The 60948-nt window shown below is 40.9% G+C and overlaps 8 protein-coding genes across 11 annotated transcripts; 2 read left to right on the top strand and 6 right to left on the bottom strand.

The window, feature by feature from the left end:
• Positions 1–2342: 2342 nt before the first annotated feature.
• Positions 2343–20331, top strand: LOC108602699 (nuclear RNA export factor 1). Of its 2 annotated transcripts, none has more exons than XM_017990849.2 (3): positions 2343–2386; positions 18595–19670; positions 19725–20331. In XM_017990849.2, exons 2-3 carry the CDS (start codon positions 18613–18615, stop codon positions 20245–20247), a joined length of 1581 nt encoding a protein of 526 aa, XP_017846338.1. In that variant the 5' UTR covers positions 2343–2386; positions 18595–18612; the 3' UTR covers positions 20248–20331. The 2 variants fall into 2 exon arrangements, with proteins under 2 accessions (XP_017846338.1, XP_017846339.1); XM_017990850.2 differs by having other exon boundaries at positions 2358–2386; positions 18574–19670.
• Positions 2524–5676, bottom strand: LOC108602698. Of its 3 annotated transcripts, none has more exons than XM_017990845.1 (6): positions 5662–5676; positions 5183–5263; positions 4472–4656; positions 3126–4405; positions 3040–3045; positions 2524–2955 (listed from the first exon to the last, which is right to left on the bottom strand). In XM_017990845.1, exons 3-6 carry the CDS (start codon positions 4640–4642, stop codon positions 2712–2714), a joined length of 1701 nt encoding a protein of 566 aa, XP_017846334.1. In that variant the 5' UTR covers positions 4643–4656; positions 5183–5263; positions 5662–5676; the 3' UTR covers positions 2524–2711. The 3 variants fall into 3 exon arrangements, with proteins under 3 accessions (XP_017846334.1, XP_017846336.1, XP_017846335.1); XM_017990847.1 differs by lacking the exon at positions 5662–5676 and adding an exon at positions 5328–5416; XM_017990846.1 differs by lacking the exons at positions 3040–3045; positions 5662–5676.
• LOC108602709 (antennal-specific protein OS-C) lies at positions 6425–7251 on the top strand. Its single transcript, XM_017990863.2, has 2 exons — positions 6425–6637; positions 6716–7251. Exons 1-2 carry the CDS (start codon positions 6427–6429, stop codon positions 6844–6846), a joined length of 342 nt encoding a protein of 113 aa, XP_017846352.1. The 5' UTR covers positions 6425–6426; the 3' UTR covers positions 6847–7251.
• LOC108602708 lies at positions 6895–7405 on the bottom strand. Its single transcript, XM_017990862.2, has 2 exons — positions 7330–7405; positions 6895–7276 (listed from the first exon to the last, which is right to left on the bottom strand). The coding sequence occupies exons 1-2, from the start codon at positions 7336–7338 to the stop codon at positions 6905–6907; spliced, it is 381 nt and encodes a 126-aa protein (XP_017846351.1). The 5' UTR covers positions 7339–7405; the 3' UTR covers positions 6895–6904.
• On the bottom strand, positions 7415–8165 carry LOC108602707. Its single transcript, XM_017990861.1, has 2 exons — positions 8093–8165; positions 7415–8032 (listed from the first exon to the last, which is right to left on the bottom strand). Exons 1-2 carry the CDS (start codon positions 8093–8095, stop codon positions 7496–7498), a joined length of 540 nt encoding a protein of 179 aa, XP_017846350.1. The 5' UTR covers positions 8096–8165; the 3' UTR covers positions 7415–7495.
• On the bottom strand, positions 12433–14098 carry LOC108602705 (elongation of very long chain fatty acids protein F). The gene is made up of 2 exons (XM_017990859.2): positions 13854–14098; positions 12433–13788 (listed from the first exon to the last, which is right to left on the bottom strand). Exons 1-2 carry the CDS (start codon positions 14067–14069, stop codon positions 13219–13221), a joined length of 786 nt encoding a protein of 261 aa, XP_017846348.1. The 5' UTR covers positions 14070–14098; the 3' UTR covers positions 12433–13218.
• On the bottom strand, positions 14344–15293 carry LOC108602704 (elongation of very long chain fatty acids protein F). Its single transcript, XM_017990858.2, has 2 exons — positions 15017–15293; positions 14344–14960 (listed from the first exon to the last, which is right to left on the bottom strand). Exons 1-2 carry the CDS (start codon positions 15230–15232, stop codon positions 14385–14387), a joined length of 792 nt encoding a protein of 263 aa, XP_017846347.1. The 5' UTR covers positions 15233–15293; the 3' UTR covers positions 14344–14384.
• A 2886-nt stretch (positions 20332–23217) lies between the features above and the next one.
• LOC108602706 (mpv17-like protein) lies at positions 23218–39205 on the bottom strand. Its single transcript, XM_017990860.1, has 4 exons — positions 39120–39205; positions 25475–25656; positions 25203–25410; positions 23218–23519 (listed from the first exon to the last, which is right to left on the bottom strand). The coding sequence occupies exons 2-4, from the start codon at positions 25624–25626 to the stop codon at positions 23298–23300; spliced, it is 582 nt and encodes a 193-aa protein (XP_017846349.1). The 5' UTR covers positions 25627–25656; positions 39120–39205; the 3' UTR covers positions 23218–23297.
• Between the last annotated feature and the right edge of the window lie 21743 nt (positions 39206–60948).

Raw genomic sequence — 60948 nt, 5'->3', positions numbered from 1 at the left:
ACAGTTGATTGTTTAGCCATAAACCAACCCCACAAAAAAATACTTAAAAGGAACCCCAGTATCCTTTTTTTTTTATAAGATGAGCCGAATTTACGCACAATGCGCATTTGCGGAACGCGGAACTATAATTGTACCAAAAATCGACTTTGGCGTTTGAAAAGAATGCGCAGTTTTGAAATTTTGAGGTCCTTTCAATATCAAAGATTATGCGTAGCAGGCACAAAAGGACTCGCTTACCGAAAAGATGACAATCAAAAAGGAAACTCATGTGCATGTGTGTGTGTGTGAGTGCGTAATTATTATTTTTCAATTGGGTTGCGCGGTTTAAAGCAACGCTATGGTTAGAGGGTTGAGGGTTGGACCCAAAATAACAAAAAACTCAAGGACAACCAGGCAAGAGCTAAGAAGTTGAAAACAGCAGCAGCAGCAAGGACAGCATATCGCTGTAGAACATAAACAAAGGCGAATCTGCTGAGCTGTGGAAAATGATGAAATAATAATCATGCCCTGCTGTAATAACAATCATTAAGGCATAACCTTGAGGCAAAGGTAAATAATAATTAAACTGGACTAGCAATATGCCATATGCACACGTGTTGCTTCACTTATCCTGTTTAGGGATGGATCGCACAGCTGCCCTTCTAGACTTCTTGATGTTCCACATTGTGGCAGCTGCGATCGGCAGTCAAGAAGCACACACACCACGTGCCAAAGCCTCTGAGTCAAAGCAGCAAAGCTATTATCCTGGCAGCCATTTTGTATAGCGATTGACAGGCAGCTGCTCCACGATCACGAGCAGGATCACGACACTTTTATCTGTGAATGTGTTGCCTGCCTGGCAACCAGTTTTGCGCCCTAAGCTTGCAGCCAGTTTCTTGTCCTTTGTGTGCTTACTGCGGGTCCTTTAAGAAAGCTGCCACTGTGGCAACAAGCAACAAGCTGGCAACTGGCAATAACAACAGATGTTTCTTCTTGTTGTTGGAGGAACGTGTTTCCAAACATGATTTATGGCTGAGCTGTTGCTGCCTCCCTATTCCAGGTTAGACTTGCTTAGCGCATTGTTTTCATTGACCAGCTGCTGCTGCTGCCAAGACATCTTTGAACCGGTCCCATATCTCTTTGCTTTTGTGTCGTTTTTATGGCGTGTTATGATTTCGTATTACAATTAGTAATACAAAAGGCAGCGTGCCTAGTATTGTCTGCCTCTCTGAAATACTCGATGTCTATAAAGAGCCAGCGGCGACCCTTGAAATTCCTTTGCAGCACATTATACTTGTCACAATTGTGCAGTTAAGTAGACATTAAAATTGCTGCCCCACAAATATATCTATGATCACGATGTACAGTGAGCAGTGAGCACTTCATTAGCCAACAGTCCAACGGGCATCATTTCATCTGAGCAGCAGTGCTCGATATTTGGCCATAATCATCATCCGCAGAGTCATGTAAGGCAGAAATTCTAGTGCTTGAGCATGCAGCTTGGCGGCACGCCTCCCGGCACTTAAGACAAATAACTTGCACACCTATTGACAGGCCAGGCTTAAAGCCTGCGAGCATTACTCTTTACTACTACCGGTCTGGGTCTGGGTCTGGCAGTCTTGACGCATTTTCAATTAGTCTTAAATCAGAACTAATTGAATTCATCTTGGCCTCAAACGCTATCTTCGGCAATCTTATCTTAACAGTTATGATATGTCGATGTTCAGCGTGGAGCTCCTTGCTTGCTTGTTTTGGCATTCTACAGCCCAAAATTTATTGACAAAATTTGCAATACAGATTACATACCTAGGCATAAGGTAGAGAAGCTGCATGACCAGTAGCTCCGCCGCCTGGCCTGGCTCATATGGGTAGGAAGAACCTGCCAGCCAACGGCATCTACGCGAAATCTATGGCCATAGCTGTGCATAATAAATGGAGCACTTGGCATGGCGGCTTGGCATGCAAAGCGACAGCTAAATGGCTAAACAAAAAACAAAAAGTTTGGCAACAAGCCAAAGACAGTGAAAGGCTGGCTCGAGATGTTATGAATAGATGCAACAAGTGCCTAAAACAAAAACCACACAACGTTCGACCATTAGAACATTTGCACAACATTTCCCTATTTCTTTTTTATACGTTTTTTTGAATTGCAGCATACGTTACAGCTTGCTCTCTGACAGAAGCTGACTGCGTTGCGTTGCATTGCTGTTAATTACAGTGCTCAGATTCCCCCTCACTGTTAATCAACAGTTTGCAGTAGTTCACTTGTTATCTCAACAAGTATCTGCATTAAATTTTAAATCACTTGAATTAATCAGTTTCAAAGCTCTTATCTTATATACTAATTGACTAAAATATTGCAAGCCCATAGCGTCTAGCGCTAACCTACAGTTTATAACTAATACAGGTAAGTTTTGTCGAACTTACAATTTTTGACAGTCCATTAATTAATCAATATTTAAGGGGGGGTATGTTTGCAAATTCGTCGTAATTATTGCAAGGACAAATTAGTTGATAGACAAACGCAGAAATTTTGAAATGCAAGCAATGATTATAGTATATTTTGAAAGCAATTTAGCTAACATAACAATATTTTTGTTAGCTATAACAATACTACTGATTGTGTTTTGTTAAGCGGCTTTAATCTCAGCGCATAGTAAGCGATTGAATAATAACTTTTATTTGATTATTTGAATTTATTGTGCTGTTATCGTTTCATCCTGAGTGGCCTTTTACTCGGTCTTCACAGGCACATAGGTCAATATGAGCGTGGAGTGGGGTGCCATCTGTAGCTCTTTTAGATTAACCTTGTTTGACTGCGACACCTTCGGCACGTTCTCATGGGAGTTGTAGTTCTCACTAAAGTACGAGACAGTCATCTTGTCAGGCAGCATGTGATCCGCAGTAAAGTTGCCCAAACGCGGCACATCCGTAGGATTAAAGATGACAAAATAACCGGGGCTGCCCGACTTGATTCTGTAATACATTAGAATGAGTAATTAGCAACGTTTCAATATTTTAGAAACTATTATTAATGCTAGGTTTAGTAAGACGGCCTACCTTTGCCTTTGATTAAAAGCAGCATTAAAAGTAAAGTGAATTAAATGTTATTAGATTTTATTAATGTGGTATTAAGCGAATCATACCTGGTATAAGCGATGAGCTGGTTACCCTCGTAGACGTTTATTTCGCCGTGCATGAATGAGGGCGATAGACGCAACTGCTCGATTTGCTTATAAGTTGCCTCGCTCACGTTTCTGTACTCAATGGAGTCAACGCTCACCACGGGCACACCCGACAGCAGCGACATGAAGAGCGCCAGCGATGATGCATGCGAGCGAGTGTCCACGTAGACATTGTCAAAGTTCCACTGCAACCAGCTGTTGTTGAACGTGTCCATGTAAGTTTGCTGCAGTTGCTGCTGCAGTTTGCCTTGCGTGTTCGATGAGCTGAGCGTCTTGACGAACTCTCCATACATGGGCAAATCAATGCCAAGTGCACCGCCGGACTTGCTCAGTATGTAGCTCTCGGGGCGTATTAAGTCTTCGGCAACCGAAAGGAATGTATCAGCTGACGCGTTCTTTACTATGCCCAAATAGTCGTAGAGCACATCGCCCAGTCCGCTCTGGAAGGTGGTCCTCGTATGTAGATAGAAGCCATAGTCTTTGGCAACCAAGTTCATGTCCTTTGGTGTTTGCGAGATCTCCTCATCTGCCAGATTGTTCGAAATTAAGAAGAATTTGGTATTCTTTAAACGGAATCCTTCTACGCCCAGGCCCACCAAATGCTTTAGCACGCCACCAAATTCACGTCGCACCAGCGTCGAGTTCATCTTCAGATCATAATTGCCAGGTTGGAACTGTGACAAGACATAACTGCCGTCCACCTTTTCCCAAGCACTGGTGTCGCCGCCCACCTTTTTCCAATTATTGGGTGGCTCGCTGCCACCGCCGCTCACCCACACAAAGGCATCACGCTTCTCCTTCTGAGCCAGAGCCTCCTTCCACAGCTCAGAGTTGTTGCTCACAAAGTTGGGTGTCACATCGAGTATGATCTTAACATCGCTCAGCTTGTAGAGCTCAATCAGTCGCTTGATCTGTGCCTCAACTTCCGGCTTCTTGATGTCGTAAGTAAGTGCAGCTGGCAGCTCATAAATGGCGCCAGCGGCGGACAGCTTTTTGGCAGCCAATACATCTTCAGGCTTGGCAGCATCCATGTTTCCATATTTGGCGTGCAGTCCACGCTTGTACCAGGGCAGCGGCTGCGGTGCAGCGCACTTGGGTGCGCCAATAATAATAAGCACGGCGCCCACCAGCATGCCGACCCAAATAGCCCAGAAGGCCACAAAGAAGATCCAGCGCAAACGCACCCAAAACGGATCGTTGGCGTACTTCATAAGCTCCTCCTTGCTCATGCCGGTGAAGGCCTGCAATACAAGGAATAGTAATAGTGAGACCAAAGTTCAAATGACAATTGATAGAGCGGCAAATACCTGCTTGCCTCCATTGAGGTTGCCAATGTCAATCTTGGCATCGCCATTCTTTTGATCGCCCTTGATGAACTTGACTTCGTCCCGACGCTCGGTCAGCTTGTCTTCCACACCATTGGTGCCCAACATCTCCTCATCGGCGCCATCTGCCGCTAGATTATCCTCTTTGACCATGTCTGCGCTTAAATCTGCGAATCAAACGAATGACAACAGCAAAGTTAATCAGCATCAATTTAGCTTAAATGAAAGCTCAATTAATGTGCGTGTGTGTGTGCGAAATCCCATGAGGCTACAATTGATTTCTATCTCTGTTTTTCTCGCTGGCAAGTGAAATTGTTGAGGTTATAAACGAAGCAGCCACTTGTTAATGAAATATTTTACAAGCGCCTTGCATAGTATTTCTATAAATAGCTATGCAAATAAATTGACAATTATTGTTAATCAAAATGTGCACTAGAAATAAATGAATGCAATACCTCAGCAATAGCCACGTTTGCTCTTAGCTATTACTCAACTTATTTAAAAGAAAATCAATAAAATTTGCATAGTCTGTATCCGTCACTTTTGATAAGGCACGCGCCCCACCCACATTCCCACGCGTTTCATATAATAAGTATTATCGCGTTTATTATGTTTGTTACGTCAGCAAAACTAGCGCAATTCCAGTTTTATTGTTCTTCACGTACACACGACGCAACTAAATTCCATACATACCTTCTTGATTATTTTTCTTTATTTCCTCAGAAATTACTTTGTATATTTCTTGTGATTTAAGCGACGCTGGCTCGGCAACAGCTGCAAAGAATTTAAAAGTCAATTTAATTGCTTTATTTAAATTTACTTCCAACTCGAATTATACCATACGTCCGATGCGTTCAGTGATTTTTTTTGTTTATTTCTTGTATAAGTCTTTACTTATAGCATATTATCGATATTTTGTGCTGTATAAGTTTTTACTTATAATATGTACTCGATTATACGTAAACGTATAAGAAGTGAGCACTTGTGCAACATGTTGCAGCAACTTGAGCTCTTTCTGCAACATATCTGTATAGATTGAGCTGTTTCAGAGACAAGTGAGCGCTTTTGCAACTTGTTTCAGGACTTTGTTGCTCAAATACATTCGATAAGGAAATTTGTAGGGAAATTAAAAGTACGCGGTATTTTTAAACGCTCGTTCGTAGCTTACTTACGTGCAATTGTAACTGGCAGTGTTACTGAGCTCTGCAATTAAATGTTGAATGTTGTTAATATTTGTTTATAAAGTTTAATAATTTAAACAGCTCACCTTGTTAGCCGCACCAAAGCGCTTAATACGCGACATTAACTTCATTGTTTGGTTAAGAAGAAAGTTTTTATTTAAAATTCCAGCGCGTTGACTGCGCGCATGTGTAGCTCGTACGAAACTGAAACTGCAACTTGCAATACGTGTTTGTGTAGCCTCAAACTCAATCAGTCAACGCAGCTCTTCTTGGCTTTTGCTGTTTGTTGCCAAAGTTGGCAGTTGATTTAATAATATACAACACATTCACTATACACAGTAAGCAATCTTAAATTACAATTAATGGCTACCTGCTGCTGCGGGCGCGTCTGAGACTACCTGGGCTCTCCAAGCGGAGCAGAGCAGGCGGCTTATCTGAGAGTCTGAGACTTCAACTTGCCAAAGTTTTTGCAGCTTATTTTGACTTGATTTTTTGGGCTTGGCAAAAAACTGCACTCGTCGGCACATTCCATGACCAAAAGTCGCAAGTTCAAGCTCTCGCGTTGACCTCTAGTCGTTGTCAAGGGTTAACGTGTCAGCATGTTTCAAATTAGCCAAAGCAAATTGATCAATTTAATGTTATTAGAGCAATGAGCGTTTATGCGACGACATGCAACACTCATTAAAACAATGCCTAGGCATCTAAGCCCTATAAAGATCAGTGTCACAGCCAGAACAAACTCAGGTGAAGCTTGCAATGGCTCGTAAGTTGATTTTGGTCAGTCTCTGGGTGTTGTTGTTGCTGCACTTGTGCAACGATTGTGACGCCAGGCCGAGGGAAACTGAATCAGGCGAAGAAGTGAAGGCAAAGGGCGATGGCGATGAAGAGGACTCCTCTTCGGAAGAAACCGTTGAGGACTCTGATGAGACGCGTCGACGGCGTCGTGATGCTACCAATCCCTTAACAGGTGCGGGGCGTGCTGGTATACCCGGTCTGCCGGATCCAGCCACTATAATTAAAATTGCTGAGCTTTTTCAAACCGTAGGCGAGCAGATTATACCCATACTGTTGGATGCTGTGCTGCCGACAGGAGATGCAACTGGCAATCGGTTCTCCAGGGATCTGGAATTTCTTAAAAATATCAAACGCAGTATGGAAGTTAATGCTGAACGCTAACGTTTGACACACACCAAATGCACTTAATTCCAATTGGCTTTAGTTTTTATTTAGTTTGTTAATATAAATAGGACTTCAAATAAACTTCATGGAAGCCATCAATTTCCTTGCACGGACGATCATCAGGTTGCTGTATCAAGTTTAATAATTGTTCGATAGTATCTGGCACATTGCCATCGCAATATAAACTACCAATTAAGAATGTTGAGTAGAACTGCAGTTTTTGCCCATTCACACAGTTTGCTTTCAAATAAGATTTTAATGACTTAACCATTTCCTTAACGACATTTGCCTGAATATTCGTATCGAAGAACATTTCCTCACAGCGATCCCAAAACAAATCTTTTTTGGGTCGCCTTTTCGGCAACTGCGTCTGGCTGTGTATATCTAATGGCATTAGTAGCAGCAAAGCCAAAACTCTTGTACAAAGCTGCAAAATAAAAGTCATTTATAAGTTGAAACTAACTAGAGTTTGAGTCTTACCAGCTTCATGTTTGCCTTATATGTGTTATGACTACTAAAAAGTTGTGCTGTCTTTTAATATTTAGCTTATCAAATCAGATTTTATGCCTATTAGCTGCATTAACTGCGTATTGACTCTTTACATTTTATTATGAGAGCAGTTTAAATTCTTACAATTTGATATTCTTCAGAAAACAAAATATACACCATGGAAGTGATGGATTTCTTGACATTGCTTTTCCAGCTTTTTGTTAAATAGGTCCATCAAAGAATTCATTGTCCCTTGCACTGAACCACGACAATATAATTCTCCGATTACAGTAATCTTCGCTTGTGGATTTAAACCAGCGGTGCCACACAGATTTTTTAGATATTTGTTCAAGTGCTTCCATATCTCTTTGATAATCAAAATTGGCATATTGCTATCGTTAAATATATCATCGCAGTACTTGTAAAATACAGGCTCCTCCCCAGTAGATCTAGTGGTTGAACTATCTTCAGTATCGTCGTCGTGGTCTATTGATTCTTCCTTATTTTTTTCTCTGATGCCTTTCCATGCATTGTCCTGATTAGTGTCGTTAGCTGTATTGGTCTGACTTTTAGTGGCATTTGTATTGTCCTGAACAGTGGTGTCACCTGTATTATCATTAGATTTGCTAGCTACATGCACGTTAAGTAGCATCTGAAGTAACAGCCATCCCAGAAATAAATATTTTACCGTACACTTATAAGAAAAATCTCTATTAAAAATCGTGCAATGTTATATTTTTGAATTGGGTCTTACCATCTTCTTGAGTACTCGTCAGCGTTATGAAGTGCGCAATCTTAATGTAAATTGTTAAGAGCTCGAAATTCATTTTACGCTATTTAGTCGCAGTAGTTAAGTCGCATGCTTTAATTTGTATACCTCATATTATTTTTAACAATTCTAAAAAGGCTTTATGGCTTTTTATTTAACGCATTGTTATTTTACTAACAATTTACATTTTATTTCTACAAATCTACAATTGTTTTGCACATATTGCTTTAATAATAATTTACCCTATTGTATCACAGTTTGACATGCAGTACTACATACAGATTGTTGAACTTGCTAAGCTGGAGCATGTATCTGCTTATTAGTCGTAACAGAAACCGTTGCTAGTGAGTCGCACGACAGATAGATGGCTTTGAAAAAAACGTATAGCTTATTGAATAGATTTTGCTAAATTAAATAAACGTATTTAAATTTAGAATATTAAATGCTTTTATCAGCAACGCATTAGTTGTTAGACGTCTCTATGTTCGTTGACAATGTATGATTTTAAAATCGCTCAACTAGTAGAGCTCTATTAGTTGTAAGTAATTGCAGCTGGCAGTTCATAAATGGCCAGGCAACATCCATGTACCAGGACAGCGCACTTGGGCGCAAATATAATACAAAGAATAGTAATAGTGAAAACAAAGCTCTGCCGCTAGATTATCCTTCTCTGTGCTTAAGTTTGCGAATCAAGTGAATGACAAAAGCAAAAAAAGTAAAACTCTCAATGTTATCAATGTTTGTTCATAATTTATGGCATATGAATTGCTGTCTAGTTGATGGCCTGCTATTTAATTATTTGTTAGCTACCCGTTCGGCATTGGAATATTGAAAATCCTTGAATTCCCTGGCGCCATTTGTGGAGGATGTAACTACATGTGTCTGTAGTTGCAACTGACTGCAACTGTCGGCAACTGTTGTCAAGTGCGTCTAAGTGATTTGTCGTGTTGACAATTGCAGCGCGACGGGCGAAACTAAATTAAAGTAATGTAATGTAAAAGCAAAGCAAAGTAAAAGTTAATAAGTATACAAAGCATGCTCAAGTATTTAAACATTTGCTCGCGTTGTAATTTGAGCTGCATGCCTCAACTCAACTCGAACTGCAACTGCATCTGCATCTGTGTGTGTGTGTGCTTAGAAACAAGCGAGTAGACATCCTGTGAAGAGATTTGTGTTGCAGATTCACAGTCCTAGTGTGTGTGTGTGTGGCATGCGTGTGTGCCATGCTGAAATCTTGTTTGTATCTTTAAGTTACTTTTGCTGTTCGGAGCGCAGACGCTCTTTATTTATTGTATAAACAATTTTCGTGACTTTGTTGTTTATTTTCTTTCACATTTTGTTTGGCGTTCGCCGTTCGACATACATTATGGATGATAATGCCCCGACAAGCAGCACTCTCTGGCCAAAAGCAAATCAACAGCAACAGCAACAGCAAAGCAAAGCTAACTTGTGAATGCAGTTTACGAGTTTTTGTTTAAAATGGCTAAGCAAATATGCATGAGGCTTCAGTTCAGTTCAGCACAGCACAGCTCAGCACAGCGCAGCGCATCGCAGTCAATTTATTTCTTTCGCTCTTGACGCTATATTTGCGCCTACTAATTCGCTTGAAACTTCCTTGTGTCTGCCATTGAACACAATACGCATCATCTGTTACTGTAAATAAGGCAAACTACGACGAACAAGTGAACACGAAATGAGCAAAAAAATCAAGCACAACAATAAATAGTTAAGAAAAGTGAAGAAGCAAAGACTGGGGACTTGGCGGAGCGTTCGTTCAAGTGTTTTCTTTATAAACAGAAAACCTAATGATGTTGATTTAGTAGAACATACTGCCAAACACCTTACGCTGTCTCGCTCGCTCGCTCTCTCTTGCTCTCTCGCTCGCTTTCATAATAAATATGGCACCACAATGTTTGCTTAAAAGTTTTCAACTGACTGCTCTATGATCTTTCAGTCCCAACCCCCAGACTCAGACAGCGTTAATATTATTATGGCCAACGCACTGGGCTCTTGTCAGTCAACATGATTTGCAAGTTACGCATACGACCCCTCCCCCCGTTTCGCAGTTATCCAGCTAGCCAGACCAAAAGCAAGACCACAAACATGACGCAGTCTTGAGCCAGGTTCTTGTTGCTGTTGCTTGGTTGGTGCGCATGTCTGCTTCATTAACACGTCTTTAGTGCCGGTGCTGGGGTCTGGCTCATTCACTTTTAACCAAGAAATTTTACGCCAGAGTATGCTAAAGCCATATATGGCTCTCAGTTCTTGCATTGGCTTGTGAATTCTACAGCGAGGTGTAAATTGTTATGCATTTTTCAAAGCCATTAGTCGGTCAGCACTAAAATATGATTAGATGGAGCCCATTTAGAATGCCTGACTCAGTTCTATGGGCTTAAATAAATTGAAACTATGTTGCAGGTATTAGGTCCTTGCTCTGCTCTGCATTTTAGAAGGCGTGGTCGGGAACGGGACAAGTCGAGAAAGCTGCCAAATGGAATTCATTGAGAGCGCGGCGGCTGCTGCTGCTGCTGGTGCTGCAAGGACAAGTTGAGCAACTACTTTTGGGCAAAAGGCCCCTGCAGCCGTGTCCTTCATGCGACTTGAAAATAATTTGCGCTTGAATAACAAACCACAGGCGGTTTCGTATTTTGCCTTTGCCTGCGCCTTACGACCAACTTGCAGCACTTGCATTTGCGAAAGCTTTTTGTGGCAGGAAGTTTTGCTACCTTTTATTGGCTGCCTGGCTGCCAGACTTGGCAACTGGCAACTGACATTAGTCGTGCAATAAGCAGACAGCCCTCAGTGACACATGTTTCCCTAGTGCCAGCCAACTGAAGAAGAAGCAGCAGCGGCAGCAGCAGCAGAAGATGAAGAAGATGAAGCCCTTGGCCCGAACCGCAGCTTCAGCTTCCCGGACTCCGTAACCAGCTGGAGGACTTAGGTCGTGCCTGTCTGCATTTGGCTGCAAAAGTTTTGGCTTTTGCCATGCAAGACACGTTGACAAAAGACGACGTCGACTTTGTCGACAATGTTGCTCGCAACGACATAGACGAATTTATGCTAATCAGTTTGGATGCCTGTCCAGGGCATTATGCGACTCGCGAGGGGGGCACGTAAATTTTATGACAGGTGTGTCAATTAGATGTTGATTACGAGCAGATTTTGGAATAATTGTATAACAAACTTTAGCTCAATATTTAAGTTTGATAAATATGAATTCAAATCAAGCAAAAACTAACACAAGCTGCTTTAAGTTCGTCAAGATTTTAATATAATTAATAAGTTAGCTAGAGACTTGCTTTTATCCCCTGATATCCCCACGTGCTGTTTAATTTTGATTTCAATTAAAACTATTTTAAACATTTCAAGCCACCCTCGTATGTGAGCTGTTGTCCAATTTGATTGTTGATGTTGCCTGCGCGCTGGCTGGCAAATTATAATGAGTTCAACATATTTTTTTTTGGGTGGGCGTTTGCCCAGGCTACTGACAACAGACAACAGACTTGGCAGTCATCCTTATGCAAAGTATTGCCCAAGCAAGAGTCTCATATATATATATATATATATAGTTGCCTTGGCAGCTTTGAAATGAGCTCAATGAGCTCACACACACTTCACGCACCAATTAAGTTCAATTTTCGATAGAATAACAACAGCGCGTTAAGCATTTTTTAGAGCTGCCGCATCCTTGGGGGGACTCAAATTGACATCATTTGGCACATAACAAAAAAAAAGAAGAGAAATAAGAAAAATGAGTGAATTTATTGAATGGAGGGGTGGCTTACAATTACTGCTGCTGCTGCTGGGGGATGTATACTTTACTTTGTGTGTGCGACGAGTCGAATGCGAATTCGCAGCGCATTGAAAATTGGGCATGGGATTTACTTTATTGGGTTCACTCTGTGGGCTGTGGGCTGAAGAGCCAGCAGGCGGCATTATAAGCACATTATATTCTAAAGGCACAGTCTGAAATGTTTGAGAAGTGCTTCGTCGCAAGTGCTTTTTATATGCATATCGTATACGCTTTGAAATGCGCGCATGTAACTCGCATTATTATTGAATATCATTAAAGCGCATGAGGGGCACCCATGAACTCTCAACTTGCCGTACTCCATTTCAGCAGCAGCTGCTGCTGCTGCAGTGTTGAAAGACAACACTGCTGCACGCACTGCTAAGTCAAAGTCAAATAAAGCTAATACAGTGTACGCTCGATAAGTAAACATGCAAAGCACTCCACGTGATTAAAGCGAGATAGAACAAACGAAAAACATTTAACTCTAAAATTCCCACACCATCAAACATTATTCTAAAATTTCTTAAAATAACTTATGTATACCAGCTTATATAATTTATCCTTAAGTAGATTACCTTACCTAGACAGAAATAAGAAAATACTAAATATATTGTAAATCCTGAGCTGAAGGCCTCTGCTGCCATATCCCAAACCTCATCGCTCGCTCTTAATTTTAATACAATTAATTCAAATTATTTAGCAGCTGCTTACGACATTCTATAGCTGATAAAACAAAAACCATGGCATACTTGGTTAGTTATTGTTTCAGCTCTTAATTAATTTGAATTTGCTTTACTGAGTGTACACTGTAGTATGTAAATTTGTCTGTTGAAACTTAAGCAAACTGTGCACATTATCAGCGCCTCAAAGTCAACGTTTAGTGGTTTAATTTTTATGTTGCAATTTTTATGGCGTTGCCAGACCCCCCATCCCCACTAGCTCCATACAAACTCCATATGGTATGGGGGTTAGGTGGTGCTGCGTTCCATTTTTATTATTATTTTTTTCGTTCGTTTCGGTTTAAGTGCGCCTTGGCACAATGTGTTTTTTATGGTCTTCTGGGGGTTTTCATTTTATGTTTCATCTTTTGAGTGCGCATCGTTTGTTATTTGCTTTAAGCAGCAGCAGCAGCAGCCTCCCCCTTTGACTTAGTACTTAGTAGTAGTATGTGCCTGGGCCTATTGTCATTTGTGTGTGCATTTAAGTTAATTGCTTCATTTTGTGCTTAAACAAAGTTCAAATATGGCTGCACATGCATTAAACTAAACATAGAACAAGTAGTTATGATGATAATGCCAACTGCAGCATACACTTGACATTACATGCGCCGCTCTAGGGGTTTCCGCTTGGGCAGTATGTAGGCGTGCATATAAAAGTTGGTGAACATGAGAAATATGGCCATGGACATGACGAGCACCAGCCAGATGACATAACGAGATACCTCACAATCTGGCTGCATGGCCGTCCAGGCGCTGTGCCCAAAAATGGTCAACAGCTGTGCCATCTGCACCAGCGTTATATATTTCTTCCAGCCAATGCTCTGCTTGAACTGCGGATTCTGGGCGCAGAGATAATAGTAGGAGTACATTAGAACATGCACCATGACATTGAAGAGCGTTGTAATGATGAGATGACCGCCATAGCCATGCAGGCGTATGCAGATGTAGCTAAAGGAAGCCATGTAGACGTGATGCACCAAATGCAGCACTGAGATTTGCTTGTAGCTCTTGCGCAGCACAATGAAAATGGTGTCCAGCAGATCCAGCACCTTGTTGATGTAATACGCATAGGCGATGAGTCGATCAAAATGCTTGAGCGCATGATCCATGGGCAGCACTGTCATGCAGCTGAGCTTGTAAGGCCTTAAGACAAACACCTCATAGGCAACCTGCGTTTGAACAAATTCAATTAACTTGCACTCTTCTAAGCGCTGTACTAATTGTAAGTACTTACCGCTATGAACAGCAGCGCATTGAAGATTATCTGTACGACATTGTAGACTTGAAGTATTCCACGCAGCTGAAATGCTGCACGCTTGGACATATATTGACGGCCCAGCTTTAGCACAAACAGCAAATAGGCAGTGACTATAATTGTAATTGGCCAAGGACTCACTGCCATGGGCAGCGCAGTGGGATCGGCATGTGGTTTGTTGAATATTCCAAACATTGCGACTGTTGGCACTTGCGCAACATTTGCGAATAGCTCTGGACAAAATACTAATGCAGTTCAAAGCCTGCTTCGATGCCAATATACGTTGCATATTTATAAGTTGAAGGTTAATGACCTTGGTGTAGCATTTGCATATTTAACACACTAGCAATATATATATATGAATAAATAAGTGCAATAAACAAAGCGTGCGCTCTTTTTAAAGAGAGTAATGCTTAGTTTAGTATTAAATTACAAAATTGAAACAAGCTTATATGTCTTTTAGTTTTATTTATTATACATTGTATATAAAACTCTTGGGCTGCATTTATTTTAGTTCTGCTTGCTTTTGTTCTTAACTTGTCGCTTTGGCAGTATATAGGTATGTATATAAAAATTGGTAAACATCACCACCATCAGCGATGCCATGAAGAAGACCATCCAAATCTGACTCCTGGGCACTGCACAATCTGGCTGCATATAGGTCCAAGCATTGTGGGCTAGGATAATCACAAACTGCATCATTTGCATTATGGTTATGTATTTCTTCCACCAGCTGCTCTGCTTAATCTGCGGATTGACGGCAGACAAATAATAGTAGGAGTACATGATTGCATGTATGAAGACATTCAGAAAGCCCGTGACCATTATATGACCGCCATAGCCATATATTCTGGGTATCAGAAACGCTGCCGCCGCCATGTACACATGATGTATCAAATGCAATAATGAAATCTGCTTGTAGCTCTTGCGCAACACCATAAAGACAGTATCCATTAGATCCAACACTTTGTTCACCATATACGCATAGGCCAACAAGCGATCGGCGCTTTTATACGGATGATCCATGGGCACTACCAGCATGCAATTCAGTCTGTAAAAGCTGTTGACATTCACTATTCTCACACCCTGCAATTTGCAACATTTAATCAATTTCTTTAACTTGTATACAATTCGAAACTCACTCCAATGAAAAGCGCTACATTGAAGATGATCTGCACTATATTGTAGATCTTGATTACTCCACGCAGCTGGAATGGCTCTCGATTGGCCATAAACTGTCGTCCCAGCCACAGCACGAATAGCAAATAGAGCGCAACTATAATGGTAATAGGCCAAAGACTTTGAGACATCGGCAGCGGTGTGGGATCGACACATGGTGGAAATAAGGAGTCAATCATTTTGATTGCTTTTCACCGAGCTACGCAATGCAAAAGTATTTTGCCGACTAAACGAATATCTGATCGATTGGTTTTATATATGCCTAAGAATGTAAACAACTTAATTGCCTATGGGGTCAGTAATGCAGCTCTACAGTGCGTCATTAAAATATGTTTAGCTTTTGATTAAAATATGCAAATATATGTTTGAGTACATTGCAACATTTTAACATTGGCATAAAATTCATGCTTTTACTAAAACTTGAACTCTGATCTAATTCAAGTTGCTTAAGTATGGAAATGCATGTAAATAGATTTGTGTGTGTGACGTAGGAGCTTTGACGCCGATGCAAATATGATGACGTACTGCTGCATTTTTAGCATTTGTAGTTTAACTAAGTATATACGCAAAGATAGACCAACGACTAAGCTATGAGCATTGTAGCAAATCTAAACACTTAAGCGGGTGTTCAGTTTGAACTTGAAGTACTAAGGATTATTAAAGAATGTGCAGCCTGAGTCAAGTGAGAACAACCTTAAGCAGTTACAAATACTATTAGCTTACTCTTATAGATTAGATTATAGATCTTAAGTGCAGTTGGCAATGGAAAGGGCTCTAATTTGGCCATGAGCCACTTTAAAAAAACTTTGCGTGGAACCAAAGCATTGACTGCAACTAAAGCTAAAACAGAACTATTTTATATACATAACAAAATGCATAAGTGTATCCTTTGTTGGAGTTTTCTAGTAAAATGTTTGATTAGAAGCCTTAGTCAACAGTTTGGTTGGTATTGAGAACTAGTTTGATATTTGTTTAGATTAAAACATAAGATTATTTATTTCGCACTCTTTTTTTCATTATAAATATTGTACACTATTTTGTTTAGGAATATATAGCAAGCCGCGTTATTGCTGCTGTCTATCCACATGTTGAGATGATACTGAACTGCAAATTTACTTGCGCGCTTTTAATTTTAAGCGTCACTCAAGTCGAATAAATGTGTGCGTATAATTAATTTAAATTTGCTGCATTTTAAGAGCTCTCGAATGCACACGCATGTTCACTCTCTCTCTCTCTCTCTCTCACTTTATATACTTATGTATATACTTAGTTCTGTGCTATACATATGTAAGTGCTTGGGTGAATTTCCCAGACTATGTACCTTTCATGAATGCCTAATTAGTCGCTGGGATGAAGAGAAGTGCCTAATCATGATTTTTGCATAATTTTTAAAAGCTTGCTTCATGCCACTTCCTGCACTACGTTGATGGCAACCACAATGAAAAGCCTTTGTGCAACCCTCGAAACGGCTTTCAACTTTGATAGTACCACCCCACCCCGCACCCTCTGGGAGAAAATCCTTTTGTTTGCTGTCTGCCGTTGCCGTTGCCTGTCCATTGCTGCGGCGACATGGCAAGCATAATAATTAATAAAAATCTATATATCTGCAGCTAGTAGACGAGCGTACGTAGCTGCTTTTCGAATTTACAAAAATTAATTTATGACACGCTGAACATTTTCCATTTGCCACACAAAACGTGCTATGATTTTTATCAGCATTTCTCCACAACTCTCCTAACGAGTATTATTTTTAATCCATTAAACAAATGCCACGTTATGGAGCGACTGCGAGTGCGAGTGCTCAGCTCGGCTCTGTTTTGTGTGCTGTTGTTGTTGTGTTCGGTTTCGGTCCGTTATCAGTAAATGGGCAAAAGGGTCTTTGATCACAGTCGGGGTTTTAGCCGCAGGGTTGCCTGGCCTGGTCTGGCATATCCATGGTGAGGGGTAGGTAAGCAACGCCTTCGCTATGTAATCAGAGCATTGGTGAGGCGAGACATTTGAGTTCACGCTGAGTTATCATGCATAAAGAAATTTGATTTGAGACTAAAAGGAAATAGAGCTCTCTAGGGGCGAGAGAGTGCGGCGGGGGGAGATAAAAACATAATTTAATGGCATTGGCTCTAATCATTAATATCTCGATGTGGCAACTGAGTCGTGAATGCCGCCAGACAGACAGACAACCATCGATCGATCAATTGTTATGCGAGTTGAATGGCTGGCTGGCTGCTTGGGTATTGAATTTAGCTAAATTTCTACGAGGAGTCAAGTTGTATTGAATTCAAATTGAATGCTCCAGGTGCGAGCGCATCAGCTTACAGTCGTCGTTAGATATATAGAGAACCTGTTCAGCTAACCAAAATGTCATTCATTCGGCTTAGCTCTAGCCCTAAAGCTTGCACTGCTCAGTGGCTCAAAGTGGACACAAAGAGCTAAATCCAGCACAATACACTGACCATGTTGCCCATAGTCAAAGCCGAGCAGCATGTGGGCAAACAAAAAGCAGTTAACTGGAATTACAAGAGCGTCTCTAATTGTTAAGTAAGCATAATGTGTGTAACATATGGCCAAGAGTTTGCCTGGAACTGAACTCAACTGAACGCTGACGTTGCTGACGCCAGTTCCCTTGGCCATTTAGCTATGCGGGATGGGAAATGAGTGTGACAACGACAGCGGCAGCTCATGACAAAGTTGGGGAGCAGCGAAATTGGCAAACTGTTCAAAAATAAATATAAAAATGTCAGCCATAAAAAGAGCTTACAGACAAAACATACGAAAAAAAGGAAATATATATGTATATGTTTTATTGTGCATGTGGCAAGTCAACAAACTGTGCAGCAGCAGCAGCTTGCCACATGCGCACTAATCGTAGCTTAGACTTGAATTCCAAATATGATGATGTGCAAACAATGACAATGCAGTGCCAGCAAATGACTAGAACACACACAAAATAAAGTGTATAAGATGAAAAGTAGAGCAGCCTTGAATGTTTGCTGATGATATTCGAGCAATGCACTGTGGATCAAATGCACAAATTCGAGGCATTATAGACATATTATTCACACGAAAATTTTAATATATTTAGTTGTAATTTAATTGTAACTAAAGTCAGTAGATTGAATGCAAGTTTACTAGCTAGACTTACAGATTATATTGCTTTATTTATTTGAAATAAAAACACATTGCAATAGTAGAAGAAAATGTCATGCATCTCTGGTTTAGAACTGCCCGATATAAGCTAACATCTGCATGGGACTTATTATTATTTATTTTACTTATGCATAGTGGACACAAGTAAATTGCAAAGAATATGTTATAAAATATTTAAAAATTGATAATTTTCTTAATAAAAACTCATGCATTGCAGTGCTGCAGGCAAAATAAATATTCGGAGCGTAAAATCTTAAATCTCAATATTCTAAATGTAATAATTTGTATGCTTAATGAAAATATTAAAGCTATTACCTATGCTATATTTGGATAGCAAAAATACAAATTATATTAATTTTTCAATTCATTCAAGTTTTTAATAAAATAAACGCAGATAATTTGCCAATTTAAAATGGAACTGGATGAAAACGACGCCAAGTCGACTCAATGCCTGCCTGCTATTGAGTGGAGCGTGAGGGAAGCGTGCCCGGAAAGCTTGCCACGCCTGCATAGGCCGCTGCCCATTAGCCATCATGGCTGGTATCGCGTGGTGGTGTTTACCATGCTTACTCCGCCGGAAGTGCTGAGGCAGTTGCAATGGCATTTAATGATACGCAAGCTGCGCTATTACTATTTCCATGAAGGCGGCGAGGAGGATGTGGCTGAGGATGAGCACGCCAGCTTCACTTTCTATGTGAAGTCCTACAAGTTGGCCAATGCGCTGCTGCAGCGTGGCCAGCATCTGGCGCTTGCCATCCTGCGCGTCAGCGACAAGCCGCCGCAGCTGCAAGTGGATGCTGCTTACCGCTGGAAGCTGCGCAAGCTGCTGCTCTTGCGCTATGACGAAAAGCGGCGTAGCCTCAATCTGCGACGCTTCTATGCGGACAAGCACTGGCGTCGCGAGTTCTGTGCGCTGCAGCAGTTTGAGCTGCTGGAAGCTTGCTTTGAGATAATGGCGCAGGAGCTGCCGCAGCTGCGTCATTTGCGGCTGGATCACAACTATTTAGTGCACTTGGGCGCTTTTAGTGGCGTGGAGCAGCTGCTGCCACAGCTGAAGAGCATCTCGCTACGTCGCAATGAGCTAAACGATGTGCGTTTGCTCAGCATGTTGCAGCCGCTGCACATTACTGAGCTAAATGTACGCCGTAATCCTTTGCCACGCAACTACAAGCAGCAGTTGCTGCAAATGCTGCCGCAGCTGCGCAAGCTCAACGGTCATCGCATCCGCATCAGAGTGAGCAGCGAACTGAAGTTGCTGCCCAATGTCAAGCCGGAGTTGTTGTTGCCGGAGTTTAAAGCTGCGTATGTGACAAAAAGGGCGCGTGGATTGATAGCGAAAATACGTGGCTTGGTGTTGCTCTATCTGCGAGCCTTTGATAGATCCGATTGCTGCAAGCGTCACTTGACACTCAAGCGTTTCTATCAGAAGCCGGCGTTGTTCTCTTTGAGCTTTAGCAAACAGCTCGCCAGGTAACTGCAATTGCATAGCTTGTCGTACTAATTACACTTTTACTTTAATTACAGCATCTTGCCGTATGCTGCTTGGGCTAAGAAGCAGCTGGTAAGTCGCTATGAGCTGCTCTGCATGTTTGAGCGCTGGCCACAAACTAAACATTTGCTGCCAACGCTGACCCTAGACGTGATGCTGTTTCGTCCTCTAATGCTCCAGCTCGTGCTCACAGGTTGCTACAATGAGACGCTGGGCAAGCTTAAGCTGCGGCGCTACTTTGTGCGCAATCTTTGGCTTACCAGAGATGATGAGCAATCGGCTTTTCGCATTGCCAACGAGCTCATGTATCTGGGCAGGCCAGAGCTGCTCAGCCGCTCACAGCGCGCAGCGAGGGCCAAACTGGCGGCCAATACGCGCATGAACAAGCGATGGGCCTGCAAGTTGCTCGAGGATACCAACTGGGACTATCAGCAGGCATTGTTGGCATTCAAGCAACTGCAGAGCCAGCGCCAAATACCTGATAAAGCGTTCACAAAAGAATCAGAGCCCTGCGCCTTATGCGTGGAGAATTCCCAATGCGTGTGCAAGGGAAATTGAAAATTTTACTGATTATGCTGATTACAACGCTCACTTGTTAGTGTATGAAGAGTCGCTTGACTAAGTCAATTACTTGGACAATTAACAACTATGCTTCAGTTTAATATGAAAATTTGTATATAGCTGTAATTATTTGCTAATGCTGCTTGAGCTTTATTTACAATTTATTCTGTGATGATATTTTAAATCTAGAAATGCGATTTATTTATTATTTTAATATAATATTATATTAAACACTAAGCCTATTTTAATGCTATACTCACAGAGTATGATGTTGAGATTATTTTATACAAAATCGCTCAATTTTAAAGTTAATATTAATATACTTATGTTTACAACTCGCATATAATTGCTAAAGTACTTGCAAATTTTAAGCTTATTTAATTAGCAAGTTTTTGTAAATATTTTTAATTAAAACCATTATTTAGTTTGATATTTTATTCTTTAATTATTGCTCCAATAGTTGTTTAGCTTGCACTTAATAAAATAATCAAATGCTGAAACAACTTTATGCAATTATTTGCTTTATATTTTTAGTTTTTTATGAGCGATTTGCTTGACTGCACCCAAAAATATTTATTCCGTTAGCGCATTTGGGCGTCCATAGTTAAGTTTTGATTATTTCTTTGTCATTTGGCTTCTCGGCGAGGCAGAAGCAGAAGTCAGTGCTGGAACCCTCGGTTTGGGCATTTAACTTGTCGTTAGGGTGAATTTATAAGCAGCTATGGCAACGGCTGCGCGTCAAGCAATTGTCCCCGCCTCGGCTTACCCGCCACCCCGTTCAATCTATAGCCACGGCCTGGCCACGCTTTATTATCTGCCCCCTTTAGTTTGTTTTTTGTTGCTGCTGCTGCTGCTGCTGTTGTTGTTGTTGTTGTTTTTGACGCCGACTGCATTTCATTGAGCGTAATTCCGTTGCTAATGATTTTTGGCACACGTAGCGCTACTTTCGAAATTAATGCGCTATAAAAACAGCTGAAACGACTGAACCGGCTGAAACGACACTGAGAAATGGGCGCTCTGTGGATAGGAAATTGCCTTGGCAGGCGCTGTCGCTGCGAGGGCTGTGAGAAAATTTAATGAAACTTTTGTTTCAATTGTTTTTCACAGCCTGACGACGCAGAGCAGTGAACAGCAAGAGCAAGAGCAAGTGAGTCGAACGAACTGAGAGAGTGAGAGATATCAGGAAGTGCGCCAGGTTTTTTTCATTGCGATAACAGAGTCCAGCACACACAATTCACGCGCTTCTTCCTCTTGCCAGTCTGTGTGTGTGTGTGTGTGTGTGTTGTTCGAATTTGTGGTTACGTTTTTCCTGTCTAACGCCCCACCAACCCACCGCACAACTATACAGTGGTGCCTGCATAAATTTCCATATTAATTCATGCTGCCTTTGGCTGATTATCGGCGTCGTCAGCGTCGTCGTCGTCATCATCGTTTGAGTTTGTCGTTCGCATTGCGGTTTTGTAGCATTTTATAGTTGCTGCTGTTGCTGTTTCCTTACCAAATTGCAGCCAAACGTACGTACGTTGATGTTTCAGAATAATCTAAATCGACATTATTTATGCATTCAACTCGCATTCAGCACGCAGACGCCGCATGTCGAGCACTCAAATCCCCACGCTCAGATACTTTCAATTTGGTTTTTGGTTTGCGTTCGCATTTTAATGCGCCCAATACAACAACAACAATAGCAGCAACCACATTTAAATATCTACATAACAGTTGTAATACAGCCCCGCTGCGCTTGTATGGGTGAATGCATATTAATTTTGATATAAGCACATGTGTGCATAAACTAAAAGCATTACGGCCAAACATGCTCGAAATTAATGTCGCACTTTTATTTACACACAAGGTAACAACATTGCATCCAACACTTATCCAAAAACAATACGCAACAGATTGTGTTATGGATTTAGTTTTGATTGCTTCACAGAATTTTATCTTCAGCTATTTGCATTTCGATTGCTGGCATTGATTTCAAAATGCAGCAGCAGTTACTAAAGCATTTCACATTTACATTTTCATAATTAAATTTAGAAATTAGTAAAAGCCAAGGACGTTGCACATTCAATAAATGCAATGAACAATAAACAAATTTCAATGAAAACTACTTGCTTTTAAAATATTTTTCTTTGACGCAGTTTTTATGCTTAGTTCATAAATTTTGTAAGCTTATGTTTAAGCTTGAACTGCACTTGAACTATGATCTCAGCTATCTGGCGTATTCGTTTGGACACAAGGTATTCATCAACTGAAGCTACGTAACTTACATCCTGTCTACACCCATGAGTACAGCTAGAATTTAATAGATTTAAGTGCTTAGGAGCCAACTCCTACATACGTGACGCGCTGCTGGCTTGGCAACTTCATTAATACCGAAGCTCTAGCTGCATGCAACGTAGCAGACCCATGCAGATTTGCCATAAAACACGCCACGCCACGCCATGCCACGAACATGGACGGCATACTCTACTCTCTAATAAACGTAGATACCGCTGCTGCGACTACGACTGCGACGGCGACGGCGACGGCGACTGAGGCCAGCGCCCGCTGTTAATTAGTAAGTTTTAATATGATATGATAAAAGAGGCAAAGAGCAAACCAATGTGGTCCCATGTCATTGTCAAAGTGGACGTCACAGCGATTGCTGCTCTCATTGTTGTTGTTGTTGTTATTGTTGTTGTTGTTGCCTGGTTTGTTATTTGGTTTCTAAACAAACAATTTAATTTAATGCACACAGGGCACTGACGCAGACCCCAAGCCAGGCAAGGGTATGCGTAGTTACTATACCAAAAAAAATAACAGAAAAAAACTTATCACAACTCATTTATCAGCGACAATTAATGGGCGCTTTATGTTTATACAAGTGTGTATGTATTTATTTTTTATTGCCTACAACGTAGAAAAAAAAAACACAAAAAAAAAAAACCAAAATGACATGTCATTAAATAACAAGGCGGGGCGTAGTTCTAATGAGAGGCGTGCTTGGGCATAATCAACAGTATTTTAATTGTAAATAAATAAATAAATTTTCGCTATATGGTAGTTTACATTTCCAGAAAATGTATGTCCACAGCATGATGATCAACATCGACATGCGGATGCAATTGCAGGAACTTAACGTAGGCCAAGAATGTGGTCCAGCACATGCTGAAGAACGAGGTGAAGATAACCTGATTTCTGGCTGGGATGAAGGCAAAGTTCACAGTTTGCACGCAGGGCCAATAAATAACGCCAACTTTATAAGCATCCAGAAATTTATCGCTAACCTAACAAATAGTATAAGATATAGATAGAAATAGAGAAAGAGATAGTGCGTTAGGCCAGTGAATTTTTATTTGGGAAATGGCAGCTGTAAAAAATGCCAGTGCGGAAAATTGTAATTAAGTGCCAGTGAGGCTGAAACCTTTAAAAATTTTATTTATTGTCGCTGCCGCTGTGCACGCGCGCGTGTGTGTCTGTGTTGTTGCCCGCAGCCAGCAGCAGGGCGTGGCATTTTGTTAATGTTGTTAATTAAAAAGCCTTGCGGCATGGAAAATTTTCACTTTTGGCAACATACAACATTTTTGTTGTTGCTGTTGCTGCTGCTGTTGCTGTTGCCGCTGTCGTTGGCCGCCTCCGCAGGCAAATTGTGTAAATGATATTTATGGTGGCCAGCGCTCAACAATTTACAGTCAAGAGTCAACATCGTGAGGCAAATGATGCACTTCGGTGCCACTAATTAAGCATAAAACGTATTTCATTGTAAAGCAAATATTTTACTGCAACTATGTCTGTGGGCGTTCTCTTATTTTTTTTAACGACCGTTGAGGCTTTTTATTATTTAAACAAAAGTTGATTAACAAATGCGTTCTTGGTAAGCGGGAATTAAATGCAAAGTTCGAACGAATAAAAAAACAAATAAATTCTTAATACATGTGTAGCTTTAAAGTATTTGAATTGCTGGTAAATATACTAGCTAGTCTTTTTATTATATTCCATTAATTTTCAAATATTCCAAGCGCTTACTGAAAATTTATTTGCTATATGCAATTGTCTACTGTATTACACTGAAGTAATTTATAAATAGTTGCGCCAAATCTGTTCACTAAAGTTTTAAGTATAAAGCAAATTGTACCTTAAGCCAGACTGCAATCGAATTGTTTTATATAGAGACAACTAGCAACAACATCTTCATCGGCAGCAACACAGCTGCGACAGCTTGATGGTTAAAGTTTGCCAATCAGGCTAGGCTGAAAGGCAGGGCTTAGAGCCGGCGTTGTGGCCAAGAGCCATAGATCTTGAAAACGCATGCAAGCCAAATGGCAAAGACAACGCACGCTTGACATAAATATATGGTAAAACATTTACATTTATCAAGATAAATGGTTTCTAATGATATAGAGAAGTAAGCCGGAGTAAGCGCACAAATGAAGTTGGGGCTGCAAAAAAAAAAGAAACAACAAAAACGCCAACAAATCAATGCTGACAACTTTGGCTACACAGAGACAGCAACAGCAACAGAGAGAGAGAGACACAGGCACAGGGGACGGACAGACAGACAGACAGGTGATATTTATGCACGCTTATATTACAGCAACAGATGCTGGGCGGCAGATACGGATACGGCCAAAGATACAGATACCAAGACAGAGATGGAGATATTGAGAGCAGCCGTCTGTAACAGTCGTGAGAAAATGTGTTACCCAAAAACCCACACACACTCATTCACTCACACATACTTAAGCATAAACAGTAGGCAGCATTGGGTGAGCGGCACAAGAAACTTGAAACCCAATTAAAAGAAATACAAAATAAATAAATAAAATAGCCTGATAACAAACACTGAGCTGAGAGCGCTGGCCAAGAAACACAATTTACAGATGCGCGACGACAATTTTCATAATCATAATAATAACGATAAGAAAAACAACACGATGTGGCACAGATGGCAGCAAACTGGAGCAATTTACCTCCTGTTTGGCTTCAGCATATGTATTGCCCTCCATCAGTGTCATGAAGAAGAGAAAGGAACTGATCGCCATGGGATCGTAGGCCGTCTGCTCGGTGATCGCTTTGCAGAGCGATGATTTAATATCTGTGCGTGGCCACATTACACTCGCCAGTCTTATCCACACATAGATTGTGGGCCCCATAAAGAAGAAGCCGAACAAACTGAATCTGAAAAGGCAAAGCAATGCAACGGATTATAAAGTTATAGAGTCTGTGGAGTCTGTAGTCGCACCTGAGACACTTGGTCCAGTCATAGTTGCGGAATGAGCGCTTCTCGATCAGCGTCTGCTCAATGAGCGAGCCACAGGGCCAGAGTGTGCCATATGAGATCATGCCCCTGAGCACTTTGTATTTGTTTGTCAAATTTAAGAAATTACGAAACATGCTGCTCGCTTATGCTAATGTCTTGGAGTGCTGAAAGAGAAATTCAAAATTTATTTTATTTACGCTTTGTCGTTCGAATTTCACTTCATTTGCTTAATATTAAGGCAACAATTTTGCTTAAGTCAGACTTAATGCGAAATGTGATTCATATCAACTGAGCGACTGACCTTTTTAGTCAATGATGAAGCTATTTTAAATGAAACTTGTAGCGTAGTGTTAGTAAGCGTAGCTCTCTGAGTCAGAATTAGTTGCAGGCGCAGCTCATTGGAATATTCAAATGTAAATATAATGCAAATTATTGTTAAGAAAACATTTTGTTATGCGAGCTGTGTGTGTTTGGACAGTTGCTCGGCAGTTTCAGTTACACTTGTGTGAGTGTGTGTGCAAGTCCTGACAAGGACCAGAGCGTGCACATGTTAATTACTTGTGAAAATATGCAACAGACGTTGACTAACAACAACAGCCAGGCCGGCAATTTGCCATGGGTTATATTTTTTCACACCAACTGAAATTAAGAACGCAGCAGCAGCAGCGGCTAGCAGACAAGCGATTGTTGTTGTTGCTTTTGTTATTGTTGCCCTTCAAAGTGAACCTGCCACAGACTGGGCCTGTCTGCCTTGCTTGCCGTGGCGTGTGTGCGGGCATACTAATTACAACAGCAACAACAGCAGCAGCAGCAACAGCAACCCCGACATGCCATAAGGCACTTTATATGTGAATGTGACACTTTAATCGCTTCAACAACTGCTTTTACATCGTCTACCCTCCCCCCCAACCGAGAGAGGGATAGAGAACTTTAGGCTTCAACTTTCAACTTCCAGCGCAATTTGAACTTGATTGCCGCTGCAACTCATTAAGCCCAAAAACAAAAATAAACAACAAACTTCAAATCACACATCGTTATATCTTTTGCCTTTGCAGCTCTTTCGCGCCTTTAATGTATTTATATATACTATACACTTCAAAGAGCTTCAAGCTTAACACGCCCAATAGCTAAATTTATATACATTTAAATAAAATATATGTTTTAACTCACACCTTGTTGCAATCAATTTCATTTTCAGTTCTATAACTAAGACTGTAGCTTAGCTACTACATATTTATTTATGCAGTTTTGTTAGTGTATTTGCTTTTCGTTATGCTGCACTTTTGTTATTATTTTTTCTTTATTGCCAGCATTTGTTCATTTCGTAGATTTGATTTGGGGGCAACTGACTGCCGTTTGTATCTGTCGCTTCAGCCTAATTGCTTTTTATGACAGTCGCCAGAATTATGATAAATCTTTTTCGACTTGCCTAGCCTTGTCTTTTATAATTCGTTGCTGTTGTTCTTTTGCCGGTTGCGGTTGCGGGAACAGCAACAACATTTCGAACATTTGTTTGGCTAGAAAACATGCCTTGCAATTAAATTGTGTGTGTGTGTGTGTGTGGAAGCCACAATACTTGACATCTGTTCTCGCGTTCGAAGTAACCAGCAAGCCCTTGGTCACGCCCACATGTGATGAGGCTTAAGGCGTGGCGCAGCAGCAAATGTGTCAGCTGCGAGCGAGAGCAAGCCCTGATGTGTGACATTTATTTGCAATTGGTTGCGGATCTCATTAGAGTGCACATTTGAGTGGCAGCAAAGACCACATGAAAGGGCAGCAAGTGGCAAGCAGAACGGAATCAAAGTGCGCCAGTTGCACTTGACACTTGAGACTCGTAGCAAAGTGTTTTCCCTTGAGCTACGCCCATGCCACAGCCCCAATCTCATTGCGTGCTTGCATTAATATATTTTTTAAAAACTAAGCAAGCAACTCTGCAGCCAATTTGCAATAAACTATAGCTAGCTATTTATTGCTGTTTATGCAGTAATTCGTGTCTGAGTCTGAGTCAGAGTCTGTGGGGAAATTGCTTTTACATTTCACATGATGGTAATAAATTTTAGTACGCCAATGTGCAACAAATTCATTTACACACTCACCATCAACAACAACAATCACAATCAGCGTAATAATATCAACGGTAACAGCAGCAGCAGCAGCAGCGCAAATAAATTATAAATAAAGCGAAAAAGCAGACAAAACAACAACAAATACAAATACATTGTTTATTTACGTCATGGCCAGAAGGATGCATCAATTGAGGCAGCTGAGCTTTGGCTACGCTTTGCCGCCTGCTTCCTGTGCAGCAGCAGCAGCAGCATTTGCATTTTGATGTTGCACGTTCTTACGCATTTGCCCCACACACAACACACAGCTGAACAGCTTGGCTGACTTATCAGCCAAATGAAATCAAGCAGTCAGCCATGGGAGTGATGAGGCGGGCGGGGGCGGGGGCGGAGTAAGTTATATGCCTGCAGCATCTTGCAACATTTTGTTTTAATTTCGCACTCTTTGTGGCAGTGGCACTCGAAACGATCTTTTTGATGTTGTAGCGAGTGGCAGCTGCCCGCTGTTGCATGCCCATAACGACTTGTATGTATCAAAGTGTATGCCCAAGTCGTTGTGGCAGCGCTTGCTGCTGCTCTCTTTCATGTTATATTATTTTATGGTGTTGCCGCCTTGGGGGCGCTTTGCTCGCTGGCTCGGCCCTCTTGGTGTCGCTGGCATGGCGCGTATTTCCTGTTGCTGCTTTGTGGACGGCACGGCACTTGCAACATTTCATTTAATTTAATTCTTTACTGTTTGCTTTGGTTTCCTTTCTACTTTTCACTTGTGTTTCAATTTGCTCACGATTTTTCCTCCAGCAGCGGCAAACAACAAAAAAAATCAACAAAATTTATACGCTAGGCTCGTTTTATTAAATATGATTATTGACTTTACGTTTTCGTTTTCGTTTTGGTTGCTTTTTCAATTGATTTTCAATTTGATTTTGACGTCGCCGAACTTTACACATTGCTCTCAACCTGTTGTTGTTGTTGTTACAAGTGCCACATCAAAGCAGAAAATACGAGACGACGCTAATTGCAGCAATTGCTTGCCAGCGTAAATGTATCTTTAATATTTTGTAGCTTCAAGGTGTGAATTGCCGTTGCGTTCGTTTAAATTCACACACGCACAGAAAATATTTTATTTGATGCCAAGTGCTATTTACGTTTGATTTTATTTTTCGGTTCTCCCTCACTGTTTGTTGAACTCTGGCTGGTCCCCCCCGCCTGGGTTAGCCCAACTGCAACGCCTGCCACTCGCATTCGAACATGTGTAAATGCGTATTTGTCAGCTGATGGATGCGGGCTTTTTGTACTTTGCGCCCAGCACACAATTATTTGATTTATTTGTACACAACTTTCTGATATTTACATGTCTGGGCATTTATAACTGGAACTGCTGCAACTCCACTCCGACTGGCAATGGCATTGAGAGCGAGAGCGACACAGACACACACATTTGATGTTTGGTCTTCTGGGGCACAATCTGTGTGTTTCGAATGTAAATATTTAAGGTTCAGTAAGCGTGTTACGCTCTCTGATTTAAACATGTTCATATCATAAATACACTGACACACAATCAATAAAGGTCTTTAGATGTGGGAATTGTAGCACTTGGCTTGGGGCTTATGTGAGATTAATTCGGTTATGAAATTACTTTTGAATAAGCAAATTCAAAATGGTTTCCATTAAGTAAATACTAGAATTGAAAGAACAAGTTCAGTAGCTTGACTTTAGTGTAAATGAACTAATTTGTTATTTAGTGAGTTCAAATTGATTGCAACAGTAAGCAAATAAAACTACAAGAGTTAGAGCCTTTGAAAGTTAAAACTTAAAGAAAATTAGCTTAGCAGTTTGGTCATAACATAATCAAATCTCAACCGATTCTTAGAAGTCTTACTATTTTATATTTCTTATGATGCTTAAAACAAAGCTGAACTTCAAATCTCATACAAACCAATTAAAATGAAACTCTTGTACATATATTTGCATCTAATAGAATAGGGCGCTTGTTTTCTTGCTGAGCTTGTTAAATTGAACTATAAAATTTAATGATTTTAATTCCCAATGTGCATGCTTATGATAGAAATCTCTTGAAAGACACAATTAAAATGTCCGCATTGACAGGATTTTACTTTTAAAATGTAAAGTGTTCTTAGAATCGACGCTGCTGCTGCTGATGATGATGCTGCTGATGCTGATGCTATTCAATGCGCTCAATCAAGTGCAATTATCAAAGAGAAATGAGAAGATAGTTGCAGCTAGCGGAAGGGGAGAAAGCATTAACTGCTTGCTGGCCATGCGGGATGCTTTGCTTATCAAATGCTGCTCATCTGCAGTTCACTCGCTTTATAAGGTTTCCAACTGTTCTGCTGGCTGTTGCACCCCCCGCTGTTTAATGCGCTTGCTGTTGCTGTTGTTGCTGTTGTTGGGCACAGAGACTGACAGGCAGGCACGCCAAGCTTGATTATCATTATCAATGCATGCGCCGTCATAATTAATAAGGCTCACCCTCACGGCAGCGCGCACCCCACAGCTAACAAACAAAAAAAGAAAAAGGCCAAAAAGAAAGTAAGCAGCACGCAAGACGGCAATCAGTTGAAGTTGTGCCTGCCCTGCCTGCCTGCCTGCCAAGCCTTATCAACCGAGCTGAACAAACAGCTGCTCTGCCTGTGGCCCTTGATGGCTGCAAAGCGTACTTGAGCTGCTGCTGTCCAATTAGAGCTTCCTGTTGTGCAAAAATTTCGTTAAATTTTATTACCACTTTTAACCCTCGCCCTCACACAGACACACACAAACACACACATGCATACACATATGTGTTAATAATTTTGTTGTTTTTGTTTTCTATCTGTTTGCTGGGGGACATGCTACAAAAATATTGCCAAGTGGCAGCTAACTCTCCAAGTAAATGAAAACATCAGTGCAGAGCAGCGGCTCAAATTCAAGTGTCGAAACGCCTGACAGCTGTGATAACAGCAGGGAAATGGCAAACCGTTAAACACAAACACACACACACACTCAGCCATGTGAGTAGCTGCACCTTTTAATGCTGGCCTGAGGCTTGAGTTAAAATAACAATCCTAACTCCCTAGGTCTATGCTGCAGTTGGTGCTAAAAATTTATGAAATAACAATAACAACTACACTATCGAAAAGGGTATTTCAAATGCGACTTTTTGCTGAGCTATTTAGTATATAAGCAATATTAGTTGTCTGTATTTTTAATGACGTGACAAGAGAAAGCAATTTCGCTAGAATTTGATTGTCAACCACAAAGACAGACTAGGGGCTGGGGCGAGGCCAAACAAAAGCGTTAACATTGAAATTGAGAAAACAAAAGAAATCGACAAGACAAATACTTTTGATAGTTTTCACTGCTTTAGATTTAGACAATTCTCAATTATGCTCAAGCGTCAAAAACAGCAGCTGACAACCAGAAACTACAAGTGCGTATCATTTGCCCAGACACTTTAGTTTTGTTAGTTGCTGTCATGGGCGGCAACATAAAGTGGAGCGACAGTTACACCAAATTGACGTGCCCCGCTCCCCAGCGTAGAATTTGAAACTGAAATTTTGTCTGGCATTGACAGAGCGTACACCTTGATGTGGGACACATTGCATATTCAACTAACAGCTGGCATAGATTTCCACTCAGTCTCAATGGGTGTTTAAAGCAGTAGCTGTAGAATTTTTAGAGTGCAACACGCTTAACTGATAAAACATTTATTGGCATTGTCAAATCCATTGAACCCCACAGAGCGCGCTGCTCTGCCCAAATTTAGAGCTCGGGGGTTCGTTGTACTGCAGTTTTCGCTACAGAGTAAAAAACAACAATAAAAAAAAAATATGTATTGTAAGTAAGTAAATAAATAAAATGCCAACACAACTGTCAATTATGAACGTAGTTGCTGCTGGGGCATATTGTACATAAATATGTAGATACGACCGCTGCGCATGTAGCGATACTTTTTGAATAAACAACAGCAATTGAATTTGTTGATTCGCCGCCGCTGCTGCTACTGCTGCTGTTGGTTCGTTGCTTGGATTGATGGCGTAGGACTAGCACTCGGACACAGTCGCGTCGCAGTCGCAGACACATGCCACACATCTACATGCCACATACGAAAATGCAACGTCAAAGTCATTTGTCACGCGCCAGCTACGTTGACGATATCAATGAGCGAACAATGAACCAGGCGGCGGCGGCGACGGCGGCGGCAGCAAATAAGCTTCAGCTCTTGCCCTTATCCCCACTTCCCGTGCCGAGTGTATCCCACATGCCCGAGCGGACGTAGTACTCGCTGCAATGTTGAATCGAAGCGCACCGAAATAAATGTTGAGCACACACTAAATCAACAATTATATAGAAAGATAAGCAAACGAGCAACGAACGTTTGGCAACCGTTCGAACTGGCTCTGCCACATTTGGCTGCATTTGGAAAATGTCAGACCGACAGCGAAATCTACAAACTTCCGCAATTATTTACAAAACGCGCGTACTCGTTTGCCCATTAAATTCAACAGCCCAACAATTTTCTATGTCTCGACCCCTTTTTATCAGTTTCGGGCATTAAGCTCGTTGTCCCAAGCGCGCCTCAAATTAGCTCAGCCCAGCAGTAGCTGGGGGCAACACAGGAAAAAAAGGGTGCTGAACCCCTGAACTATGCCCAAAACCCCTGGCAGCAGCAGCAGCAGCAGCAGCAGCAAAGCCTGTCGAAACCACATCGAACCCTGGCCAGCCAGCTTGTAATTTCATGCACTTAAACTCGAATTATATTCGTGTTTTTTTCTCTGTCTCTCACTCTGCTTCTTTATTGTTATTATTTTTTGCTGTGTTCTGTTAATGCTGTTGTTTGTCTGATTTAGTTTTTTTTTTTTCGGTACGTCATGATTTTCTTGTTTTGGCCTGGAACCTTAGTCTCTCTTCATTTATTTTGATTGTGTTGCTTTTTTTTGGGTTTCATACAATTTGAGGTGTAGTCATTATCATTGGAAGCTCTGCTGCGTGCGCTGGCGGCGGCGTCTATAATTATATTTATGGGCTGGCACAGAATTTTTGGCTTGCCGTGTGTTAAATTATATAGAGAGCCAGTCATTGTATTTATGAGCGCAGTTACATGTGCCTTATTTCTTACTTGAGCCAACTATTTAGGGCTGCGTATTATTAACCGCTTATCAATCTACAGAGGGAAAGAGAGAGGGAGAGAGCCTTGGCAGCCGAGGGGGCGTGAGCTGCATTTTGTTTAAAGCAACAATCATTCATTAAAAATTGAGTACATTGTGTAGTTGCTTTATCGCATTTTAAAGTAATTACCAGCATAATGGGTGGCATTTAGTAATGAGACTATAAAATGTTGCATTAATTGCTTTTAACATTTAGTTCTGCGCACTTGCTAATTTTCAAGTCGAAATGCAAGCATATATGTATATTAAGCATATCGTATTGCAAATCGTGGATGCAGCATGAATAATATTCACATTTAATTTTATTTTGTGCTCATTAACATAAAATGCTCGATTAATTGCATTTAACATTTAGCTATGCGGACTGTTTAAATGAGAAAAGTAGAGTATTAAATATATAATTAATATATATGCCACAATAACTGCAGCAGATTTAATGACCTTTAAGCAACTACAGATTTATTAAAACACAGTCTCGAAAGTTTCGCTCGTTATGTAAGTTCTAAAACGATTTTAGATTAGTTTTAGTTTGCAACTTAATGTTGCTACATTTGTGTTTTTTTTTTGTTTTTGCAGCGTCCATTCGCAGACGTTTGAACGTGTTATTTAAATGCATAACCCACACACACAATTGATGGTGTTGGTGTGAGTGTGACCCATTTGGCTTTGGCACTCTTTGGCTGTGTTGTACTTGTGTGTTGGCCGCAAGTGTGTCTCATGGCATTCAGATAGTTGTAGCTATAGCTACGTACATATTTGGCTGGTGGTGTGCACGCGCAGCAAGCAGCGAGAAGCATACAACATTGTGTGGCAGCTTAACCTCATTTTGAGAAGCATTTCAAGCAGCACAAGAATTACATTGAAAAGTGCCAAGTGGCAAGCCAAAATGCAGAATCAAAGAAAAGGAAATTAACATGAAATGAATTTCGTAAGGCGAACGTAATGTCAGCCAAACAGACAGACGAACAGACCGACACACACCAACAATTTGCTGGCTAAGGCAAACGTAAAGAAAACCAAAAAAAAAAGAGAAATACTTTTTGGCAAACAGCATTTGCACTAGTAAAGAGCACGTGCTTATAGCGCTGCAAAAAAATAAAATGTGAAAACTTTTATTTCCTCAGAGACAGCCAGACGACATGAACGTGATAGACAGAAGGACAGTTTGCATTGTGGGGAGGGGTGTACAGTGGGCACGGGTATGGCGTTGGGCATGATAACGATTACAGTGGGACAGCGTAACCGACTAACGGACGTCACAACGTAATCATGAGGCAATTTCTTCTTAGTCGCTCAACTGGCAACTGGCAACTGGCAACTGCAATTTGTAGTCAGCGTTTCTCATAGACTCAAGAAATGGGACAGCTGATTTCGACTGCTGGTTTTTTGACCCACACACACACACACAACCGTTGTATGCTTGTCTCAGCCACTTAAGCAGAATTAATCTTTTTCTTTTTTGGCCAATAAATCATGTGGCATGCTGGTTCCGTTCCGTTTCGTTTCGCTTTGTCGTATACGCAATTTAAATAAAAAATTAGCGCAATGCAAATGCCTGAGCCAAGCAGCCGCAGCCGCGGCAGCAGCAGCAAAAACAAATTCAAAACTGCAAATACTTACAATTCCATTTCGAAATTCCCCTCACCCATTTTATATGTGTTTTTGTATACATTAAATTTATTACTTGGCACATCTACTTAAACAACATATTTTTTGTCGCCTCTCTTTTCAAATAAATAAGACTTTGAGCTGCGCAAGCGGGTCGATTAATATAAATCAACGCCAGTCGGTGTCATCCCACTCGTTGCTGCTGCAAGAGCGAAACAAGTGATGGACGCAGGGGAGAGGGGGGTGCGGCGGCATATGGGGTCTCTGTGGTGTTGGCTGGCTGGCTGGCTGACTTTTCCTTTGTGGCTTTAATGAATGTAATTTATTAAGTAATTTCTAAGCTTTTAGTCATGACGCTTGTTGTTGTTGAGCATTTAATTAATTGGTTTTCTTATTAAACGCCAGCCAGATGAATAATGCATTTGTTAGCCACTCGATATAGCCCTTGGGCTCAGCTTACCCCGATCAATAATAATACAGCGGAACTGCAGTCTATTGTATAGGTAATTGCTTTATGAAATCGATCCAACTGTTAGATAAACCAATTCAATTGAACCATTTCGTAGATTACAACTATTATATATGAGCTGGCAAAAAAGTTTTCCACAAGCTACTAACTGCTGTTTAATTCAAGTTTAGCATGCAGTTCATGAGCTGATTAAAGTTATTTTTACAAAACAAGCCTCTCTCTCTATATAAATCACAAGCTTGTCAAGATGCAAATGCACAACAAACAATAGAATTGCATGTGGGCTGGGTTAAACTAATAGAATCTATTAACTAAAGAGAATTAAAAATAAACACGCCTGTTTTAATAATATATTAAATATGCAGCATAGTTAATCTTTTTCAAATAAAGAGCTGAGACAAAAATATTTGTAATTTAAACACAAGATTTGCTTTTAGTTAAAACAAATTATTATTATACTAATTGATTAGGCAACAGTTGCTTTTGTACTTAATCATTGAGCAATTGATCAGCTAAACGCTTTAAGTTTATTTGCTGTTCAACTGCATTAAGTTTAGCCCAGTTGTTATGGCTCAGCTCGTTGCGGACCGGCTTAAAGCGCTTTCTAAGGTCATTAGAGAAAAGCAGCGCACTAACAACAATGTGCTACATACTCTAGTTACTATATGTAGTGCATTTAATACCCATAACATATTGCAATGTTGTCTTGGGCATGCTATCGCGTTTGTTCTTCTGTTCCAGAGACTGCGACTGAGACAGACAGACAGACAAATGTGCGGGCTTTTGGGCGCTTGAAGATACTTTGAAAGTATTTGGACAACGTTTGCCGTTTTCCGTTCGCTGCTGCGCCGCTTGTAGGTTGTCGATGTTGTGAATGTTGTCGCCGTAGTTGTTACGAGAGTCTTGTCTGTCTTGTAATGACTAAGCGGCGCTCCAAAGAGACCCAGTTAGACTTGTATGTATGCGTATGTAGCCGTGTATCTGTGTGTTGAGCATCTGAAATACATTTGTACGAGTATCTGGTGCTTTGTTGCAACTGCTATTGCGAACGGATATGCACAAGAAGCGAAACGTGCTTTCCCAATAACGTCAGACAGACAATGACAAAATAAAAGCCAAGCAAACGATGCGAACCAACTTTGTTTGCAACCGAAAATAAAAAATAAACCAAAAAAAAAGAGCAAATAATGCACAACAAAATAAATAAAAATATTTAAAGAAAACTGTCAAGATTTGCATTTATTGTTGTTGCTGTTGCTGTTGTTGTTGGCGTCGGTGTCGTGCGCTAAGAAATGCACATGCGATAAAACTTTGTGTTTTTCAGTCTGCTGGACGCAGAGCCAAGCCGAGTCGTATAGTATCTGGTATCTTATAGATACTTTGTCTGCAAGCTAAGCTGGCATTTGCTTAATTTGCATAACGCACAAACATTTGCACACGCTGCGCAAATATTAATTAAAAAACAATAAAATGCATAGCTTAACTAAAAAAAGAGCACGAACGAACGGCCCTTAAATCACAACAAAACAAAACTAAATAAAAAAACTATTTGCATTGCAAATAAATTATTATGCACTTGGCAAATTTTAATTGACTGACCGCAGTGGCAAACAAATACCTCAACGCACGCTGGATTTGAGCGTTAAGTATTTGGGATTTTTGCGCAGCTGTGTTTGCATTTTGTTGAACGCATTTGTTGCGTATTAATTTAATTAGTTGGCATTTTGTGGTTTCAAGAACCATTTACAATTTCCAGCTCGCCCGCATCGTAACAATGAGAGATTGCAAATACAAAAATGTGGTTTATGTTGAATTGTAGATACCAGAGAAAAAAACACGCACATTCATTTATATTTAAATAAAATTGTTCAAATACAAATGCGGGTTTTTTCCGCATTTGGTTGTTATTGAATATTTGCCATATGCTAAATAAATTAAAATATATTTTATTATGCTTTGACGTTTGTATTGCGTGTGTGTGTGTGCGATAAATACATACGCTTACATTTATGACAAATAATGAAAATTTATTCAAAGTTAAATAACAATTAAAATTAAATTGTTATTTATGTAAGCTACTAAAGTTCTCTGACAAGTTTATTGAACTTTGCGCTGCAGCAAATTCAATTCAATTTGTTGTATGCAATCATAAACTAAAGTTAGCAAGATTTTTATTATATTTAATTAAGCTATGACTAAATAATTAAAATATAAATTTCTATAGAAACTCTGCTGCTGAGGCAATCAAATTGCTGTAGATGTGCGATAAGTTGCGAGATTTATTAATTATTCATTTTATATATTTTATGCTAGAAGCTAATGCAATATTTCCTTTTGTGCTGCAGCTTTAGCTTTGCTTTTGGCAAACAGTTGCTGCAATAGCTTGGCCAATTAGTTTGCTAATAAGCTCAGCCAACACATAATTGTTGCATCCATTTACAACGATTCGAAACTACAATTAAGACTGCCAATATTATGTTTGAGTGATGTGCAATTGATTGAGCAAATCAGCTTTGTCAACATACGATTGCATTGCATATCAAAAGTGCATTAATTAATAGAGGAATGTTAACAGATTTTCGAGCAAGTCAGGCGTAAGCTGCTGGCAGCATTATGCTTTTAACAAATTAATATAAATTTGTGGCCAAATTTGCAATTAGCCAAATGACAAGCAGCAGCTGTAGCTTTGTAACTTAATGCAATTATTTAGACTATTAATTGAGTATTTTGCTTCGGGGGAGAAATGCCAAATGGGCAGAGGGTATGACTCTGACTAAGCTTAATGTGCATTTAATGCCATTTGTGCTGAGGAAAAAATCAATTAAAAACAGAAATGCCAGCACAAAGTCACGCACCGCTTTGTGTTTTGTATTAAAAACAAATTACAATTAAATCGCAATTTTGTAATTGGAAATCAACATGAACGATGACAATCACATTTATCAACTGGCAACAAAAAAAGAAGCAAGAAACGAGTCAATAGACAATCAGAACGGCGATGGCCATAATTCAATCAATCAATGCCGCCGCCGCCGCTGCTGCTAACAGCCTTTCCCATTCAGGTGGACAAAAGCATTTTTCTGCGCATTACACTTTGAATTGTAAATAAAATGTGCGTAATTAAATTAAAAATAAAGCGCTGGCTGACAGTCTGACTGTTGAAATTCCAAGTAAGTGCATTGAATGCACTAGTTCGCTGCGTACAGTGCGTATACGTGCGCACAAATTACGCATACGCAAGGTTACACGCAGCCATTTAAGCAGATCTGCGCACTCGTCGAGCTTTCATGCCAATCAAATGCCGCAAACATGATTTATTTCGTCAATTTATGCCGAAAGTGTAAAATGATTTTGTGCCGTGCCACATGAAATTGAAGTGAGCGCCACTATTATTTACTTTTGGGGCGTGGCTCGCTATCGCTCTGTGTGCTAACGGAATGCACTGTTTGACTGTCTGACAGCATATTTTTTATATTATTATTTTTTTTTTGTTGCAGCTGGAATTTGTAATTTCGCAAAAGGGGAAATTACAATTAAATTGAATTGTAAAACGAACATCCAACGTGCATTTTATTGCTGCTGCCTGGCCTGGGCCTGGCCTGCCTGCTTATAATGGCGTGAGTATTTAGAGGTTACGCATGATTGCAAACGGCTGGGTGAATTTAGATTGGCATTTTGTGCTGTGGCAAGAGACCATAAAATAGTTGCGTATAGTTTGGTAAATACAAAAAGTTTTCCCTAGCGTATGAGAGACACTGCTTATAGTTAAAGCTTGCATGTTATACGCATTGTACGCATATAAATATGTAATTTGCTTGAGAATGAATTGCTTTTCACTTTCGGTGAGGCTGTGTGTGTGTCGAGATTAGCGGAAGACGCGCCTGCGATTGCCATTGCCCCTTAAGTGGCTCAAGGCTTCTTTCTACAAGTTTAATTTCGCAATCTTGGCATGCCAGCACCCTTGCCTCTTGCCACTTGCCTCGCTCGCTTCAGCGCAGTCGTGCATTGACCATTTGCATGACCCAGTTGCGCTCAGAATTACACAAAACTCAAAGACGTGTTTATATTGCTAGTTTTGTAGTTTGCGTATGCATAAGCTATCAGCGCATTACGTATACGCCACCTTGGCTGTCACCTACACGTACATACACAATTTATTTATAGAGGCCTCCAAAGCACTTCCGACTTGAACGCACATTTGAACTTTGTAAATGAAATTTATAAATAATCGCTTAGGTAATTAGCAATTTGCAAATACAATTTGTTGCTCAAAATAGCGTTAATTTAAATATGGTTTTTGCTTTTTTGAGCTTATCATTTACCCTTTTGTTTGTTTTACAATTCTGTTGAAAAACTGCTAAGTATTCGCGGTGTACACGCGACGCGCTTGTAGCAAAGAAAAATGGGCAACTAAATGAAAAAATGTGCATGGCAATTTGTGCATTTCAATGTCAATGACAGAGGCAAACGTCGAGCTGCGCATTATGATCATTAACAGATGCCTGATCCAAAGCCAAATTGTATCTGAGAGCTGCCTGTTCGTATTGCCAAATGTATCTTTGCGGTTGGCAATCAATAATATGCACTGTGAACTGCTGTGGCTGTGGCTGTTGCTGTTGCTCATTGTGAACTGTAATTGTGCACTTACAATTTGCTTCTTTTAGCCTTCTTGCCAGCTGATTTATTCATTTATTTATGCTACTCGTTTAGTTGCTCTGCAATTTGGTAGCTGCTGCTGCGCTGCATTTGGTTTGTTACTGCCAATAGCTTGGCCATCACTTGCCCCTTGTGTCGCTTCCACACAACATTTAATTGCACGTTTTCGGCCAGCAGCAGCAACAGCCAAAGCCAAAGCAACAACAACAACAATGACAATGGCAGCCATAAAGCAACTAAGTAAAGGCAGCTCTGGCTTTTTTGTGGTTTTGTTGCCACCACATTTGGTTGCCAACGTTGTTGTTGTTGTTGCTGTTTCCTTTGCCGCTTTTGAGCAGTTTTTATTTTATTTTTTTTTGGAAAATGTCTATATTACGATAAATAAAAACCCCAAATGGCTGTTATGGACCGACTGAGCGTTGCGATGCGGCATAATGAGCTTGTGGTCAGCATTCTTATAGACAAGATCGTCAGCAGCTGTTGAGGTTGACTGGGCTATTATATAAACTCTACAAGCAGCAGCTTGTTTTTATTGATAAGACTCATACTACACTTTAAAATGTGTACAGTCGAGCGCTGTACTTAACTCTGCTTAACTTTTAGTTTATGCATATTCATAACTCTTTTGTTTGGTTGTCGTTGTTAAGTTTTTGGCAAGCTAAGTGGCCTAGGCTGCGCCTATTTTCAAGTCACTGCCATTGTTTATGTTTATTTTTCGCAAGTCCATGTTTACTTCATTGACCTTTAGTCTGCTGCTTAATGTTGCTTGCCCTTTTAGCTCTCTATGCTCCGTTGGCTGCGATTTTCCCGGCAGGCAGGCGGGCAGGCTTATGCTTTAATTGCTTTTGTGCTTAGTATATGGCAGTGTGATTTGGCCTGGCCTGGTAACAAGTAACAAATTTGAGCATGTTAATTAGTCAAGCTGTGTTGTGCTGTGTTGTTGTTGTTGGTTGTGTTCATTTCCCATGTGTTCATTATAATAATTTCTTTCAGCTTTGCTTTATTTTTTTTTGTTTGGAGCTTTAATTAATGATTTGCTAAGCTGGCTCTTACGCTTGTCCCAGCCAGTCAATAACCAGGGGTTAATTGCGTGTCAGGGGCATTTGGAATTCAGCGCAGAGCCACCGTTGGCCGCCGCTGGCCCACCCATTCACACAATACTCAACTCACTCGCGTATTCACATTCACAGCAGCAAGTCCACACATCAGTTGCAGCCACGGTCCATATCCAATTGTGGCCATCACGAGCAGTTTTGCTGCCTGTTGTTGATGTGGCGCCCCTACAGATACGTGTGTGTGTCTGTGTGTGTGTGTGTGTGTGTGTTGCCAACACGTGGCAGCAGCCGCATTGTTGTTGCCTGCTGCATGCTGTGCCTACATTTTGCAACAGAATTCAAAACGGGGGCGCCCTCAATGTGCTGCCAACGGCTTTTGTTGCATTGCACGCATTTGCAATATTTATTACACGCATTTTATTTGTTAGAAGTGTTTGCATGCTCTCGACTCGAGCATATGCACTATGCCGCGTGGCTTGTGCCACATTTTATGGCATTCAACATTTGTAAGTGTATGGCAAACTATTTTTCTGCGCATTTGCATGTGACCGATTGAGGCTTATGAATATAAATTGTTTGTTAATTAAATGCAACATCAGCAACAGCAACGCCAGAAATAGCAACAGCAACAACAACAACAACAACAACAATAATGTTGACTGATTGTCTGCGCTTTAATACCGGAAATTGATTAAAAGCTCATTTCATTTGCTTGTCGTTCGCTTATGTTGCTGTTGTTATGGGAATATTGTAATTGCTGTTGCTGCTGCTGCTGGCGTCTAGTTGCTGTCATAATTTGCTAGTTGAAATGATTAGGCATACACCAGCAGTAAGTAATTGCAGTTTCATTTGATTTGCCATTGCCGAGCGTTGTAAGGGAAATGTTTAGAACATGGCCAGCAGCTGCTCTCGACGCTGACTGAGAGGCAAAACTTATATACACATTAGCTATTTATGAGGATGTTAGCATACGAGAAATGCTTGAAAGCAGCCTTTAATTATAAATGGGCAGCAATATCATTGTAGGTAAATTGTTTGCATGTCAGCAATATTAATTTGCTGCAACTATAAATCATTGTACATTAGGCAAATACATTTTTCTATTCTCAAACTATTATTGGCTGTCAAGCTGCCGACATGTCCTTGCTGCATGGGCGCTGTGTTCTGCGCCTGTTACAATGCTCCTCATCGTCTGGCTGCCCGCCTGGCTGGCTGTTGGCCATAATTTAACTGCCAATTTCAGCAAAAGCGAGAAAGTTGGTCGACTCCAGCTACGAGCTGACCCCAAAACCCACCCCGACGCAATCGTCGCTCCCCTTGTATGACTTCGACTTCGACTTTGACTTTGGCTCTCCTGCACTTACACGTATTTACGTTGCGATTTTTATTTCCTGTAATTTTTACGATATTACTTATTTTTATGCACCGCACGACGCACCACTTTTGTGGGGTTGCCTACCAACGCTTGCTGGCGGTGGAGTGGTGGAGACTTGAACGTGGGTCACGGGGGCTGCCAAGCTTCGTTTGGCTTTCATTTTGAATTTTATGCCGTTTTTATGGGTTGTTATTGCTGCTGCTGTTGCTCGAGTGCCGCATTATTGGTTTTTGAAAAATAAATATAAAAATGCAAGTTACGCCATAAAAGAAATTAAAATAAAAATTCTACAACAATACGACAGCATAACTTGACTTTAAAGTGTTGGAAGTAAAACAGTTTTAGGTATTAAGCACAAACAAATTTAAGCGCGACAACACATTTTTTTTAGTTTTTAAATACAAATGCAAAACACATTGGAATTTGTTGCTGTTGCTTGTTGTTATTATTACGTATTATTTTTACAGTTGGCTGGCTTATTTATTCAGCAGCATTTGTTATTATTTAATTTAAATATTTATGCAGCTTGCCTGCCTGCCATGACTATGGCGCATTATAATTAAACCCCCATGGACCCACAGAAACCAAACACCGCGCTAAAGTTTCAATCCGCAGCAATGTGCTGTGTTCAGATTTATGGCAAATGTTGTAATAATACCAAAAACAATCTTTAAGTTTAATTGTTATTTGCGTCTTTGCGCTAACTAATTGCTTTTGCCATAATTTTATAGCTTTAATTAATGAGCAGAGCGTTTGCTTAATGTTTCTTCTACATTTATTCATATTTATTTTTATGGCATGCATAATCAATTTTCGGCATAGTTTTGGCTTCGCTGGCTCATTAGGCGGCTAAGTAATGGCCGAATAATTAAAAACACATTGCGCTAATGCAAAACTTGATTACCGATTGTAACAATTGCTTGTCAGCGAGGGGGGTGGAGTGGCGGGGCACTTTGTCAGGCACTTGTCTGCCATCGATCAGGCAATGCTTTACTTCCACTTTATTTGCTGCACTCGGCGAACTCGAGCGCTGTCAATTTCCATTTGCGACTTTTAGTTTTCGGTTTTAGTTGTAATTTCAATTTGGCTGCAAAGTTCTTGTTCACTCACTGGCCTTTGCAATCATGCATGTCTGACTGACTGTACGTCCGTCCGTCCGTCTGGCTGTCAGGCCGTTAGTTCGTCAGTCTACGTTTCGAATTAAATTGGCCTTTTGTGCGGCGGCCATGTGTCAGTTTGTCCATTTAGCTGGACATGCAACAGTATAAAAGCCAAACGCTCATTGAATAAATAATCAAAAAATGTTTTTAAAGTCTTTGACTCGCTTGCAAAAATAACCAATTTCCAATTTTAAATTCCAATTATATTGCTATACGCTTTTTATTATTATTATTATGGCTGGGCTGCTGCTGCTGCTGCTGCTGTGGCTGTTGCCTTTGGCATGGAGCATTGAAAAATCAATATTGACATGAAATGTTGCAAAAGTTTAGCCACCGCCACTTTTTGCCAGTCACATTCAAGTTGAAGTGGCAGTCTAAGTTCATGGCAGCAAGTTGAAGACATAGTCATCTAAATTGTGCATATATGATGACTACAAGTGTGTGTGTGTATGTGTGTGTGAGTGTGCTGAAGAACTTTTGTGGGCTTATAGGCATTGCGCATACGACTTGTGTGCCACACACACTAATTGCAGCAGCAGCAGCAGCATGTTGTACTTTAGACACATCACGCATCCGTTGTAAGCAGAGCACACACACACACACAAGCTGCTCAATCAATTCGCCGAGCGGAAATGTTGCTTAATTGCAAATAATGTAAAAACAGCAGTCGCCGTTTGCTGTCAGGAAGTTCTGGGAAATGCGCAAATGCGCAAAAGCGTGTGCGTTGCAAGTAGCTCATGCAAAATAGGCACAGCAACAAAAACTCAAAATGCATGCAAGCCAAAAAAAAAAAAAAATACACAAAATAAAGATTGCATGCCAAATGTTGTTGCTGTGCTAGTCAAATGTCTATAATTTAAGCAGCAACAAGCGACAGATACAAGCAGCAGCAACAGCAGCAACACCAACAGCAGCAGGCAAATCATTTGAAGTTGCAGTGGCCATTTGTTGTTGTTCTTTTTTTTTTATGCATAGGTATATAAATTGTTGCCGTTGCTGTTGCGAAAATTTATGCACGCGGCTGCTGCTGTTGCTGCTGCAAAAATGCTGTTGCTGCCGTTGCCTGGCTAATTTGCTGCAGCCAACCACTGAAAATTGTTGATGTGCAAAAATGATTGTTGTTGCTGCTGCTGCTGTGGCTGCTCTAACTGCTGCTGCTGCTGTTGTTGTTATTGTTGTCATCTTGTAAATGCCATAAATTAGTCGCTGGCAGCAAACGAAATGCGGAATTTAGCAATTTTTTCTACATGTATTTTATATTTCATTTCCCTTTTTATTTTTTTTCATAATGCCGGTTTTTTTATTGCTTCTTTTAGTTTAATTAAATAAATGTTTGCTTGATTTGATTTTGTTGCTTTTTGTCATGTGCATATTTCGCCATTGGCATGCTCACTAAATTATTAAACACAAGCGCAAGCATAAATTTATATACATACATATACATTTAAATATGCACACACACACACACATACATACATATGTACATATATTACAAATATCCTGCTGGCGAAGGTCGCGTGGGTTGTATCTGTCTGCATAAATTGCTTTCTCTGTATGTTTGGCAATGGCATGAAATATGCATAAAGCTGAAATCAATGCTAGTCTGCAGTTTAGTGTGTGTGTGTGTGAGTGTGTGTGCCATAAAAGATTGCAAATTTTGATAAATGCCATTTGGTAAATGTTTTGTAATATGCAATGTGCACTAGTAAAGCAAATTGAATTATATAATCGATCGAAAAAAAAATGGCAGCCACTGTTGAATAAATCGAATTAGCTGCGCTAAGAGAATTTTATATATTTTGATAAAATAGTAAATCGAATTACTAGTTGTTTAGCTTTTTCAAGCTGCCATTCAGTTTTACCTTTTATTTTTTTAAATATTACCTACAAATATTTACAACCCTCTTAGTCTGGTTAGACGCATTCAAATGGAGTTTTATGTTTGCTCTAAATCATGCGAGCGCTGAAATTTGCACAAAGCATTTTATGGGGGGTCTTATATTTGCATTTAAATTCCAATGACATGGCGCTTCGGCAGCTCACAGCTCACAGCCCACAGCTCACACAGTGTGCAGTTTATCAACATTTGCGCTGACTTTTATGACATCAATAATTTAGCCAGCAATGACAATTACTTACAGAATATGCCAAAGCGAGCGCAGCTCATAAATAACACGTACAGTTTTCTAATTGCAAAACTTTGTGCCAGTTTGTTGGCAAAATTATAACAATATATTTAAACCCACACACAGGCACAAACACACATATACACAACAAACAGCAGCAGCAACAATGCCGAAATCAATGACAGAGGCAATTGCTAAAGCAGCAAATGGTTGTAAAGAATGAAAACCTAGAAAAACAGCAGCAGCGACAGCAAAAGGAAATCCCACAATAGTCTCACAACAATGGCAAATAAATTAAATTAGTCACAAGCATATTTCAAAAATCTCTATATAAAACCGCTTTGTGTGCGTCTGCTTGTGTGTGTGAAAGGGATGGGCCAAGTATCCTTGCTTGCAATGCCAGCAGAGATGAGCGTACATTTTATATAAATTTTATTTTATTTTATGAGCGTACGACTGTTACATAAAACTTTGCTCAGGCAAAAGGGTTGCCCATAATGACGTACTGTGTGTGCTTGTGTGTGTGTGTGTGTTTGGGTGGGGCTGGGAGTGGCAGCAAGGCTTACGACACTACTAGTCTTGTTGCCAGTTGCAACTTTATATACAAGTCTGTGCAGCAAGCAGACGAAAATACAATAAAAGCTGCCAAATTGCCTTAACTCAAGTACGCCGAACACCCCCGCACTGAGCCAAATAGATAAAATGCTCGGCAGCAAACCGACAAAATAAAAGCGTAAAGTTTGTGAGCTGAGCTAAGGGGGTAATGGCCCCGTAGGAGCATTGGTAAGCGGCTTTAAAAATCATCGCCAAACTCTGTCTGCGAGTCGTCGGCTCGCATACGAAACGAATGCCCAGCCCCAGACGGCCAGACGCTCCAAAAGACACTCACACACACACACACACACATAAAAAACACCCACAACACACACACACACACACACATAGAGAGAGACATAGTTAAGGGAACGACATAATAAAACCGGCATTTTTATGCATGTCTGAGTAACTTCATGAGCCGCACCAGACCGGGAGCAGGCAATTGAGAAGTTGTTGCTGCTCTTCCAGCAGCAGCAGCAGCAGCAGCAGCAGCAGCAGCAGCGTCAGGTTCATTGGAATGGCGTGCGAATTGTTCCTCTGGGTTCGACTGGGAGCGCTTCTGCGCAACGCAGTCGCTGCTCTTTATTCAGCTGCAGCGCACCTGCGCACTCGACGGGCGTGTCACAGGATAAAACAGCAGAGCAGCAAAGCAGCGCAGCAGCAGCAGCAGCAACAACAACAAAAGGAACAACAACAACGGCAGCATTTTGGGAAGGTCGTTGCGAACAGTTGTAGAACGGCACACAGCTGTGACACACACTCACAGATACACACACACACGCACACACATACATATAAGTATATGAATGATGCTCGTAGATACAAAGTGCACACATTTATGCAATGAGAGCAACGAGCCAATGTCGACCGGCATGTAATTAACTTAAGCCCGAGCGCATGTTGCTGCTGCTGCTGCTGCTGTTGTCGATATTGAAAGGCCGATGACGTTGCCGAGACAATGGACGTATCCCGGCTTGGCGTATCCTATGGATTAACTCGTCTGCATGCGTATGCTGCTCGGGCTTGCAGTTGTTTCAAAATAAAAACCAACGCCTTAACGCACGTGTGTGTGTGTGACGAGGTCGTTTGCCGGCACTTGCTGCAACATACATATAGATACATATATACAGATTCATAGTAAAGAGAGGAAGCAAAACAAATATGTGCATATTAATAATAAATACGAACTTTAGCACATTGAACTGTAACTATAAATAGCACATTGTTTTATTTCGCAGAATTGAAATAGCTAAAAATGTATTTATAAATTTGCTGTGGCAAGCAATTCTAAGTATTTGTTCTGGCATTAATAAACTTAGTGCTTAGCTTGAGCTTGAGTTGGCACTGCTTATAGACAGAATATAAAACTAAGTCAGCGGAAATGCAAAACGAATGAAGAGTGGAGGGCAAACAAATGCAAAGCTTTGTGTGTTATACAATTAATTGAAGCCTTGTCTATCAAAGCGCAGCTCTTGAATTATACGACTTATGCGTGCGGGCCACACCTCTTGAGGTAATTGAAAATTGCTGTCATGAAGAAAACACATTCATAAGAAACAAAAACAAGCATTCTAAGAAATAGCTACGACAATCAAATGTATTGTGGCAGAGCATTAAATATAAAATTCACATACGCTCATGGAGTTCTTTTTGTTTTTTTCTTTTTACAATATGCATAACAATAACGAGCACTCGTCGTCGACGTCGCGTTCCAGTTTTAGTTGTAACGCCTCCCGCCTCTCAGTTTACCCCTGTTGGCCTGTTGGCTTGGTTAACAAAAGAGACAAGTGTGTTCCGCTGGCAAAGTGACTGAAATGTCTTAGGAGCAAAACTATTGTTTGAGCCATTTTGGAGAGTCGTGCACGACTGAAACTTGTGTATAAATCAAAAATTTATGAATTTCGTATAGAGCAATGAAGAGCTGAGCCCAAGTGGCTGTAGAATTTTGAGTGCCGGCTGCCACTTCAGGCTTGCTCAACGTATTCAAGTAAAACAAACAATATAAACTTAAAATACAAAAATAAAAGAAAGAAAAACGCTTCGCTGCATATCAAATTAATTACACACAGCCTGTGCCTGTGCCTGTGCCTGTGCCGAGCTCCCAAAAAAGCAGTCAACGAGCTGTAAGAGATAGAAAGAGCCAGGCTCAGGGCCAAAAGCTGAAAACCAGACGAGTTTTTCAGTTAGTCGGGCAGGCAGGCAGGCAGTCAGTCACTCAGTCGGTTGGTCAGACAACCCTTAAAGATTGCTTTCTTATGCTGATGCTGCTGCTGCTGGTGCTGGTGCCGGAGCGGGACTGAGGCGGAGCGGAAGCAGCGTTGATCGCTGAACGTTGCACGTCAGCAGTGCCCAAAACTTTTTGCACAAAAGACTCGAGAGTTAAGCTTTTGTCAAGCAGGCAAGAGCGACAGAGAGAAGACAGATAAGTAGCGAGAGCATAAGCAGTGGCACGCAGTGCGACAAGCTGACAGGCAACAACAGCAGCAGCAGCAGCAGCAACAACAGCAATAGCAACAACTCATGCACACAGTGAAAACTGAAGGCATAATTTATGCCCTCAAAGTAAATTGTTCAAAGAAAACTTTAGTGCTACATACAACACACACACTCAAAAGCGAGTCGCTACCCCAAATCCTTGCAACGTCACGTTCTGTGTCAACACTGAGGCGAACAATAACATGTAGAATAACAGCCCCAGGCAGCGTGATAAATAGCCGAGCCGAATAGCAACCCATTGTACTATGTATATATATATTTTTTTTAAAAGAGATCTAAGCTACAATTTATGAAGTTAAAATCAGCTTAGGCTTTCACTAATTCCGCTCGGACTTGTCAATCAAGCAACGGTAAGCAGCTACAGCTACAGCTAAAGCTACAGTTGCTGTTTTAGAATTTCCATTTAACGCAACATTGTTTGCCAGGCTGCTGCTGCAACTGAATCTGAAACAATACAAAGCCAGTCAGACAGACAGTCAGACAGACAGTCAGACAGACAGCTCAACATGCTCGTAAATCCAAGCTCAAGCCCAGAGTTTCGCTGGAACTCAAGGAGTGGGCATGGGCATCTGTAAGGGACTCGCTTGCAGTTTGTATAACCAACACTCACGCAACAACAATAACAAAAGGTCTGCTGCCATGGCAAGCCCTAAAATGATATTTTAACTACATTTAGCTTTTTATTGCGGAGTAGTCTTTCGCCCTGTGCTCGTGCTCGGGCTTGTTCTGTTTATTTTGTATTAATACATAATCATCTCTGACAGCAATATGAGCACTGGACCACAGTGTCTGCTCTGCTTGGCTCTGCTCTGGCCCGGGGTCCGGTCCCAGCGGCATTGAAAATAAAGCAGTAAACTCGTAATAGCTACAAAATAAAATTAAAAAATATGAGTCTTAGTTCAAGCATAACGAGGCACTGCCCTGCCCTCTATTGTATTCAAACTTGTTGTTATACGTGTTTGTGTTTTATTTTTTATTTTTGCGCCCATGGAGTTCTAGGAATTTCAACCTAGTTTGCTGAATTTGAGCTGACTGCCCCGAAAATGTTTTTGTTTATCTTTTGCTTTTTTCTTTTCCAAAACAATTTCATTTTTTATTCAAGTATCTGTTTCAGTTGTGCAGATAACTCAACTCAGCTGGAGTTGTGGTTGTTCTGCGAAAATTTTTGTACATTTCTTAGATAAATATTTTCATAGAAATGCTTGCAACAGAGATCAGCACTCAGCTCTCCAGCAATTGTCTGCAATTTAACAAGCTATGTGGTCATTAGCTTAATTAAAGCTGCTTCATTTTGATGAGCAGCGTTAACTTGTCTACGGCTATACGCATAATTATTCAGTTTGAGTGGCAATTATGCAAAGCTCAGCTAAAAATCTATTGAGAGTTATGTTAATGAGCTCGAATAGCCAAGCCAGATTGGCTGACTGGCTGAGCATTGTCCAAATTTCAATTGAAATTGTCTCGTTGCTGCGGCAACTGGACACACGGGCAAAGGTAAATGGCAAGCTACCTGAGCAGCCGTAACAACGACAATGACAACCGAACGGATCGGAACGGAACGGGGCAGCAGCAATGGGTATTGAAGCCATGTCTGAGTTGCCTTTCAAATTGATGAACAATAACAAAAGGCGAGCGCTTACAAAAGAAAATTGTTGCAAAGACTTTCAAAGTTTCCAAGCAAGTAAAGTATATTTGTTTCTCTCTAATGTGTGTGTGTGTGTGAGTTGTTGCGAAATTAATGAACTATTCAAATGTCAAAGGATCTGTGTATGCGTGTATGTGTGTAGATAAAACGACGCGGACCACGAACAAACAGTTGGTGACAACAAAACGTGGCGACAATAAAAACGAGTCCAGTCAAGAAATCCATAAAAGATTTTGTAGCTGCTTTATGAGACTCGTCGCTAACTGTGTGTGTGTGTGTGTGTGTGTGCGCTTTTACAAAATTCAAAAAGCAATTTACAAAAGGCAACGTGAAAGGCGATACGCTTGCACACACATAAGAGCCGTATAGAGAGGCCGGAATCAGGTCTCTGCTCTTGCTCACTCATGAGAGTGTGGCGGGCTGGTGGGGCAGCCGTGCCGAGGCCGAAGTTGCAGCTCTAAGTGCCACTAAAGGACGTCGTCGGCAACGTCGATGGCAACGTTTTGAAGAATAAAAACCAAAGGCGCTGAAGCGCAACGAATCTGCCTTGGCATGCAGCATCAGCTACTCTAAGAGCTGACGACGATGATGAGCAGCAGCAGCCAGTCCACTGGGATCGCTTTACAAGCGCACAGATACAGATACAGACAGCTTCATACGTAAATGAGTCGTTGCTGTCGTCGAGTCAACGTGGTCGGCCTACAAAAATCCGTTTGGCCAACTGGATTCGGTTTTTTCTTTCGCTTTTTATTATCATTGCATTTTATAGACAGTTTTACGAGCGAACGAAAGTGGTTCTGCCAGAAAGAGACAACGCGAGCGAGAGATGTTGCCAATGCAGCAGACATACTATATATATATATATATATATATATATATACGCTTTTACGATCTAACAGACTAGAGCGCATTGTACCCCACATATTGTAAATCACACTTACTCACAGCACACTTGCGGCTAAGTCGCCCCACATAAAGCGGCAGCCACTCCCCCCGCTTACCCACAGCCAACACATAGCGCAATAAAGTGAGTACAATGCATATTAGCAGCTCTTTTAAATTGTTTTTAGTTGCCGACGCGTCTGCAAATGACCCATTGTCTGACTTACACACACACACACACTTAAGCAGTGGAAAATTGTTGTATATAACATGGAGAGGCGCCTTTTTAAGTGTTGCATGTGTTTTGATGAGCGACGTTGCTGTCTGCATTTTCTGTTTTTTTTTCTTTGCAAAATTGAGCTGAGTTAGCCATCAATCTTGAAAGTCGTTGGGCGTCATTACTTAGCACTATGACAAGCTACACAAGCGTGTCTAGAGATAAACTGCTTTAAGATCTTTGTGGCAGCAGCAACGTCATAAATAATGCCACAAACTTTGTTGGCAGCCCCAGTCTGCCTGGCTGGGGGGTCAAAGTTTTTTTCAAGATGCTAATTAGCTGCAATTTCTTAAAAATATATAAAACAAAAGTTGTAAGTTCAACAAAAAAAAAAAAATGCTTACAAGCTTGTAATGCTTAAAGTAAAGTTGAAAAAAAAATGCTCTGCATCAGAGTCAAGGTAACGTTGCGCACTCTCTCTCTCTCTCTCTCTCTCTCTCTTTTATATATTAAAAAGTCTTTGTATTTGTTCAACAAACTAGCTTTGTATTCTAATAGACTTCTTTGGATTTTGCTGAGAGCCTTTATAAGTTTGATATTCAATACAATCAGCTGTCATTTTAATTATAGTAGTATTCAAAGCAATGTTAAACAGCAAAGTCCAATAAAATTTCGTTTGATATTTCAAACAAATTATTGCAAAATATATACTAATTATTATCTTATAACATTTATTCATTTGGCTGAGTTTGCTTTACACTCTCTGCTGATTTAGAATTTTGTATTTAAATTATTTAAGTATGCTTAATTTAAAACTTTTGTATAATCATGTAAATGTTGTATGCCGTTGTCGAGAGTAAATAAATAAAATAATCATCGAAACCTGTCAAGTAACTCGGTTGCATATTCATAAGCAGCACTGGTTTTGATTTTGTGGCATGCAAACGTTATTTATCACTTGTGTCGATACTATTCACACAACTGTAAGTGAAGCTCTGGCCCGCAAGAAACATTTCTAGTGACAATCAGCAGCTGTATGCTAATGTCAACATTTTTGCAAGCAATTACTAATTGGTCGGCATATCTGTCGCTGCTGCTGCTGCTGCTGCTGCTTGTGATTTGCCTTTGTAACTTTGGTTTGGGCGATTTCTAATTAAAATGCAACTTGAGCAGTGTCAACAGCCGACAACAACAACAACAGCAACAACAACATAATTATCAGTGGCATCAAAGCAAAATTTAATTGCTGCAACTCTGACTCACTTGTGCTTGCCACACTTGGCTACTCAGACATACAACACTCGACACGTTAATGTTAATGTGTTGAAAATAAAACTCATTACAAATACAAATTAGCGCGAATGCGAAAAGGCGCTGCAATAATTCAAACGAAATTGTAGCCAAAGCCGTTTCAATTAGTCGTCCGTCTCGTCTTGTCTTTGCAATTCGCAATTGTATTCAATAGAACTTCAATTGCGAGCTGTCTCTCAAGTAAAGCGAGTTTGCAAATTTCTTTGCAAATCAATGAGCCATAAATTTTTTGAAAGAGTCTCGCACAACTGTCGACCTTGCGCTCATGATTTGAAAACTTTTCATGATTCGTTTGCATAATTTACAATTTATTATTGTGCGTTATTTATTTTATGTGCCCCCCTCGACAATTTATGCATAAAATGCCAAACACAAAACGTTCCATTAATCAGACCCAGACCCAGACCCAGACCCAGACTGTGTGTTCCCACAGTTTTGCACAAAGCGAGCTCTGACCGGATCGGATACAGCAACTAAACTTTAAAAAACACTAATTAAGTCTAATGTAATGCACATATGCGATAAGTCGTCGGCTTAGTCGAGAGATTATATCGACGCAGCTACTCTATAAGTATAATATATACTGATATAATGTATTTGGGTGCCTTGTCAGCCAATGATTGATGTGGCGGCTTTTACACACACACAGACATAGGACTAAGCCATATTTGGTTGAGAGGAAAAAACAAAAGCATGCCAAGTTGGGAATACTTGAAGTCGGAGTTACCTAAAAAAAACACAAAAAGCGTTTATAGATTGTTTGTTGGCTAGACTGTCAGATAGATAAAAAAAAAGCGAGAAAGCGTTGCAAATTGAAACGTAAAATTAAAAACAGCTTGATGCCTATATGCATGTAATTGACTATGAAATTGATATGCGACTAACTTGGCTATAAAAAGCTCAAACTGGCTACGAGGAGTTTTTGGCTTAAAATATAGAAATTTAGCAATCGTCAGCAGCGTTGACATTACCCTCATCATAATTTTCATAGTCTGCTGTTGTTTATCTGCCGTTTTGTTTTTCAGCAAATATACAAAAGAGCAACTGCCACTGGGTTGCAAGCAACGGACGACTACAACTTTGTATGGGCAGACGCCCGGCGATCGAATGTCAAGCGTTAAATTGATTCAATCTTTTGTTTTTTTTTTTTTGCCACGTTGAGCGCCTTTTGCTTTTGCTCACAAAATGGGCCAAGAGCTGAGCGTTGAGATACATTCACCAAAAGTCTCGGCTGTCTGGGCTGCCAAATTCGCACAGCTGGTTGGCTGGCTGGCTGGCTGGGCAGGGAGTGTTGCAAGGCTGAAACTGAACTGAAACGGAGTAATTCAATTAAATTTGAAAAAGCGCAAAAAGAGAATAAAAATTGCTAAGAGCAAAAGACGCTGATGACTGTTTTCGTTTCGTTTGGTCGTTTGCCAGACAGACTGTAAATTGTCAGTTTGCCCGAAGCGAGCTAAATTTTATCTATTAAAATACACAAATTGCTAGGCAGAGTGCCAGGGGCAGGGTGGGGCTGTCACCCTCAAAAAGTCGGCACTGCGGTGCGGCGCGGCGCGGCGCGGCCAGAGGTAAAGTGCCCCGTCTTTGACATTTTGAAATTGATTTTTTTTTGTTAGCGCTATGCGCTTAACAAAAGCCACATCAGCGCAGGTGCAGACATTCACACGCCTTTTAATTGGAGACAGAGCAGCAATAAACTCAAGCTCACACACACACACACACTCAGACAAATTGGCACAATCAGTGAGCACTTTTCATTTACCTGCAACTAATTGCGTCTAATTTGAGGCGCGTGTAATTAAAAGTTGCCTGCGAGCCCAATGACTTTTCCATTGATCGATTGCTGGGCGTGTGGAAAGTAGGTGAATGGCTTGCTTGGGGGTGTTGTTGTTGTTTGCCTTAGGTTCTATTGGGTGCGGCACTGGCTGTCTACAAATTGCAAATTGATTTTTATCGATTTCTCATAATCAGAATTATTAACAATGTTATATGAGCGAACATAAAATATCACTCGTTTTGCCTGTTTGCAGTTTCATGTTTGTGTTGTGGCTTGGTGGAACAAGAACTGAAAGTTGATTTTACATTTTTGATAAGCATCCGCAAATTACACTAGAGACCTGCCACAGACTGCCGCTGCCGCTGCCCCTCCCACTCGCCCGCAAGACTTTGATGTGTTGGCATACGCCTATAAATTTCATGATTATCAGTCGATTTTTTGTATTCTTTTCATTTTATTGCTGTTGTATTTTTTGTATTATTAAATGAATTTGTTGCCGCGCCCCGCCGCATGCCACACCGCAGACCAGACCCAACAACACGCACACAGCGGCAAGCCAAGCAATTTTCAAAAAGATAGATAACTTGGCTTGCAGGCTACATATATAATTTTTTCTTTTCTAAGTTATGTTTTTTGGGCGTTTTTATGTGCAGTTTGCATGTGGGAATTTAACAAAGTATTTTTGGGTTTCCCAACGCAGGCGCTGACTTCAGTTTTTAATTTATGTGTGCTTACAAATCTATTTAATTTTGAGACTGCTTAGCACAAATATTTGAAATCAATTGTATGATTGCAGCTTCTAAATTTCTTTTGTAAACGTTTATTTGCTTCGCTCTTCTAAACGCTTCAGTTGCTCTTAACGAGTTCGTTAGCCTGATCAGCAGCTTTGCGTTTTTCTGCTTTAGCTCAGTTTTATATTTCTCGTGAGCTGCTTTTAGCTCATAAAAGTGTCCTTTGTTTGCCATTGACATGCCCGTATACATATGCGTACCTACTCATAAGTAGTTCATGCTTACTTCCTCTTGATTGCGCAACCCTTGGACCGAAGCAGAAGAAGAAGCAGAAGAACGCATAAGTCCCTTCTAATTGCTTGCGTAACTTGAAGCGCTGCGGGGCAAGGACAAGAACACGAACTCGAAAACAAGAACCAAGCCATGTCTTCCGTTCCAATTCATGCTCCACACTAAAATGTTCATATTTCAAAAATCGTGCTCAATAAATATTTGCTGTATAGCTGAGAGCGTCAAGAAGGGCGGGGTGGGGGTTAACTGCGTTGGCTTTGTGCGCAAATAAATTCGCATAAAAAAACGTGCGCGGGCAAAGACATTTTGGCAAAAAGATTTCTGTTGAAATGTGAATGGAATGGCATGGAATTGACTTGCTAGCTATCTTGCTTTCGAGCAGGAGCTGGAGCTGCCTCTTTTGTTTTTTCTTTTTCTGTTTGTGTGTGTGTGTGACAATTGTGTGTTGCTGTTGGCTTACAAAATGAATGCATGCCACTTATGAGAGTGTCGCCATACATTTCAGTTGTTCAGAGCTGGAAACGCAGCAAAGCTCGGCGAGAGGCGCCACAATGCATGATTGAGCATGATTGAAAGGGTCGCTAACTGGAACTGCAACTCAGCCAACACACACACACACACATACAGACGTAGACTAGTTCACAGACGTATTCACAGTTTGCCGCTGAATGGCTTCGTTTATTTTCAACACGTTACTCAAACAATGTTTTTGGTTTATTTAAATTTCTTTCTTATAGCAACTACAAGGCAAGCCATGCAAATGCCGTTGCGCGTTTCTTGTATAAGTAAGCACACCCACACCCCACCCCCGAGTCATTCAATTGCCTTGCCTTGACTACAGCCTTGCCCTCAGCGCGTTGAGGAAGCCCGGCGTTGAGTAAACATTTGAATTTTACATTAAAAGCGGGCGGCAGCAGCGCAAGGAAAATAAAAAAATTCGCATTTTTCTTATTTAAACAAAACGGCGGCACTGTGCACAACAAACAATTCGCATTCACAGTCAGAGTCACAGCCGCAGTCGCCGTCGAAGTCTCAGCGCTGTTTACACTTTAAAGCGCCAATGCCACCAATAAGGCAGACACATAGGGACTGATAAAGATACACACACACACTCACAATCACACACACACTTACTCAATGAAGTTGTGCTGTAGTTCAGCTCAAGCTGTGTGCCAAATGCAAACAAAATTGTTCAAAAAAATGTAAAAAAACAACAACAAAATATTGGAAATTTAAAACTTTATTTCTCGCTGTGCCTTTTTGGCTTGGCAAACAGGAACTTTAGCTTTACTGTTATGCCAGTCAACTGGCAAACTCACCAGTTGTTGTTTGTATTTGCTCAACGCGCAAGAAAAACAAATGCAACAACAACCGTTGCCGCTGCCGCTGCTGCTGCTGGGGCAAACATCGAGCTTGTATGGATGGCAAAGGGGCAAGTTACAGGGGCTGGGCCAAACAACAAGATTTCACGCTATGCACAAAGTTCTGCCTTTTTCTTGTCTTGTCAAAACGTTTGACAAACGATAAGCGAAGAAGAGAGAAGTGAACCTTCGAAAATGTTTCGCATCGAACTCCAGACAGTCGCACGATATGTTGTCAGGGCGTCGCCAGACGCAGCTGATTTTGATTTGTATCTAATTGTATGCAAACATTGTGTATGGACTATAGACCAGATATGCATATGTGTGTGTATGTGTGTGCCACATATGCGGGCGATTTGTTCACATTTTGCCATACAATTTTATGCATGAAGTTGATAGATTACTTATGAATGCCTTTTGGGCTTTTGTGCAACGAACCAGATCAAAATTTGCTTAAGGGATGGGCGACAAATGATAATAATAACGCTGAGCCGAGGCGCGCACGTCATCATCACGTTGATGACATGGAAATGGTAACAGTTGTGATTGAAGGCAGCACAAAATAAACTAAATATGATTTGAATTGATTTCTGTTAAGGGCTGCAGCCGGCTAAATTATTTTATGCAAAACTTAAATACACTAACGATACGTATACGTAATAAAAACAAATAATAAATGTGTTACTTTATTTACATTTAACAGCAGTTAGATATTTTTTAAAATTTTTATAATTGCTATAGTTTTATTAAGAGATAGCATATTGTATAGAAAAGCATTAAGCATTTATATTTATTGATAAAATAAATTACATAATTACATATTATTTAAATATTATACATACGTATTAAAGAATTCTCTACAGCTTTAGCCTATAATTAAAGCAAATCTTAGCAGGCGTAGACCTTCTAGAGACTCAAGAGAGTAATTAAAATATTTATAACAATTATTCCAACCAAATATGCAATATTGAAACCGCAAAATTCGTTGCATAAATAATTCTAAGAACAAATTAAGCTCTACAAAATTTATAGCTAATAGCTGTAGGATTTCTTGCTTGATAGGACCCCAGCTTGACGTCCCCATGTTATGGCTTGTTCCCTTTGCTTTCCCAACTTTACCCCATTATTAACTCTTTGAGTTTAGTTTTGGAGGTAATTGTGTGTTGTTGACTGGCTAGCGACAAAAAATGTATTTGAAATCTGCAGAGTTTGGGGGTGGTTGCTTTATAATTGCTTGTCAAATATCCAAAAACTTATCGAAGCGACAAGCCTTATAAATATGTAATGACTAAAAGTAATAATAACAGCTTGCAAACACGTCTTATAAGCAGTTGGCTTTGCTATTAAGCCCCATCACCTTCGACTGTGACTCTCCAACTGGGTGCGTGTGTAGCAATCAAGCGATGGAGCGACGTTAGTTTTGGTCATTTATAATCGCTGGGCCGGTTCAATGCCGCCCATTAAAGTGAGCCTATAATTACAAAGCCCAACAATGCTGGGCTAAGTGCTATTCAATTATTATTGCTGCGAGTCGAGAGTCGAGAGCACATTTTCAGTTTTTGCACTGACGTATTGCATTATTTATCAGATGTGTCCAAGCTGACTTTTATTTTCACTACACAATTTGCACAATCATTTAACATGCGGCCAAGTTACAAAGTTTTAGGGCCAAACGCCAGCCCGCTGCCCGCTCCCCCTCTGGCTTTTGGTAATTAGAGGCCTGCTGACTAACCGTAGTGAGCCGCAGCCCTCACGTCCAACTTGACAGCTCGAACTTTCGACTATGTAAGCAAGTGGCAAGTGTCCCGCTCACGTTTCCGCTGCCGCTCTGGCTCTGTCTTTTGTGTAAGTAAAATGAGTTTCTATTTTAGCGGCGCTGGAAATTATATAGCTCTCGTCATCAGTTTGTAATTAAGTGACTGCCCGCGAGTCAGAGACACGTCAGTGTTAGCTCGAAGTCCAGGCAGCAGCCGCTGCTGTTCCCAGGCACACAGACGAGCACCCGCCGTTTGCTAAAACATTATCCAGAGAGCGGGCGAGGGGGGTGCACGTGGCATGGCATGGCGAGGGGTTGTTTGCCCTTTTGACTAAGCGCTTACGTGGCCATTTGAAACGGGACATAAATACGCAAACGAGGTCATTAAGCAATTTAATATTTTAACAAAACTGATAATAATCGAATGGAACCAATACAAGGCCTGCCTGCCCCGCTTAGAGCCGCCGCCGTCGCCGTCGCCGTCGCCGTCGCCTCCTTATTTTATTTTTAGTTTCTCGTTTGCTTCGCGCTGCTACTGCTTTGGGCAGCTTTTGCGGTCGTCAGTGGGATTGGGGATTGAGTTACAGTGGCTGGAAATGAATTTTTTATGACATTTGCACGAAATATTAAGGTGTAATGGGTATTAAGCCGCAAACATGTTGCGGGAAAGCTGACAACGCTCGCTGTCGTTGCCAGTCGCAACCACAAGACATTGATGGGGCGCGATCTGGCGACGACGGCGGCGGAGGTGGGCGGGCTGCGCATAAGCGGGGCTAGACATACAAACCTACAAGTGCGGCTTAGTGACACGTATTGCGGTATCTGCTGCTGCAGTCCAAGCAAGCAACGTAATGCTGGTTCATCCGAGTCAGAGACAGCGAGCGCATAGGGCATGGCCAGGGTGCCGCACTAAAAGGCACAGCCAGAGTCAACTTAATCTTTAGCGTACCAAAGAGCAAAGTCATACGAACGCGCAGTAATGTGCCCGAGCAGTTGTTGGAGTTGCTGTCTGTGGTTTGCATTGCAAGCACAAAGGCACAGTGGGGCGAAAGCAGCATTATATTTAATAAAAATAAGAGCGCATAGCAACTGCAATTTAATCTTAGAGTCGCTGCTTCTTTAACAATCTTACCCACATCATTAGCATTGTTCAAATTTCAATGCTTAGGCTGTTTAGGTATAAATCCAAAGAGCTCAATGCCTAATATGCCTGCTTAGTTCTGCCCTAATCTATAGCAATGCCATCTTAAAAGGCCACACAGGTAAAGTCGATGTCATTTTCACAGCATCTCTTACGAAATGTTCGTCATAGATCTTTTTGGGCTATTTCCCATGATCTTAATGTCACACAGTGGCCTCACATAATTTTATGTTTTCAGTAGTCCGCAAATAAGGACTTTAAGTATATGCACCAAATCGAACATCGCATGAGCTATTATGTTGTTGTAGTGTTACGTGTTGTGTGTCTGCTGGGTATTACATGAGGAGGCGGACACTCATGACCCGGTAACATGCGAGAGGCTTGTATTTAGTTGGTATTTATATTTTTATAGGAGGGTATTAGCGATTTTACTACTATGCTTAGCACTACGTAATTTATGTCAACATTGTAAACCCGGAAGTTGCACTGCGTGAGCTTTTGATTTATAACGATATTCACGTTTGATATCGCAACTAAGCAAGTTGACTTTGTCAGCAGCTTAGGCGCTGAGGCGAGCCTCGCGCACTGTAGCTCCTTGGACTTATACACGTGATTAAATATTATAGTTCGGCTTTGCGTTCATTTTCTGGGGCGTTTTTAGCCTTCCATTTGCTATATTAAATAATCGTGCGCTCCTCTTACACATGCACAGAGTACGTCCTCGCGCTACGCACTCATGCACTTGTGTGCTGAATAGAAATATTAAACAAATATTGTGCTGTCCTCATCATCTGGCGCCTTACATCGCGCCAACTAAATTTGGAGTTGTCATAGACTCGACTCGGACTCTTCGAGTCAGGGCTACACAACGTCAACGATACGCAAGAATAGCAAGATCTGTCACTCTGTAGATTTCGAGTGTGCATCATCCGACTTAGTTTGCGTCACATACAACGTCACTTATGTTAGAGAGACGGGCTCAGTCGCAGTTTTCTCATGTGGGCATAGTTGCTATGCACTAATATGATTTTATGGAGGTCTATTCACTGTACACCGATTTTGGTCGTGCACCTGCTATGGGTGCGTCACGTGTTTAAAGGGTAAAATGAGCGCCTCTCGACAGTGAATTGTTTTAATGTAGCTACACTTAGTCTCAGCGCAGCAGCAGCTACCCAATAATCACTCGCTGCTCTCTAGTCCTTATAGCACACTATATCACACATGTCAATTGTTCACTCAATCCAAGAGAATCGTATCATGGGAGATAAGTTGTGCCAGCATTAGCTGCTTTTGGCTTCAGCATAGTGAAAATTGTCGCTGTTCGTTCGTTTGTTTGTGTGTGAGTAAGAAACAAGTCGCTGCCATAATTTATAACTTTTTGTTGTTTATAACGCATGTTGTATATTTTTATGGACCGGCATGCACATACAACTGCCGCCCATTTCCATTTGTCGTGTTTGCTTTCAGATAAGCGCCAAATTTCATATAATTAGAGACGTCATATGTTGACGCAAATTACATTAGCCCGCCTAACCGAGAAACGTTGCAAATATGTCAGTTTATTTATATAGTAT

Source organism: Drosophila busckii, chromosome 3R (genome assembly GCF_011750605.1).
Source record: "Drosophila busckii strain San Diego stock center, stock number 13000-0081.31 chromosome 3R, ASM1175060v1, whole genome shotgun sequence".
NCBI lineage: Eukaryota > Metazoa > Arthropoda > Insecta > Diptera > Drosophilidae > Drosophila > Drosophila busckii.
The sequence above is the reverse complement of the archived record's forward strand: the minus strand, read 5'-3'. Positions and strand labels throughout refer to the sequence as shown.

Excerpts from the sequence above, each read along its gene's own strand:
- LOC108602706 (XM_017990860.1), bottom strand. The coding sequence starts at position 25,626 with ATGTTTCGTAATTTCTTAAATTTGACAAACAAATACAAAGTGCTCAGG. Across the intron at positions 25,411-25,474 it reads GACTGGACCAAGTGTCTCAG|ATTCAGTTTGTTCGGCTTCT; the intron begins GTGCGACTACAG and ends TTGCCTTTTCAG. Across the intron at positions 23,520-25,202 it reads ATGCTGAAGCCAAACAGGAG|GTTAGCGATAAATTTCTGGA; the intron begins GTAAATTGCTCC and ends ACTATTTGTTAG.
- LOC108602704 (XM_017990858.2), bottom strand. The coding sequence starts at position 15,232 with ATGATTGACTCCTTATTTCCACCATGTGTCGATCCCACACCGCTGCCG. Across the intron at positions 14,961-15,016 it reads ATGTAGCGCTTTTCATTGGA|GGTGTGAGAATAGTGAATGT; the intron begins GTGAGTTTCGAA and ends TGCAAATTGCAG.
- LOC108602705 (XM_017990859.2), bottom strand. The coding sequence starts at position 14,069 with ATGTTTGGAATATTCAACAAACCACATGCCGATCCCACTGCGCTGCCC. Across the intron at positions 13,789-13,853 it reads ATGCGCTGCTGTTCATAGCG|GTTGCCTATGAGGTGTTTGT; the intron begins GTAAGTACTTAC and ends GTTCAAACGCAG.
- LOC108602699 (XM_017990849.2), top strand. The coding sequence starts at position 18,613 with ATGGAACTGGATGAAAACGACGCCAAGTCGACTCAATGCCTGCCTGCT. Across the intron at positions 19,671-19,724 it reads TTTAGCAAACAGCTCGCCAG|CATCTTGCCGTATGCTGCTT; the intron begins GTAACTGCAATT and ends CTTTAATTACAG.
- LOC108602698 (XM_017990845.1), bottom strand. The coding sequence starts at position 4,642 with ATGGTCAAAGAGGATAATCTAGCGGCAGATGGCGCCGATGAGGAGATG. Across the intron at positions 4,406-4,471 it reads ACCTCAATGGAGGCAAGCAG|GCCTTCACCGGCATGAGCAA; the intron begins GTATTTGCCGCT and ends CTTGTATTGCAG.
- LOC108602709 (XM_017990863.2), top strand. The coding sequence starts at position 6,427 with ATGGCTCGTAAGTTGATTTTGGTCAGTCTCTGGGTGTTGTTGTTGCTG. Across the intron at positions 6,638-6,715 it reads TGCTACCAATCCCTTAACAG|GCGAGCAGATTATACCCATA; the intron begins GTGCGGGGCGTG and ends TTCAAACCGTAG.